This window comes from Stenella coeruleoalba, assembly GCF_951394435.1.
Source record: "Stenella coeruleoalba genome assembly, chromosome: 20".
Lineage (NCBI taxonomy): Eukaryota > Metazoa > Chordata > Mammalia > Artiodactyla > Delphinidae > Stenella > Stenella coeruleoalba.
In genome coordinates this window covers 26,846,641-26,918,729 of record NC_137166.1, presented here as the reverse complement: position 1 = coordinate 26,918,729, position 72,089 = coordinate 26,846,641, and the positions used below count along the sequence as shown (strand labels likewise).

At 43.1% G+C, this 72,089-nt stretch overlaps 2 protein-coding genes across 2 annotated transcripts; one reads left to right on the top strand and one right to left on the bottom strand.

Annotated features, from left to right (window-relative positions):
• Positions 1-22,422: 22,422 nt before the first annotated feature.
• On the top strand, positions 22,423-49,764 carry CFAP263 (cilia and flagella associated protein 263). Its single transcript, XM_079907416.1, is given in 10 exon segments — positions 22,423-22,604; positions 24,767-24,893; positions 25,876-26,037; positions 28,635-28,790; positions 29,763-29,843; positions 32,220-32,375; positions 36,820-36,927; positions 48,046-48,201; positions 49,532-49,602; positions 49,604-49,764. Coding segments are annotated over 10 exon segments (1,167 nt in total). The 5' UTR covers positions 22,423-22,503; the 3' UTR covers positions 49,653-49,764.
• Positions 49,765-49,871: 107 nt separating this feature from the next.
• On the bottom strand, positions 49,872-61,974 carry PRSS54 (serine protease 54; the record flags this gene model as incomplete). Its single annotated transcript, XM_079907897.1, is given in 6 exon segments — positions 49,872-50,606; positions 53,976-54,107; positions 54,700-54,954; positions 59,354-59,585; positions 61,780-61,937; positions 61,939-61,974. Coding segments are annotated over 6 exon segments (1,359 nt in total). The 3' UTR covers positions 49,872-50,060.
• Positions 61,975-72,089: the final 10,115 nt, after the last annotated feature.

The window sequence follows — 72,089 nt, the reverse complement described above, 5'->3', positions numbered from 1 at the left end:
CCATTGATCTATATTTCTGTTTTTGGCCAGTACCATACTGTCTTGATTACTGTAGCTTTGTAGTATAGTCTGAAGTCAGGGAGCCTGATTCCTCCAGCTCCATTTTTCGTTCTCAAGATGCCTTTGGTATTTGGGGTCTTTTGTGTTTCCATACAAATTGTGAAATTTTTTGTTCTAATTCTGTCAAAAATGCCAGTGGTAGTTTGATAGGGATTGCATTGAATCTGTAGATTGCTTTGGGCAGTAGAGTCATTTTCACAATGTTGATTCTTCCAATCCTAGAACATGATATATCTCTCCATCTATTTGTATCATCTTTAATTTCTTTCATCAGTGTCTTATAATTTTCTGCATACAGGTCTTTTGTCTCCTTAGGTAGGTTTATTCCTAGATATTTTATGCTTTTTGTTGCAATGGTAAATGGGAGTGTTTTCTTAATTTCACTTTCAGATTTTTCATCACTAGTGTATAAGAATGCCAGAGATTTCTGTGCATTAATTTTGTATCCTGCTACTTTACCAAATTCATTGATTAGCTCTAGTAGTTTTCTGGTAGCATCTTTAGGATTCTCTATGTATAGTATCATGTCATCTGCAAACAGTGACAGCTTTACTTCTTTTTATCCAATTTGGATTCCTTTTATTTCTTTTTCTTCTCTGATTGCTGTGGCTAAAACTTCCAAAACTATGTTGAATAAGAGTGATGAGAGTGGGCAACCTTGTCTTGTTCCTGATCTTAGTGGGAATGGTTTCAGTTTTTCACCATTGAGGATGATGTTGGCTGTGGGTTTGTCATATATGGCCTTTATTATGTTGAGGAAAGTTCCCTCTATGCCTACTTTCTGCAGAGTTTTTATCATAAATGGGTGTTGAATTTTCTTGAAAGCTTTCTCTTCATCTATTGAGATGATCATATGGTTTTTCTCCTTCAATTTTTTAATATGGTGTATCACGTTGATTGATTTGCGTATATTGAAGAATCCTTGCATTCCTGGAATAAACCCCACTTGATCATGGTGTATGATCCTTTTAATGTGCTGTTGGATTCTGTTTGCTAGTATTTTGTTGAGGATTTTTGCATCTATGTTCATCAGTGATATTGGCCTGTAGTTTTCTTTCTTTGTGACATCTTTGTCTGGTTTTGGTATCACGGTGATGGTAGCCTCGTAGAATGAGGCCTCTGCTATATTTTGGAAGAGTTTGAGAAGGATAGGTGTTAGCTCTTCTCTAAATGTTTGATAGAACAAATAATGTTTGATAGAATTCGCCTGTGAAGCCATCTCGTCCTGGACTTTTGTTTGTTGGAAGATTTTTAATCACCGTTTCAATTTCAGGGCTTGTGATTGGTCTGTTCATATTTTCTATTTCTTCCTGGTTCAGTCTCAGCAGGTTGTGCATTTCTAAGAATTTGTCCATTTCTTCCAGGTTGTCCATTTTATTGGCATAGAGTTGCTTGTAGTAATCTCTCATGATCCTTTGTATTTCTGTAGTGTCAGTTGTTACTTCTCCTTTTTCAATTCTAATTCTATTGATTTGAGTCTTCTCCCTTTTTTTCTTGATGAGTGTGGCTAATGGTTTATCAATTTTGTTTATCGTCTCAAAGAACCAGCTTTTAGTTTTATTGATCTTTGCTATCATTTCCTTCATTTCTTTTTCATTTATTTCTGATCTGATCTTTATGATTTCTTTCTTTCTGCCAACTGGGTTTTGTTTGTTCTTCTTTCTCTAGTTCCTTTAGGTGTAGATTAGGGTAGATTGTTTATTTGAGATTTTTCTTGTTTATTGAGGTAGGCTCGTATAGCTATAAACTTCCCTCTTAGAACTGCTTTTGCTGCATCCCATAGGTTTTGGATCATCGTGTTTTCATTGTCATTTGTGTCTAGGTATTTTTTGATTTCCTCTTTGATTTCTTCAGTGATCTCTTGGTTATTTAGTAATGTATTGTTTAGCCTCCATGTGTTTGTGTTTTTTAAGTTTTTTCCTCCTGTAATTGACTTCTAATCTCATAGCATTGTGGTCAGAAAAGATGCTTGATATGATTTCAATTTTTCTTAAATTTACTGAGGCTTGATTTGTGACCCAAGATGTGATCTATTCTGGAGAATGTTCTGTGCGCACTTGAGAAGAAAGTGTAATCTGCTGGTTTTGGATGGAATGTCCTATAAATATCGATTAAATCTATCTGGTCTAGTGTCATTTAAAGCTTCTGTTTCCTTATTTATTTTCATTATGGGTGATCTGTCCATTGGTGTAAGTGAGGTGTTAAAGTCCCCCACTATTATTGTGTTACTGTCGATTTCCTCTTTTAGAGCTGTTAGCAGTTGCCTTATGAATTGAGGTTCGCCTATGTTGGGCGCATATATATTTATAATTGTTACATCTTCTTCTTGGATTGATCCCTTGATCATTATGTAGTGTCCTTCCTTGTCTCTTGTAACATTCTTTATTTTACAGTCCATTTTATCTGATATGAGTATTGCTACTCCAGCTTTCGTTTTTTATTTTTTTGTGTGTGGTACGCGGGCCTCTCACTGCTGTGGCCTCTCCCGTTGCAGAGCACAGGCTCTGGACGTGCAGGCTCCATGGCCATGGCTCACGGGCCTAGCTGCTCCACCGCATGTGGGATCCTCCCAGACCGGGGCATGAACCCGTGTCCCCTGCATTGGCAGGCGGACTCTCAACCACTGCGCTACCAGGGAAGCCCTCTGTGCTTCCTGGACTTGGGTGGCTATTTCCTTTCCCAAGCTAGGGAAGTTTTCGACTATAATCTCTTCAAATATCTTCTTGGGTCCTTTCTCTCTCTCTTCTCCTTCTGGGACCTTAGGCTGTCTTCATTTCTTTTCATTGTTTTTTCTTTATTCTGTTCTGCAGCAGTGAATTCCACCCGTCTGTCTTCCAGGTCACTTATCCATTCTTCTGCCTCAGTTATTCTGCTATTTATTCCTTCTAGTGTAGTTTTCATTTCAGTTATTGTATTACTCATCTCTGTTTGTTTGTTCTTTAATTCTTCTAGGTCTTTGTTAAACATTTCTTGCATCTTCTCGATCTTTGCCTCCATTGTTTTTCCGAGGTCCTGGATCATCTTCTCTATCATTATTCTGAATTCTTTTTCTGGAAGGTTGCCTATCTATCTCCACTTCATTTAGTTGTTTTTCTGGGGTTTTATCTTGTTCCTTCATCTGGTACATAGCCCTCTGCCTTTTCATCTTGTCTATCTTTCTGTGAATATGGTTTTTGTTCCACAGGCTGCAGGATTGTAGTTCTTCTTGCTTCTGCTGTCTGCCCTCTGGTGGATAAGGCTATCTCAGAGGCTTGTGTAAGTTTCCTGATGGGAGGGACGGGTGGTGGGTAGAGCTGACTGTTGCTCTGGTGGGCAGAGCTCAGTAAAACTTTAATCTGCTTGACTGCTGATGGGTGGGGCCTGTTGGTTGTTTGGCCTGAGGCAACCCAACACTGGAGCCTACCTGGGCTCTTTGGTGGGGCTAATGACAGACTCTGGGAGGGCTCATGCCAAGGAGTACTTCCCAGAACTTCTGCTGCCAGTGTTCTTGTCCCCACGGTGAGCCACAGCCACCCCCTGCCTCTGCAGGAGACCCTCCAGCACTAGCAGGTAGGTCTGGTTCAGTCTCCCCTGGGGTCACTGCTCCTTCCCCTGGGTCCCGATGCGCACACTACTTTGTGTGTGCCCTCCAAGAGTGGAGTCTCTGTTTCCTCCAGTCCTGTCAAAGTCCTGTAATCAAATCCCACTAGGCTTCAAAGTCTGTTTCTCTAGGAATTCCTCCTTCCGTTGCCAGACCCCCAGGTTGGGAAGCCTGATGTGGGGCTCAGAACCTTCACTCCAGTGGGTGACTTCTGTGGTATAAGTGTTCTCCAGTCTGTGAGTCACCCACCCAGCAGTTATGGGATTTGATTTTACTGTGATTGCGCCCCTCCTACCGTCTCATTGTGGCTTCTCCTTTGTCTTTGGATGTGGGGTATCTTTTTTGGTGAGTTCCAGTGTCTTCCTGTCGATGATTGTCTAGCAACTAGTTGAGATTCTGGTATTCTCGCAAGAGGGAATGAGAGCACGTCCTTCTACTCTGCCATCTTGGTTCCCGTCCCAGTCATATTTTTAATGTTTTTAAAGTTGTACTTTAACAGGGAACAGAGGTCATTTGCTGTATTTCAAAAATGTTATGGACAAGTGATCACCTTAATCAGTATAAACAATCAGAACTTGAACAGTAAGGAGTAGCTCTCCAGATGCAAGAGAGTGATTGCAAAGGACTCTGGGGCTTAAAGCAAGAAGAGATATTACAATGTTATATGAAAAAGAGGGGTTTGCCCAAAATGTTATACATACATGTATATATACGTGTATGTGTGTATATACATACACACATTCTACCCAGAGGTAGAGAGAGAAAAAAGACTGGAAGGCTATAAGAGTAATCACCAAAATTATACTATCAGTGATTATCTGGAGGGAGCCTAAAGGGAAAATTTAAATTTTCTTTCCTGTGCTTTTTTGTATTTTTCAACTTTTAACCAGAAATATGCATTACATTTGAAAGTTCCTCAAAGTTATTTAAGAGAAAACCAGCAGATGCACTTGATAAAAAATCTGAGAGTAAATTAAGAGAAATTCACACCCTATTTGGCACACAGGGGAATGGCATGGGGGGAATATACGTCCTCTCCTAGAAAATCATAAATACCTAGTTTTACCAGAAACAAAGGAAGCAAAAACAGCTACCTGGGTCACTTGTTGCTAACAGAACCTCAGATCAGTTTTCAACTGAGGGTGATTTTGCCACAGAGAACATTAGGCAAAGCCTGGAGACATTTTTATTTGTCACAACTGGGTGGGGGGGTGGTGGAGAAATGCTACTGGCATCTAGTGGGTGGAGGCCAAGGATGCTGTGACACATCCTCCAATGCACAGACCAGCCCACAACAAAGAATTCTCTGGTCACAATGTGAATTGTGCCGAAGTTGAGAAATCCTGGTTTTTAACAAAAAGCCAGGGGAGGAAAAAACAGGATCTCAAGTGTCCACACTATGGTTATGATTATGTACATAGAGTCAAGGATATAGTTAAAACTATGTACACCCCATCCCCCCTGACCAGACCCTCTGCCTGACCTGGGGGCACTCCTCTGGGGACTCGTCCCTCCACCTGGGGGATAAGGAGTGATGAAAAGGTGTTTTTCCTTCCTTTGCTCTCCTCTGAAATAAAGTTCCTGTCCCTACCATGGAACATTACACGGCTAACATAATGAAAAATGTTGAACTACATAAACTGACCTTGAAAGATGCCCAGAATATATTAAGTGAAAACAGCAAATTGCCCAACGACGTGTGTAGCATGATCCATTTTTGTAAAAGTAAACGATACAAAGAGATATTAACATTTGCTATGTGCACAATGAGGTGTTATTGCAGCAATTTATATTAGGGAAAAGTTGGAAACGTTTCAGTTAAAATAATAGATTGAGGACATGTATTTGCCCACTCCCAAACCCTACCAAAATCAGAGTATCTAACCGAAAGATATCAACCCAAAAAAGAACAGGTGAGAGGACAGTAGCAGATGAAAGGGGCTACATTTTGAGGAGGTGGAGAGCAGGTGAGTTAAAGCGGAAAGTACCTGCAGAAGGGGGTTCCAACAAGCAGCCAGGCTACCTGCTAGCCTTACAGCCTCTTTGTGTGAAGAGGAAGTAACGCTAGATACTTGACTTCCATCTGGAGGGAAATTAACAGAATATGCTCTTTCCCACCCCCACCCCCCTTTACTGCCATCTCCTGGAAAATGATCTTAATAGACAAAGTGGCAATGTTTACAAGGTGAATGGCACCCCTAAGGTGTGGTTCCACTGTGTGCTGCCCAGCTTGCAAATCTGTACATGGGGGCCCCCCCATGAGAAGCAGGAAGATTTACGGACTAAATCCAAAAATGCCAGGAATTGAGTCAGAACAATGTGTCAGAGGTGGAGAGGGATTACCAACAGAAGCATGGCTCGGAACCGCGTATGAGAAGCAGTGAGACCACAGTGGCACATTGTATTTTCCAAAGATGGTCACAGCGGTATCTCTCATTCCACATGGATTCCGCAATGTGACCAAGGTCTGTCCCCTCGCCTTGAATTGGGACAGGCTTGTAACAGCAGAATGCAGTGGAAGTGATGCTGTGTAATTTCCGAAGCTGGAACTCTGGTGCTGGAATCCTAAGCCCCCATGTAAGCACTGTGACTGTCCTGAGACCACCATGCTGTGAGGAAGCTCAAAGTAGCCTCCAAACCCCATGGAGTGGACCTGGGACTAAGGAGAGAGAGAAGGAAAAACAGACAGAGACAGAGACAGAGAGAGACAGAGAGAGAGATATGCCTGGCCCCCTGCTATTCGAGCCTCAATCACCTTCTGGTTGTAACCTCGTGAGAGATCTCAAGCCAGAAGGCCTTTCCCAAATTCTTTAGTCACAGAAACTATGACAGAGGTTAAAATACCTATTGTTTTGATTAGTTTTGGGTGACTTTTTACTTAGCAATTGTAACTGGAATAATAACCACCTAGGGCCCCTTTCAGTTCTGATACAGCCAGGCAACTACCCCTTCCCATCCTTGACAGAGGTTCATTCTACAGAAAAATGGAACCAGGGAGCTCCAGACCTAAGGACACCAGACACAGCGGAAGGTAGGCAGAATCACTATACTACAAACAGGAATGTAATAGGAAAGTCCAGATGCTGACTAGGAAGAACCCTGGTCCCTCCTGCAACTTGGCTCTAATGATGCTGCTAGCAGGGCACATATCCTCATCACAGTGGGAAACTGGAGTGTTATCTCTGGAGAAACCCAAGAAAATCAACCTGCAGATATTACGGGCCAAGCTAAGTCTCTATGTAGCAGCAAGAGTGAAATTTTTTAAACAAATGTTATATCTCACTTATAATTAATATCCTCAGAGAGACAATAAGGTATTGCATCCATGAAACATGAATAAGATTCTATTAAATTGAGAAGAAGGAGTGTCTTGGTTGGATTTCCCTAGAAGCAGAATCTGAGACAATGATTCCAATGCAAGTGATTTTTGGCAGGTAATCCCAGAAAAACTGGTTGAGGAGTTGGGAAGTGAGACAGGAGGAGAAAGGAAGACAATAAAAGGTGTGTTATTCCAGCCAGTTACTACTGTGGGCATCTATCTTGCTGGGGACCTATTGGAGATGGTGTAGAACATCCCTCAGAAATAACCCAACAAGTGCATAAGAACACACTGCTTCCGAGGGAAGTGATCTTCATTACTTCTAACTTGTCCTGCACTCAGGCTGAGGATGCTACTTGGAAGAAAAAACAGCCCTTGGGCAGGCGTCATAGATATTTGCAGCAAACAGCTTTGGGCAGCATATAGGGTTGAATGCCAAGGGCTTATGGCAGCCGTGTCTGCTACAAGAAGCAATCAGAAAACAAGAAAGAGTTCTTGAAAATTAAAAGCATGAGAGCAGGACTTCCCTGGTGGTGCAGTGGTTAAGAATCCTCCTGCCAGTGCAGGGGACAGGGGTTCGAGCCCTGGTCCGGGAAGATCCCACATGCCGGGGGGCAACTAAGCCCATGCGCTACAACTACTGAGCCTGCACTCTAGAGCCCGTGAGCCACAACTACTGAGCCGGTGTGCCACAACTACTGAAGCCTGTGTACCTAGAGCCTGTGCTCCAGGCTCAATGAGAAACCCCACGCACCGCAACGAAGAGTAGCCCCCGCTCGCTGCAACTAGAGAAAGCCCACGTGCAGCAACAAAGACACAATGCAGCCATAAATAAATAAATAAAATTTAAAAACGAAAACATAAGCGCAGAAATAAAACATTTGATGGAAGGTTGAGAAGGAAAAAGCTGAAGGTAGCCTGACTTAATCGATCTGGGGTGCAGGTTGGGCTTCAGGATTATTTAAATCTCCCTGGGTGATTTTAAAGCTCCCTGAGTACAGTTAGCATTGAGAACCACAGCTCGGCAGGAAAAAAATACTTCCACGGTCACAATAATGTAAACAGAGAATATGATTTAACCAGAAAGTTGTCATGTAACTATATAAGAAGGAAAAAAGAGAGGAGGCAAGTAAGTGGGTGGCAAGAAATTTGCATCTACTACAAGAGGAAGGCAGCAGATCATGCCTCAGGTTGATAATTCAAGAAATAGCACATAAGCATCTTATTCAGAAATATGGAGGTAAATATCAGAAGAAACAGCTGAAAGAGTAGTAAGTCATTTTCTTGAAGGAGCAGGACTCTGGAGGGATGGGTGTATGTATATATGCATGTGAGGGAGTGGGGTGGGGGAATGCATCACTGACTTTTGCTATAAACATCATAATATTATTTAATTTTTAATATCATGAATGTACATGAATTTGATCAAAATTTTAAAAAATAATTTTTATAAAGGGACGAAAGAAAAAATTGGGAGCAACCCAAGTATCCATCAACAAGAAAAGGCTAAATGAATTGTGATATACCATTTAACGGAGTACAATGCTATGCTTAGAACAAGATAGCTGTGTAGGTCCTGACATGGCTGGATCTTCAAGACACAGCATGGCTGTGACGGGCAAAGAATAAGTATGATATGCCAGCATTTATGTAAACCACATGCACACAAAATAGAGCTATATATTTCCCATAGGAATAGAAATATGTACAAATAAAAGCACAAAGAGAAAAGTGGGGAAGAATACACTTGGGAGAGGTAACAGGCATAACACATGGGTCATGGCAAGAGTGGACTCAGATGGGGGGTAAAAGTCAAGGCAGATTTTGTTCTGTGTCTTTTTTTTTCCCCCAAAGAAGGTAAGATTTTGTATTACCTTTAAAATTAAATTAAATCTTAAAAGTTGAATATACACCGAGAGACTGAGAAGACAAGCCACAGATTGGGAGAAAATATTTACAAACGACACATCTGATAAAGCACTGTTATCCAAAATCTGCAAAGAACTCTTAAAACTCAACAATAAGAAAACAAACAATGCAATTGAAAAATGGGCCAAAGACCTTAACAGGAATCTCACCAAAGGAGACATACAGATGACAAGCAAACATATGAAAAGCTGCTCCACATCATATGTCATCAGGGAAATGCAAATTAAAACAACACTTAGATACCATTACACACCTATTAGAGTGGCCCAAATCGGGAACACTGACAACACCAAATGCTGGAGAAAATGTGGGGCAATAGGAAACTCTCATTCATTGCTGATGGGATTGCAGACTGATCCAGCCACTTTGGAATACAGTTTGGTGGTTTCTTACAAAACTGAACATACTCTTACCGTATAATCCAGCAATCACACACCAAAACCCGCACACAGATGTTTCTAGCAGCTTTATCCATAGTTAACAAAACTTGGAAGCAACCAAGATGTCCTTCAGTGGGTGAATGGAGAAATAAACTGTGGTACATCTAGACAATGGAATATTATTCAGTGTTAAAAAGAAGTGAGCGATCAAGCCATGAAAAGATATGTAGGAACTACAAATGTAGGTTACTAAGGGAAAGAAACCAATCTGAAAAGGCTGCATACGATAGGATTCCACCTATAAGACGTTCTGGAAGAGGCAAAACTATGGAGACAGGAAAAGGAGTGGTTGCCAGGGGTTGGAGGTGGAGAGATGGGTGAATAAGCAGAGCACAGAGGACTTTTAGGGCTGTGAAAAGACTCTGTATGATACTATCATGATGGATACATGTCATTGTACATTTTGTCCAAACTCATAGAACGTACAGCACCAAAAGTAAACCATAACGTAAACTACAGACTTTGAGTGATTATGATGCGTCAGTGTAGGTTCGTCCATTGTAACAAATGTACCATCAGGTAGGGGATGTTGGTAGGGGGTGAGGATATGCACATGTAAGGGCCGGGGGCGTGTGGGAAATCTCTATACCTTCCCCTCAATTTTGCTGTGAACCTAAAACTGCTCCAAAAAATAAAGTCCTAATGATATAAAATAGATAAACAATAAGGTCCTACTATATAGCACACGGAACTATATTCAATATCTTGTAATAAACTATAATGGAAAAGAATATGAAAAAGAATATATATGTATAACTGAATCACTTTGCTCTACAGCAGCAACTAACACAGCATTGTAAAATTTTTAAAAAATCCTAATGAATAAAATTGAATATGCCTCATATAGCATCTTGGATGTTCTATACCAAGCTATTAACAGTGGTTTCCTTTGGGGTGTGGATGAAGGTGGAGGGCAGGGAGGGAGAGAAAACTTTCTCCTTTTCCTCCATGTTATTCAGCATTAATAGTTTGACTGTGATAGTCTGAAAGGCTTTTGAGTAGAACGGGGTTCTGGGGTCCTGGTAGTTCTGGCTGGCGTGTGTCTCTGGCTTTGGACCCAGGAGGAGGGTGAGGGTTCGGCTTGGCAAGGGCGGGGCCCAGCTCCTGGGATGTCTGGTAGAACCAGCTGTGACATCAGACGGGGATGTTGACAGAGTGACTCACTTTTCAGGAGGGGTGGAGATGACTCCCTCCTCTCCTTCCCTGTGAGCTTCCCCCAGGGCTAGAGCCTACAGAGCTCCCTGTTTCAGCCATCCTAAAGGAGGAGTCCTTTCCAAATCAATAGAAACAAGGGACCATTTCAATCTGGGCCTTTGCACAAAGCTCTTTTGGAGCCAGCCTGGGGAGGGCGGGTAGGGGTTGTCCAAGGTTCATTGATTAGAGCAAAGGATGAAGAGTCCAAGGTTCATTGATTAGAGCAAAGGATGGGGGGGAGCTGGGAAAGAGCCTTAGAATGGGGATCTGGGGACACCTTGGGGCTGTGAGAGGTGAGTTTGGGATAGTGAAAGGTTTTTGTCATCCACTGAGCTTCATTAGTGACTTTTAATTTAAAAGAGCTTTTAAGTACGGTCATTTTCTTATTTGGCCTTCAGGACCACCTGTGAGGTAGAAGGAACTGGCGGAAATATGCCCATTTTCCAGATGAGGAGACTGAGGCCTGGAGAGATTAGACCACTTATCTGAGGGGCAGGTTAATAGCTGAGTGCAGTGTCCTCTCAGCCTGGCCCATAGCTTCTCTTTGCCTTTTTATCTGCCACTGTGTCCCTCCTTGAGAAGGAAACAGAAAGACATCTCTGTCCCCAAGACAATGGTCCACCTCCTTGGAATCCAATGATGCCAGGCTGGCAGGAGCAGAGGGACCATCAGACAATGCTGGTCTCTGAGCAGGTTGTTGCTCATGAATCCACCCAACGTTGACGGGGTACTTGCTCCTGGCCGGGCACTGTGCTGAGTGCTTCACATACATGATCTCATGTCAGTCTCACAACAAGCCTATAATGTAGGAGGCATTATTATCACCAGGCTGGCCATGTGGGCAATCTGGGTAACGTTGTGTTACAATTCTTCATTTTGTTTTTTAACACATCCTCGATTCCTGTTTGCCTCTGTTCATGGAACGCATGTTTGTTGAGCACTTGGTCTGTGCTCGTCTCTCATAGACACGAGCATACAACAGTGGACAGAAGAGATGATATCCCTGCCCTCAAGAAGCTTATGGTCTCCTGTGGTGGGAATGGCACAGAGAGACCATAAAAGGATGTTATCACTTTGATCCTCATAGCATCCTGGCCACAGGGTAGGGGAGGGGACGAATGGTACAGGAGGTTACCTCTGAGGTCATGCAGAGAGTAGCTGGCAGAGGACTGAGATCCTCTGTGGCCAAAATGGAAACAAATAGAACCACAAGCGAGAAGGAAGAAGGCTGCTGTGGGTACCCCAGAAGTCCTGAGGTGTCACAACACACAGAGTGGAGAACTCCAGACGTCAGCCATCCCTTCCCACAGCCAACAGTTCTACTAGCAACGCTTGGGGGAGGCAGGCAATGTCTCTTCACTTCAAGTGAAGCTCAGAGAAACTGAGTAAATGGTTCAGGTCACACAGCTAGTGGGAGATATAAGAGGGAGGGGGGTGGTTGGCTTTGGACTCCAAATTCAGTTCCCCTCCTCATCCCATTGCTCAGTGGAACTCAGAAGATGGAGGGTGAAACCAAGACTAAGAGGGTCCTGACTTACAGATTGACACCCCCAACGTGGCCTGAGGCTGTGAGGTTTACAAAGCATTATGACACTCACATCTTTGTTACACTGTCTGTCCCTTCTTTTATGGTTGATTAGGACAGACTTCACGTGTGCATCAGCAGAACACAGGTGACACTTTCAACTGGGTCACTGAGGAGAGTGTAATCAAAGTTCTTTATAAAGGTGAAGTCAGGATGTAAGGAAACCAACAAGACCTAGTGCCGGACCTGCATCGGCAGGGAGCCATCATCTCCCCTAGCTTGAGGGGCAAGGAGAGGGAGTGATTACTGGACCCAGAAGGAATGGTGCTTCTGGTGGTCCTATGAAGAGGGCACCCCAGCAGGAGCTGGGACCTTCAGTGGAGACACACAGACAGCCCATGCTGATCTGGAAGGGAAGGAGCTGGAAAATACACACCCCGACTGTACCCTCTCCATGCCCTCCAGTCTCCTGCCTGTGCTTTCGATTTGCTGAGCCCAACCCAAACCCAGAAGGCAGGGGAGCCTGATTCTACAGGCTACATGGGTCAGCCCCCCGAGGCACAGAGTGGGATGGAAAGGGTGGGGAGTAGCTGTGGAGGGGCAAATAGAAAAGATCTAGCACAGCATGTGATGCAAACGGATCAATAGCCATCAGCCTGACTACCTTAGATGGAGCTACTGGGTAAAGGCTCTCGCTCTCTCTGCTGGGATGGCTCAGCTGGTAGGACATGAACCTGATGCCACTGATCATCTTGCTGCACATAAGAAGAGTGAAGCTTCAGAGTAAAGCCAACATAGAGAAAAAGTGAGGCCAGAAGAGATGGAGGGGGTTGGTATCCTGATGGCATAATTGTGTCCCTGGATCCAGCCATGCCTGAAGGTTGAGGAAACACCCTCAGAGCCAATGGATTTTGTTTAGTGTAACCTGGTAGGAGCTGGGATTCTGTCACTTGCACCGGAAAGGGTCCAGACTGATGCACGGCTGCCTGCAGGTGTCCAGGGATGAAGATAGGTCAGAGTGGAGATCTTCCAGTCCTGGGCCATGAGGGATAGTTTGTGAGCACCAATCCTTGAGGGCAGGGAGTATAAAAATGGGAAGGTGTCTCTAAAGGCAGAAGCCTCTGTGTGAAGTCATGACAACCACCAACATCATGTGTAATAATACTCTCGTCTGCCAGCTGCATCTCCCTGTGCTTGACATACATCAAATGGTGCCACCCTCTCCAAAATCTTCTGGGGGTGGTACACGCCCATTTTACAGATGAGGAAACTGAGGCATAGAGCTATCAAGTGACTTGCAGAGCCAGGATTTGAAATCAGGTAGTCTGGTTCTTTTTTCTTTTTTTTTGGCTGTGCTGGTGTGGCATCTGGGATCTTAGTTCCCTGATCAGATCTCAAACCCATGCCCCCTGCATTGGGAGCACAGAGTCCTAACCACTGGTCCAGTCTGGCTCTGCTGGCTCTTCTGGCTCTTCTTAACCACCTTCCCCCCTCCACTTTCCTAAAACTTCCTCAAATAAAACTGAGTAAAATCAAGATATAAACAGATATTAGCAGAGCTGCTCTGAGGGTGGGGGTCAAGGTCAGGGTTCAGAGAAGCCAGAGCTGAGCTCTCTGAGATTCATCATCGCACTGTGGAATTCCCTTTTCCTTCTCATTTGAGCACCACTGTAGAGGGCTATGAGGGAGTGCACTGGGGAGCAGATTTGGACCCATATTCAGGAAGGACCTCAAATGTAGACTTTTGGTGTAACCGTCTTATGTGGAGTACAATTATATTTGTATCATATCTTTTTTTGAAAAACTATTGATTTGTTAAATGTAAACAAACACATACTACAATATGTGCAAGCCCCTATCCCCCACTTCTTGGGCATTTCCCCTCCTCCCCCTTTTCCTTGTTCTTCTCCTTCCTCCTTTTAAAAACTGAAGGATAAATTCTCTTCTAAAGGAAACTAGGGCTGTTTGGAGAAATGGCTAATTCTAGATTTGGGTAAGGGAAATGTAGATGAACATCTAGTTTGCCAGAAACTAGATGCACACACAGAAGCAAGCACACACAGCAAACGGCGGGGACACGTCAAAAGGGTGAAGGAACCAGCTTGAAGGGGCTCGCACTGGCCAAATTTGGGATAATTTGAGCATTAAATTAAATAATGATAGTTAGGGATTACAAATCATAGAATAAACTAAGAATTCATGAGTCCATACAGATATAAACAAAGTAGAATCTCGACTAACAAATGTAAAAGGAATCCTGAAATTAGAAAAATCACCATTTGGTAGCTGTCCCCATAATAATTTATTCAAGCAAGAATCACCAGTGATGGTGGGTGAGAGTATGATGAGAAACAGAATATTTACAGACTTAAAGTATCTCTCCACAAGATACTCATAAAGGGCAAAGAGAAAACCAGTAACCTTACAGCAGAGAAACCTGGCAGGCACCACCTTAACCAAGTGATCAAAGTTAAAATCACATGATATCAAACGCCTCCGGACACGTTGCACTGAGAATGACATATCATTTCTGTGGTTTTCCTGCCCAAGATATAGAACCTGAATCTAATCATGGGGAAACAGCAGACAAGCCCAAATTGAGGAGCACAGTTCAAAACAACTGGCCTTGACTCTTTACAAATGTCAAGGTCCCAAACACAAACACGAAGGAACTGTTTCAGATCAAAGGAAACTGAAGGCACATGACCACTAAATGCAGTGCTGGACCAGAAGAATTCATGTATTTATTTTACTAAAAAAGACATTAGTGGGGCTTCCCTGGTGGCGCAGTGGTTAAGAATCTGCCTGCCAATGCAGGGGACACGGGTTCGAGCCCTGGTCCGGGAAGATCCCACATGCCTCAGAGCAACTAAGCCCGTGTGCCACAACTACTGAGGCTGCGCTCTAGGGCCCATGAGCCACAATTACTGAGCCTGAGTGCTACAACTACTGAAGCCCGTGCAACGTAGAGTCCGTGCTCTGCAACAAGAGAAGCCACTGCAATGAGAAGCCCTCGCACTGCATCAAAGAGTAGCCCCCGCTCACTGCAACTAGAGAAAGTCCAGGCACAACAATGAAAGCCCACACACAGCAACACAGCCAAAAATAAATAAATAAATAAATAAAACATTAGTGAGAAAATTGACAAGATTTAAATAAGATCTATATATTAGATAACAATATGAAATCAATGTTAATGTCTTGATTAACATTATCTTATAAGATAATGTCCTTGCTTTTAGGAAACACACACTGAAATATTTAGGGATGAAGGGGCACATCAGGTCTGCAACCACTCTCAAATGTTTCAAGAAAAAGAAATGTTTGGGTAAGGAAAATATAGATGAACATCTACTTTGTCATATATATATATATATATATATATATATATGGAGAGAGAGAGGGAGAATGGTAAAGAAAATGTAGTAAAAAGTTAATATTTGGGTAATGTGGAAACTCTGGGTAAAAGTTGTATGACAATTTTTTATTATATATTGCAACTGAAATTATTTCAAAATTAAAAATTAAAAATAGTGCAGTGTTAAAAATATACCTCATAGAGTGGGATTCTTAATGTGATCCCCAAATGGGTAACATGATTTGAGGCTAGTGTCTGGGATAACATAGGCAAATTCATCAAAAATATTATTTTATTAAATAAAATAATTGTTGGTTTGTTAAATCTGAAGGTTATAATTTATTTTCAGGCCATTAATAATCATAAATAAAGAAGTACATGATCAAAAAAATTGAGATGTAGTATACATGCAGTTAGGTACAATTTTACATTTTACATATACATGTAAATTTTGCACGTTCTACTACCACTGATGCTCACCCATTATTTAATCCTCTCAGGACCCTGGCCAGGTGGGCATCATTACCTTCAGTTTACAGAGAAGGAAACTGAGGAAGGTCACACACTAGCAAGGGGCAGGATCCAGATTCAAAGCACTGTCTTTTGAATTCCAAAGCCAGTGTTTTTAAGCACTCTGATACAGAAATTATTGATGCTATTGTCATAGACAAACATCAACTGAGTACCAGCTACTTTAGCTCCCCACGCCTCAGTTTCCTCATCTGTAAAATGGGATCATAGTAACATGTTTATCGAGTTAAGACACGTCAAGTGCTCAGAACAATTCCTACACACAGTAAATGCTCATGTGTGAATTGTTATTATTACCTACTGTGCATTAAGGCACTGAGATCACCATGAGATCTAAGATGCTATTCTCCACTCCGGGCTGCTCTCCACAAAGATAAACAGCCATTGCAGGCAACTCACGTTGAGGACCAACCTGTGGATCTCTGGTCCAGAGAACCAGACAGACGGATGCCTTGGAGGGAGCAGGCTCGGCCAGCAGGACACTGAGATAGGCCTCCCAACATCGCTACTTGGTCTGGGAGAAGCAACTGCCTTTACTTGGCAGTAGTCCTCGTGGTGACTCCCCAGGCAAGTTAGCATATGTCTAACAGAACCCCCCAACCCACAAGAGGTCTCATCTCTCACCATCAGTACAAGGTCTGGGTGAATGAGACTTGTCCTTTTGCCTGGAGATCTCCCCACTGGCCCTGGAGGTCCCTGTCAGGATCAGTCAGGATCCAATCAGAAAAAGAGAAACCACTCCAAGCATCTGAAGAGGGCCTGATTGCAGAGAATTAGATACACATGTGGTAGAAGAGTGCGGAAGCCAAAGAGCCACTGAGAAAGTTACTGCCACCCCTCAGCTGGAGGGTCAAGGGGGCAGATGATGTCACTGGAGCCCGGGGCCAGGGTCACCTGCAGAAGCTGTAACCATGACTGGCCTGTCCTCTGGGAGCCGTGGAAAAGATGCGGCCACAACCAGAGGTGTTGCCCAAGGCAGAGAGAGAGGAGAACCCCATCCTCCCACCCCCATGCCCTCCTCCGATGCCACAAGCTTCTTCCTTTCACCTGCCCCCTGGGCTCCAGCCAGTGCCTTCCAGCTGACCCAGGAGCCTGGGGGGTGCAGCCTGAAAGGCTCATTGCCACCCCCTACCCCCCCACACACACACATGGATGAAGAAGGGGAAGGAATAGATCTCAGGGCACAGGGGCTAAAAGTAGCCCGTGGCCTTTCCACCTTGGCATTCCAATAGCTCATCCAGTGCCTGGCACAGACCCAGGCTTCATAAACATGTGTGAACAAATGACTGACCGCTGGGGCAGGAAGGCACAGTGCCCTATGTCACTGATTGTTTTAAAAAGTGAACACCTGGTATAATCACTCTGGAAAACTGGTAATATTCACTAATGTTGAACACACTACGACCTAGCAATTGCACTCCTAAGCGTGTACCTAACGTAAAGATGTACATATGTTCACCAGAAGACATTTACTAGAATGTTTGTAGTGGTGCTTATTACAATAGCCTCAGACTGGAAACTCCCCAAAAGCTCATCAACAGTGAAATGGATAAACACAATGGAATACTGTACAGCCACAGTATTGAGTGATCTATAACTACCCACATCAACGTGGATGACTCTTGTCAACAGGATGGCAAGGGAAGGAAGCCAGACACAAAGGAGTATGTGCTGCATGATTCCATTTGTATAAATAGAAAAACAAGCAATACTAATGTCTGCTTCAGAAGTCAGAGTCGTGGTCACCCTTGGTGGTGATGGTGACAGTAAAGGAGTATTTGGGAGGGGGCTTCTGGGTAATGTTCTGTTTCTTCAGCCACGTGCTGGTTACATGAGTGTGCTCAGTCTTTGAAATTTTGTTAAGCTATACATTTATGATTTGTACACATTTTTCTATGTTATTCTTTAATTATGTTTACCTTAAAAAAAAAGAATACCCTAAGAGAGGGCCTGTTTACTTATCCCACTTCCTGCATCCCTCATCTCAGTCCAGAGAGCTTCCCTGGCAACTGGATGCAGGAGGATGCTGGGCCTGGGTTCACAGCCAAAGATGAGAAAGAAATAAGCCCCAAGGCCTGGGGTCTTTTTGGGTGCCAAGCCATGTGCTAAGCTCTTACAGGAGTGGTCTCACGGCCCCCTCAGTTGCGCGCGTGCGCGCACACACACACACCTCTAGGGGGTAGCACTATGGTTATGAGGAACGAGGCTCAGTGAGCTGAACGGCTCCAAGCCATACAACTAGTAACTGGTTGGGGCAAGATTGGAACTCAGGTTGTGTTGGCCCCAGAGCCCAGGATCTTAACCCCTTTGCTCCTCTATGATCCAGAGGAAGCAGGAGACACAAGTGATGTTGACTATGGCTCCTAGCCCTTAACTACACCTCTGATTCTGATTTTCTGGAGGAAAACCAGAAGGTGGATGTTAGTAATAATCTTCCCTGCTTTCTTCTAAAGGGGTGAAGCATAGATGACCATCTTTCAATTCCCCAAATGTGCTCGCTCTCCTCTTTGGGCCTTTGCACAAGCTTTCGATTCTCCCAAAACTACTCTGCTTTTGGTCTTCACTTAGGGGCTAAAGTTGTGCTTGAGTTTGGACTTACGAGTCTGACTCACCTGGATTTGAATCCTACTCAGTCTTCAAATCTCAGATTAAGCCTCCCTTGTTCCAGGAAGCCTTCCATGACCCCTTGCAACCTGGGCACCTTGTACTTCCCTGTTATAGCACTCCCCCACTGGACTGTAATTGTTTACATCAGACTGGCAGCTCTACATGATCAGACACACCAGCCTTGCTGCTTGCTGCTGCATCCCCAGGGCCAAGCTCACAGTCGGCGCTTGACAAATGTTTGTTGAAAGAATGGAGAAAGTGCTCTGGCAGTCATCGGATGATGGTCCACCTTGAAGGGCTGGTCCCTTTCCCATAACGTGCAAATATCACTTGCCTGTGAGCCCGAGTTCCTTTGTTTGCTTTTTGAGCCGCTTTCTTTTTGGGGAAGAAGAGGCCAGACACTTTTCATTTATGGTTGAAGCTTATACTTTGGGTGGATCTGATCATGTGATTCTTAAGTCAAAATGCAGAGTGCTACAAAAATGCCAGGCAGGGGGCAGCATGCACATGGAGATACTGGAGGCTGTCAGAAGAAGCGGTCCCAGAAGAATGGAGGGTGAGGGTGGCCTCTGGACTTTAAGCTGCTCTGAGACCCTTTTTGTTTGTAGCTGTCTGGATTAGCAGAGACACATTCTCCTTGCTTCCCAGAGAAGAAATGCCTCCCTCAGAAGCAGGGTTTCCCAACCTCACCACTATTGATATTTTGATATAAATATTTGTTGTGGGAAATTGTCCTGTGCCTTGAAGGGTGTTTAACAGTGTAGTGGGTTGAAAAGCATCCCTGAAAATTCAGGTCCATCTGGAACCTCAGAATGTGACCTTGTTTGAAATAAGGATCTTTGTAGATGTAAATAGTTAAGGATCTTGTGATGAAATCATCTTCGATTTAGGGTTGACCCTGAATCTAATGACTAGTGTCCTTATAGAAAGAGGAGAGGTCACACAAGACCCAGGGAAGAAGGCCATGTGAAGATGGAGAAGGAGATTGGCGTGATAGAGCTACATGGCAAGGAATGCCAAGGATTGCTGGGAGCCATCAGAAGCTAGGAAGGATTCTTCCCTAGAGCCTTTGGAGGGAGTGTAGCCTTGCCAACACCTTGATTTTTGACTTCTAGCTTCCAAAATTGTGAGACAACAAATTTCTGTTGTCTTAAGCCATTTGTTTGTGGTGTCTTGTTATGGCAGCCTTGGGAAACTAATATTGCATACAAGCACTGTCTCTGGCTTCTATCCTCTAGAAGTCAAGAGTACCCTGCTCAGTTATAACAAACAAAAATGTCTCCAGACATTGCAGAATGTCGCCTGGTTGAGGGAACAAAATAGTCCCCTCTCTACCCCTTGTTGAGAACCACTGTTCTAATGGGGCAAAAATGATGAGAGGACTGAGCAAAGTGGGATGAACCTGGGTTTAAATTTCAGCCCCACCCAGAAGAGCTACGTGACCTTGGGAAAGTTGCTAAACATGTCTGAACCTCAGTCTCCGCATGAGTAAAATGGGAGTTAAAAAGGTACTTGGGGGACTTCCTTGGCGGTCCAGTGGCTAGTTTTCATTTTTTTCATTTTTCAAAGCATTCTCTTGTTGCTTTATAATCGTGATAGCTGCTTTATTTAATTTCCCTTCTCTCGGGAATTCCCTGGTGGTTCAGTGTTTAGGGCTCCTTGCTTCCACTGCAGGGGGCACGGGGTCACGCTGAGGCAATGAGGGAATATGTCGAACGTGCTTAGCACAGCGTCCAGCCCTTAGCGAATGCTCAATAAACAGTGACTGAAACAGTAATTGTTGTGTTTTTATTAAGCAATACTAATATTACCTAATGGGTAATAAATATATTAAGAAATAACAATGGCAATGATCATTATCATTATTATTTACCATTTGCAAGCTGAGTCAGTTTTTCTCATCAAAATCTACTATGGACTGATGAGAAACCCAGGCAGTGGCTCTTAAAGATGGAGGAGGTGCTGGGTTTCCCAACTTGGCATCCTAGTTTCCAAACTCCTTCTTTCTCTTACTCTACCCCACTTGAGCCCGAGAGGAAGCTTGCAAGATGCACAGGGCAGTCACTTAAGATGTGTCATCCTCATTTCACAGAGGTAGAAATTGAGGGGCAAAAGCATTGAGTGACTTATCCAAGTCAAGAGGCCAGTAGCCAAGTCAGGGCTGGAACTCTGGGCCACTAAAACACTCTGCTCCCTGCTCTCCCACCTCTAAGGTACCCTTTCCCCCACTTCTTTTAGATACCTGGCACTACCTCCCTGGGCCTATCCAATTTTATGACTTGGTAGTTCCAACAGAACCCAGCTCATGGTGGGCAGGACTGGATACATAGTCAAGTATTCTGTCTCTACCAGGGTCTAGTAACAGGCCAGAAGCTGTTTCTTAGAAGGTGTGAAAATTCCTGCCGTGGATTGCATGGTCGGTCTTGTTTCAAAATCTCAGGTCCTGCACAGTTATTCTCCCACTGGATCTTGCTTTAAGCTTCACGCTTTTCCCACCACTAATAGCTCCAACACCGTAAGGCCTGCTGTATCACATAGCCCAACTGACAGGGCTGTTGGCCCCATAGCCAGACCTGCTGCAGAGCCGTTTCTTGCTCTGAGCCCTCTTGGGGCCGGCACCCATTTGTACCACGTGGTATATGAGCATATTAAGCATTGCTCCCTAAGCCCATCCCAAGAGGCCTACCAGCAGAGAGAAGGTGGTGGCAGGGCTCAGTCTCTCTGCTATCCTCCCTAGTAAGTCCACTCTGGCCCTAAAATTGTGCGTCCTAAGCAGCAAAATGAAAGTCCTTCTTTGGACTTCAGTGACTATGTGTTGATGCTAACACACATCTCTTGTGGGATGGTGGGGGTCAGGGAGTGGCTGACCCTCATTCTAAGCATTTTATCACAGCTTGCTTTCTAATCACATCCAGGCCCACCCTCCCTCAAAGAAGTCTGCCCATCCTGCCCTCTGTCCTCTTCCATCCTGTTGGGAGCAGACAGACTGCAACCCTGCTGCCTGGCAGATCCTTGTCTGGAGGCACATGGGTGTAGGAGTCAACAGCATGGACTTGAGTTTAGCTGGAGGGTGACTCCATTCCTGGGTGGCCACTCATCTAAGCTACTATATTCCTCAGTTTCCTGATCTGTAAGAGGAAGACAACGGTACCGATTTCATAAGACTGTTTTGAGAATTAAATGAGTTAATGACTATAAAACGGTGTGAGGCACAACGCTTGCCACCATCATTACTCCAGGTTGCAACAGCTGGTTTAGGGGCTATCTCCTCATTTAACTAGAAGCCCCTTGAGGGTCAGAATGGTCTGCTCCATACATTACCCCAGGATACTCAGGACATAATACATTATCACTACTTAGAAATGTCTCTTGAATTTATACCCATTTAATAATCAGCCAAGTTTTTTCCTTCCAGGAATGCAGGTTATTAGTATCCGAGAGAAACTACAGTGAATATGTATGAGGTGCCAGGTGGCGAACAGAGTAGAGGCCTCACAGTGAGGTGCAAGAAGCAGGACACTCCGACAAATCAAATGAACTTTCTGGGTCTTAGTTTCCCAGTTTGGAAAAAGAGAAGAATAGATACTATTACAAGGTTGCTGCAAGGATTTTCATAAACCATGCTTAACACGGTGCCAAGGGCATAGTAAGTGCTGAGCAAACAGTAGCTGTTATTATCATCATTTTAAGAATTATTGTTGAAAAAGTGAACAGTGAACGCACTTACGTGTCTAGCCAAGGCCGGTAACCTCGCGCTGGTCAGCGCGGCGCTGGGCGGGAGCGCTGGGCGGGAGCGCTGGGCGGGGCCTCCGAAGCCCCGCCCCTCCACGCACGCGTCGGGTCGCCGTGGCAACGCACTGCTAGGTCGCAGCCAGAGTGACGCGTGGCCGCTCGCTCCACGGCGGTCTCGGCCACACTCGGCATTAACAAGGGGCTTTGACGAGGGTGGCTTCGGCAGTGATGACGGACGAGGACTCTCAGACTACTGCCAGCGAGGCGCAAGCCCAGGATGAGAGCGAGCTGCCTGTTACCCAGCTGTGTGGGCTGGTGGAAGAGCTCAGGTACCAGCCTGTCGGCTTCTGGGGGCGGTCCCTCCTCAGCGTGTGGGCCCGGAGCGTGGTCCAGCACCGAATGCTCCTAGCCCGCATTGAACATTGAGGAAACTGAGACCCCCAAAGTGGGGAAGGCGCTTACCTTTGCTCTTTATTCCCGTGTTTCCACTGCCATGGCGGTATCAAGCCACTGATGGAGCCAAAAAAAGAAGGTGGTGCGAAGCCCAGAGGGTAATTGGTGAAGCCAGAGCTTCAGCCTGGTGGGTCTGTCTGGTGCCACACTGTGTGCTTAGCCGCTCCTCTACTGTGCGGCGGCAGCTTGGACCAGGTGACCTCTAAGCCCCTTTCCAATGCTAAGATTCTATGCTAAAATTAATGTGGCAGCAGATAGAAAGGAGGCTATTGAGATGTTTTTAGTATGAAACAACTTATATCTGAACCTGAGTATAAGCATGGAGGTGGACAGCAAAGAAGGACTAGCTCAATATTCTGTATTTTTAGCAGTCTGTTTTAGTATCTACTATAGCAAGTAAATTGGATGTCAAGATTCCATGATGTAGTTGAGGTTAATTGTACAACTTACTGGTCTCACACAGAATATCCTGGCCTGGCAGCTGAATAGGTGTTACTTCAATATATTTATAAATAGTTTAGGTCAGAATTGAGGTATTATTGCTAAAATAGCTACAATCTTTTGAGTGCTTATTATGTGCCAAGTATTTTGCATATATTACCTTATAGAATGGCCCATAACCCTAGAAGGTTGGTGAGGAAACAGACACAAAAGTTAAGTCACTTTCCTACAGTCACACAACTAGTCAGTGGTAGTGCTAAGATTAAGACTCGGGTGTAACTCCCCAGCCTACATTGGGAACATGACATATGCTGAAAAAGAAAGATGCTTTGATATATTGGGCTTTTCTGTTGATCCTTTCCCACTAATCTTAAAATTCAGCCAAACAGAGTTTTCAGCTCAATAAACAGATATTCAGCTCAATAATGTATGCAAATATCAGAGCTGTTCTCTCTCATATATACATTTACATACATATGTGTGTATTATACACACTCATATTAGAGCATACATGTACGTTACATAAATTAAAAGGGTCATAATCTTGGCATATACAGAATAAGCTAGGTTTATTATCTCTAGTTGTTTAAAAACCATCTATTCAAAGCTTTTCCACCATTTATAATAGACTTCTAGTGGATGCTTCATCCATTGCGTGCTGGAAATGAAAGAGGCAAGAAATATAAACTAAAGGAAAAACCTCTGAAGATTGTGGATGTGTGTAATTTCAAGAATTCAGTAGTAATTCAGAAGGAAACTCACAAATGGGTTAGAAGATACTTGAAGAAGAAACTTGTAGCAATTTAAAATATATAGGCATGTCTCACTTTATTGCATTTTGCTTTACTGCACTTTGCAGATATTGTGTTTTTTACAAAATGAAGGTTTGTGGCATCCCTGCATTGAGCAAGTCTATTGATGCTGCTTTTTCCAACAGCATTTGCTCACTTCGTGTCTCTGTCACATTTTGGTAATTCTTGCAATATTTCAAACTTTTTCATTATTATTATATTTGCTATGGTGATTTGTGATCAGTGATTTTTGATGTTACTATTGCAAAACGATTATGACTCACTGAAGGCTCAGATGATGGTTAGCATTTTTTTAGCAATAAAGTTCTCAAAGTAAGGTATATATATATTTTTAGACATAATGCTATTGCACACTTAGTAGACTACAGTATAATATAAACATAACTTTATATGCACTGGAAAACCAAAAAATTTATATGACTCACTTTATTGCAATATGTGCTTTGTTGAGGTGGTCTGGAACTGAACCTGGAATATCCCTAAAGTATGCCTGTAATCCCAGTGCTCTGAATTTTGTGGCTCATTAGATGTATTTTAAAAATATATAGAATACTTAAATTGCATTTACTGTGTGCCAGACACTGACCCAAAGTCTTTGCATTTCTTATCACAACCCTCGATGATAGGTGCTGTTATTATTCCCATTTTACAGATGAGGAAAGTGAGGCACCAAGAGGTTAAATATCTTGCAAAAGGTCATACAAAGCTAGTAAGTGTTAAATACTAGTTATCTGGGGTTTAAACTCCTATTGGTGGAACTTACTTAGGCACCTTCTGTCTTGCAGCCACGGAAACTCTGCTCTCAAAACTGAGACAGAGATGTTTGAAAAATATTACAATAAATTGGAGCCCAGGGACCAGCAACCTTCACAATTATCAGAAATTAGAATGTCAGGAGCAGAAATTGCACAGGTACACAAGAGAGATCTAAGAATTCTTTTATTCTGTTTGTCCCTTTAGATGCAAGTGGTGTTTGTTGTCCATTTTTGGTGTTCCCTCTTGGCCAAGTGGCATATGACTTTCTCACTGTTCTACTTTTGATTCTTCCTTCCCCTTCAAGGTTTCTCTTTCAAATGAGTATGAAGGGAATCAGGTTCAACTCACAGTGGATTGACCCTCACAGAATATCTTAGTTAATTTGAAATAACTCCCTTCATTCTGGGGACCCAAACGTGTACAAGGCCTGGCCAGCCACAGACAGGAGTGAAGATGGGCCTGGTGTGGGCACTGGAGAGTTCCTCCCTCATCTAAAAGGGCCAGCCAGACAACCTGGTATTGCCAGAGCAGCTGATTTTTCAAGAGAAGCTGGAAATCTGGATTATTTTGGTAGAAACCTCTGATTTTCAAATGTGGGTAATTAATTTCTTTTTAATTTAAAACTGTGTATAGGTCTATTTTTTTGAGGGCCAAACAATGTCATCTTCAGGTCCACACATTCCCTGGGCCACCTGCTTTTGCCCTTTGGCTTCAATGCCTAGGAAATCCAAAATTCTTGTCTTTTTGGTTTTTGCTGAACACCGTGGCCCCCGATGCAGTTTCTCTTCTGTGTTCAGTTTGGGCAGCACTGAGCTCCAGGTTTTCTCTGACACTGACTTGAGTGCTAGTCTATAGCAGGTTCATGGTTTTCCCACCCTCAAGACACTTTCCCTTATTTATTTTCAGTTCATTGTCAAGCATAGGCCTTTGAAGTATTTGGCACGGTGCCTTAGGTTGACTTGTGAAATGAACATCACCTCAGGCCTAATATCCAGAATCCTTTCACATTGAATTGGTTCTCTCTGGATGTCATTCAGAGCGATTTCTAGCAGGCCTGAGTGGTCGTTTCGATGCCCACCTTAGGCTGCTTTATTGCCAATTCCTATTTGACAATGGCTTTGTTTTTCTTGTGTTACAGTTACGAGGCAGGCGTAGATCCAAATCCCGCGTAAGTCTGGAACGTGTAACAGGCCTCAGCGTGGACCAAAAATTGAAGCTTGTGCAAAAAGAGCTGGACGACACAAAGAGTGAAATAAGGCACATAAGGGCAAATGCCGAGAGGGACCTGCAGCATCACGAGGTATACCTTCCTATAGGCTGTCCTCCCTGGGCTCCCCGTTTCCGCCTCAGCAAGAAGTACCTATAGTATGTTCATACAACTGTTGGTGCTTTGAGAGAAACACAAGTAGGGTAAGATAAATTGAGGACCTACCTTTAAGGAACTTACCACCTGCTTGAGGAGATATCAAATTTTAAACTCTTTAAGATGAAAAATTTCAAAATACACAAATGTAGAGAAGCTAGCACAGCGAACCCTTATGTATTCAACACCCACACGTAACAGTCATAAATGCATGGCCACTCTTGTTCCCTCCGTATCCCTACCAACTTCCCCCTCGTAATAGGCCACTGGGCTATTATGAAGTGAATCTTAAACATATATTTATCTGTAAATATTTCAATATATGTCTCTAAGATATGGATTCTTTTAAAAAAAAAACCCATAACCATAATTACCATAAATGCCCTTAAAATTTATAATAATTTCTTAATAATAAAATGGGCTGGAGGTTTAAGTCAGTGAGTTGGGTGAAAAATCCCTTGTCACCCTCCATATGCAGCATCCATGACCATGGTTCATGTCTTGTTGGAGGCCACTGCAATCAGTTTTCCTCCAGAGAAGAAACATCGCTGTTAACTTCATTGCCCATGGGATGAAGTTGTTGGCTTGCATTTGGTAGCCATGTTGTATGAAAAATAGATATTTCTGTTCTATTTCTAACTTTTTCCATTTCTAAATGGAGGCACGCACAGAATCACACTCATTTCCTTGAAAGAGATGGATCAGTGGACTCATGTCTCCATTGATAGAATCATCTGTACTGCATAAACCTATCCTTCTTTCCCTCTCTCCCTCTCTCCCTCCCTCCTGCCCTTTCCCCTCTCTTCTTCTTTCTCTTTCCAAACATGCATCGTTGAATTCTAACATGTTAAAGGAGGTCAGGATGTGGTAGCTTTGTCCTGCCATGCTAGACTGTGTGATTAAACATCACGATGTGGGCTAGAGTGGTCAAAGAAGACTGTGTTGAGGAGGTGGGGCTGGACATAGGACTTGGCATGGCCTTGAAGAATGGTGGCATTTGTTTAAGGAATAGGAAGACAAGGGCACCCTAGGTAAGGTGAATGACATGAACAAGGAAGTGGAGGTAGGAATGAACATGGCAAGTTAGGACCTTGAGGAGGCTGGTGTGATTAGAGAAGAGGGTGCTTTGGGGGCTATGGTAGGAAATCAGGTCGAGTAGGGCTGTGAGACCTTGAAAGCCAAGCAGAGGGGCTTCTCTCTGATGTCTTAGAAATCAGGACCCCAGTGAGGATAACTGAGCAGAAGAGCGATGCATAGGAAGTAGCATTTAATGTGGATGGATGTTCTGGCCTGTGAAGATGATGGGAAGGGAGGAGGCTGGGGCCAGACGCCAGCCGGAGAAGGAAGATACTTTTGCTTCTTGGTGCCCAGTGAAAAAGCCTGAACAAAGATGATTTGCTCTGCAGCTACTCATTTCATTCTTTAAAATAATGTATGTGTGTTTGTGTTTTCTTATTTAAAGACAATCTCTGTTGTAGCAAAATTTAAACATACAGGTAAGCTAAAAGAGGAACATTTGAAAACATCCACAGTCTTACCACCTAAGACTTGTATTTGGCTCTTGTATTTTTCTCCTAGAATTTATATTATTTTCTATGTGTGTATGAATTTCTTTATAAAAAGGTATCATATTATTTTATAAACCATACTTTTCACTTAATAATATCTTTCCATATCAATACATAGATTCATTTATAGCATCTTTTTTAAAATTACAGAGTGCTTCTTTGCCTCCCCACTAATCCATCTTTCCAGATATGACTGTGGTTAATGTTTTGGCATATAGCCTTCCAGATATTTTATATATATATGATATTATATTAATGTTATAATTTTTAATGGATAAATAATGTTTCAGATATGGAAATACATATTTCTGGAGATACTCAAGGCCCTGTTTTTTTTGTTTTTTGTTTTTTTAAATCTACCCTCATCACCTCTTTTTTTTTTTTTTTTTAATTTATTTATGTTTGGCTGCGTTGGGTCTTCATTGCTCCTCGTGGGCTTTCTCTAGTTGCGGTGAGCGGGAGCTACTCTTCGTTGTGGTGCGCGGGCTTCTCATTGCGGTGGCTTCTCCTGTTGCGGAGCATGGGCTCTAGGTGTGCGGGCTTCAGTAGTTGTGGCACGAGGGCTCAGTAGTTGTGGCTCGCGGGCTCTAGAGCCCAGGCTCAGTAGTTGTGGCACATGGGCTTAGTCGCTCTGCGGCATGTGGGATCTTCCCGAGCCAGGGCTCGAACCCGTGTCCCCTGCATTGTCAGGCAGATTCTTAACCACTGCACCAGCAGGGAAGTCCCAAGGCCCTGTTTTTGTTTGTTCTTCCCCTTTATATCGAGACTATAACTTTTTTGAGGCATGCTTTTAAATAATAATATTCGTATTGTCCAATTTGTATCTTAAGGATATATTTCTAAGACTAAGAAGAAACGTTATGCATTGGGACACAAATAGGTCACCCAATACGTGTAGGTTTCCTTAGACGGCTATATCCTTGAGAAATTTTGTAAACTGTTCTCTCTTTGTGCTGGCTCCCCCAGGCTATCGTTGAGGAAGCTGAAATTCGGTGGACCGAAGTTCAGAGAGAAGTGCATGAGTTTGAAAAAGATATTCTAAAGACCATATCCAAGAAGAAAGGGAGTATTTTGGCCACTCAGAAAGTGATGAAGTACATTGAGGACATGAACCGCCGGAGGGTGAGTGGGCAGGAGGTTAGAGCTTAGAAGGGGAAATAGATTCATAGAACGATGACACAGAAGTGGCCCACGTGAGGCAGCCCCACTCCATTTGGTCCACTGTAAACGCTGCCCACATATGCAGATTTTTTGTGTCCCTCACAGCATGTGTGTCTTAAAATGCAAGTTTATCAAGTCTAAAATCAGTCAGGCAGGATGAATATTCATAGTATCTCAGACCGTATGTAAGTCCCCTACATAGGAACCTTCAAGTTGCGAACTGTCAAAGATGTGAACGTGCGTTATAAACCTACAGTACAGTACTATACAGCTGATTGTGTTGGTTGGGTACCTAGGCTAACTTTGTTGGACGTACAAGCAGATTGGACTTACGACCACGCTCTCGGAATGGAACTCGTTCGTATGTAGGCGACTTACTGTATTTTGCTGTTTGTTTCAAGATCTGATGTTATCTTGAGAAAGGTGTGAGTCTATCTAGTCAGGTGACTACATGGCATGCGACAAGTAAATCTTAATTTCTTTGAGTTCCATTATTGTAAGAATGAGACATAAAATGCTCCTTCTTTTCCAAAGGTTTTGTAGCATGTCAAACTTTGGATCCTGGAGATAGGTAGAGTCACTAACTGTAACATGCTATGTGTAATAAAAATTATGTAAATTACCAAGAGAATAATAGACCAAAGAATCATAAATCATTTTGTCAGTAAAGGCCCCTATACCTAAAGATATACCCAAGTTATCTTGAATTTAAAATCAATAGAAAATTTGTATGGAGCAGACCCAGTTTCCTCTGCTTTTTGGTCATGAGTAAAATACCATAGCAACACCAGCTTGAGTAGCCATAAAAGACTTAAAAAAAGGTGACTGAATGTTAGGGCTCAAGGTTTAGTTTTGCAGCCCCAGACCTGCCAACTTTTCAAGCCAACAGGGAAGAAGAAGAGCAATGGATTAAAATTTGCTTTTATTTTTCAGGATAATATGAAGGATAAATTATGTTTGAAAAATGCCTCTCTCAAAGTCCAGAGGAAAAAGATGCTTTTACAATTGAGGCAGGTATGTGGCTTTGTCTTTCTTTTTTTTAAGGTTACTGTGGTGGGTAGAACAACGTCTTCCCAAAGATGTCCACGTCCTAATTCCTGGAGTCTGTGAGTATGTTACCTTACGTGGCATAAAGATGGTGCAGGTGTGATTAAGTCAAGGATCTTGAGATGGGGAGTTTATTGTAGATTATCTGAGTGGGTCCAATGTAATCACAAGGGTCCTGATGAGAGGGAGGCAGGAGAATGAGAGTCAGAGAAGATTTGGTAATGGAAGCAGAGGTCAGAGTGATGCACTTTTAAGACAGAGGAAGGGATTGTGAACAAAGGATGCAGGCTACCTGCAGAAGCTGGAAAGGGCAAGGAAACAGATTCTCCTCTTGAGCCTCCAGAAGAAATGCAGCCCTGCCAACACCTTGATTTTAGTCCAAAGAACCATTTCAGACTTCTGACCTCATGAGCTATAAGATAATACATTTATGTTGTTTTAAACCCTTGAATTTGTGGTCATTTGTTACAGCAGCGACAGGAAACTAATACAGTTTCTGTGCTGGCAAATCTGTAGATGGAGTTGGCTTGAATTTAAAAGACCCTCATGACATACTTATTGACCCTTTTGGGGAATGTGGCCGGGTGGCACAGTTAGTAGTATGCCTTGGTAAGTCTTTGAACAGCTGACCTTAAAGGCTCCTGATTAAAGGCGGTAAGGCAGACATGGCACAGGGCCTCTAGAAAGTGGTTACATAGCTCCATCCTCTTTTAGCTCAATATTTTTGTTATTAATTCATTATATGGGTGCTGATGCATGTGCATCAGAGGTGGCCACTGTCAGTGACACAGAGTTGGGCAGGAGAATTAAGATGTCTGGGAGTTACTGCTTGATTGACTTGGGATCCCAAAGGCTCAACAGGCTGGGACAACTTTAACACATGAGGTGACTAAGGACAAACGTAAGGTCCTCCACTTTGATCCTCCCAAATATCTGCACAGGTGCTGGGTGGCTTAGTCATGGAGAAGCTGATAAAGTCCGCTCAGCTGGGGGCAGTGCTGCAGCCTAGGCTGCACTCCACAGTGCCCTCCAGAAAAGAGTGGTCTCACTGCACTCTGTTCTGAGTAGCCCACCTGGAGCACTGTGTCTCAGGGAGAGTGCCACACGTGAAAGAATCTGTAAACTAGAGTCCACGTAGGAGAGGGAATGGAGAGCAAGGGGAGAGAAAGCACGTCAGAGGACCTGCAACTGATGGGGCCAAGGAGGAGGAGCCCACAAGAGCCATGGCTGCTGACTCCGAGTGCTCTGGTCGCTGCGGGGAAGAGAACATACTGCTTGGGAGGGCCCCCAGGGTGGAGCTGGGTTGGGGTGAAAGTGTCAGCCAAGGAGAGTTGAGTTCAGCGTAAGAAAGAACGTGGCCCCAGCTGAGCTGCCTCCTGATACTGAGTTCCTAGTTCTCTGGACTTCATGCAAGCTCAGGCATCCTGAAGCGTGAGAGGGGAAGCAGATGGATGACCTTTAACCTGAAAGCCATTGCTACACAGAGATGACACTGATGTGGTCCTGCCCTCGCAGGCTCGCAGGCTAGCAGGGAGTGGTGATGGTGAGAAAAGGCATGGATGCATAACTGCCATACAGAGGAAACAGTGGCAGGGACCAGGAGCCACAGCCTCAGGAGCCTGCGGGGAGGGAGGGCTTGCCCTCTGGTGTGGAAGATGGGCTGGGAGCATTTGAGCTAGAGGGTGGGTCAGTTGGGGCTTAAGGAAATTGTTCTGTTGTTTCGGGGAAAAGGGAAGAAGATGCCTTCTAGGAGGTAGTACAGCATGAGTAGCACATGGGGATGGGGAACAGACCTGAGTTTGGCTCTTGTGTACCACAAATGTAAGATGGCACAGACCTGGTGGGGCAGGTAAGGTGGGACCAGGGCTGGGGAGTGAACCCGGTGCACTGATACACCCCCCATGCAGAAATGTCATGGGATCAAAGGAAGGACGTTTATGGGCTGCTTGTCCTGGGTTTTCCAGGTTAAAAACAACTTTTAAATGGCCTTTCTTCCTACACAGCCCTGTTTAGGCACCACTTCCTGGGGAAAGCCTCCCTGACCCAGCCTTCTATTCTCTTCTGGGCTGGCTGAGGGGCTTCTGTTTGCCCTCTGCCCCTGTGTGTCCCTCTACACCACGCTATGACCTGTCTGTGAACTGTCATTGAGTATGGGAGTATCATATTTACTCAGATCTCTATCCCTGGACCTAACACCATGCCTGGCACCAAGCAGATCCCCAATCCAAGTTTGTTGAATGACTGAATGATGACTGACTTCCAAAAGCTCACTAGGAATTGCAAGGTGCGAGCCATACATTCAGAAGTCACAACCTCACATCGTTTCCTCTCTCTGAGCTGTAGAAGGAAGAGGTGGGAGAGGCCCTCCACGATGTTGACTTTCAGCAGCTGAAGATCGAGAATGCTCAGTTTTTAAAGACAATTGAAGCAAGGAATCAAGAACTGATCCAGCTGAAGCTGGTATCCAGAAACACCCTGCGGATCCTTAACGCGTACAAAGTAAGGTCCGCGCTGGTCCTCCGGGCTTCCTGTGCCTACCTTTCCAGCCACAGAGAGGTACTAGGGCACCACTGTTGTTTCACTGAGAGCCTAGGCGTCCTTCATTCCCCTGTTGCTCTCTGATTTCTCCCGACGAAGCCATGTCTCCTGAAATACTCCGGATGTCCCCACAATCCTGGCTGCGCATTAGAACCATCCAAGGAGCCTTTTGTTTTTTTAAAGGTTAGACAGACTCTCTAGTCCAACCCTGACCAATTGAATTAGGGGGTGAGGGCCATGCATCTTTTTTTTTTTCCTTAACTCCCAGATGATTTTTATGCACAGTGAGTTTTGATAACCAGCCACATTTAGGGCCCTGTTTAATTTAGTGTGTGAAAGCACTTCCTTGCTTAAAACCCTGCAAAGGAAATCATCTTAGCTATAAAGCAGAAATCTACTAAATAATTCCTCATCCACACAGAACCGTTTTTGTAGAGAAAGAGGCACTATTGATAATTAAGCAGAAACTGTGGGTATGAGCATGGCCTGTCCTCGGCAGACCAGGCTGCCTGGTGACCCTGCTGGCAGCTGTCTGATGCAATAGCTAACTGTGGGCCCGTGTATCCTGCCCACTGGTCTGGGAGCTAAGGATGGTTTTTACAGAAGAACATTTGCAACTGATTTGATAGAGGACACTCCCTTTGAAACCCAATTAAGCAAAATTGATTTCTCCCTGAGAAATTTCATTCTCCTCAATAGTAGACCTGCATTCCAAAATATTATACTTGATTATTTTATTTTGAATTTTATCAATAAAACATTTGTGGAAATTTGTTTTCTCTCTTGTTAGTGTAGGTAATTACACAACATGCTCAATTTTGCCCCTTGGCCTGCAAAGCCTAAAATATTTACTATCTGGCCTTTTACAGAGCAAGGTTGCTGACCCCTGGCCTAGTGTCTAGGTGGCAAGAGCGGCCACGGGCTTAGGTAGCTCATAGGTAAGCTTCATTTGGCCCACACAGTGTCATTTAAAAATGTGAATTCGAATGTGTTTAGACTAGGTTTATGTTTGTCCAGCATTTTCCTTTTACAAATGAAAAACCGAAGGCCGAAAGAGGCAGAGTAATTGCCGGATTCAAGCAACATGTTTGTGACAGAGCTTGGACTCCTAGTCCAGTGCGTGTCCCACCTCACCCAACTGCCTTCCCCTGGCATAACATGTGTACACAAGGCCGTGCTCACATTCTGAAATTCATGTGTCCAACTGGAGAGCCTCGAGGTACGTGGTATGTACCTCGAGGTACATTGGACCTTGATCTTATTCTGAGAAATCAACTGAGTGGCACAGGGCCAGTCTGGTCTTGTGGGGGAAAGCTAGGGCTTTGGAGTGGAGCTGCTGGTTTATAAAATGCAACAGCTAGGTCCAGGGCTTGCGCTGCTTAGGACATCTAAATGCACAGTGCCTGTTGATTGTGACACCCAAACAGCGGCAACGCAGGCCACGGTGGGCAGAATGGGAGCCATTCCGGTCAGAATCCCAGGGGCCAGCATGCCTGTAGGCCTGTTTAGAATAATAGCAAGCAGATGGTGGAGCTGGGACGAGATGCCTGCTGGAGTCCTAAGGTGACACAGCGAGGGGCTGAGAGAGAAGCAGGCTCACTTTTCCGTGTCTCAGTTCTCAGGCCTCCTGGGGGAAACGGGGCCCAACAACTGTGGGTTGTAGAGTCCGGCCTCACCTGGGTTTGAATGGGGACTCTACTGGGGACTATGGGCCGATGCGTCGCCTCTCAGAAGCAAGTTTTTGTGACTTACCACCAGGACAGACCTCTGGCTGGTCTGTGATGTGTCCCTGGCGCTGAGGACAGGGCCTGGCCAAAGCAGGTGCTCAGCATGTATTGTCAAAAACTGCTAAAAATTCAGGTGTATGTTTAGGGGATGGAAGGGTGGCAGGAGGGATCACTTTCATATAAATGTCAAACACCCAAATATAAGACCTCATTTAAAATATATAGAATAATTTTCCTCTATTGCCAAATGTACTGAGTACTTACGGTATGCCAGGCACACGGCTAAGTGCTGAGGGTACAGCTGTGAAGGAGACAAACATGGTCTCTTCTCTTCTATGAGTTTTATGAGTGGGTCTCAGTCAACCCTTTTTCTCTGCTATGCCTTCAAGCCCTGCCTGATGGAGGCTGATAGAATATAAGCACGTGACTACAGCCTTGAGGTGTCGCTCTTAACTGACTGTAAACTAGTGATCCGTGTATAAACTAGTGATGCCTTGTGTTAGATAGAATTCCAAGATGTCCCCCAAGACTCCCCGCCCCCTGGTGTATTCCCCCTGCACAATGCCCAGGGCTCTGGATACGACGGATTCTGTTATTAGGTTCCATTCTGCTCTATGATTAGATTAGATTAGAGGGCACCCTTGACCTTGAGATGAGGATATTATCCCAGTGGGTCTGACCTAATCACATGAGCCCTTTGAAAGTAGACAGTTTTCTCTGGATGAGGAAGGCAGAGATTTGAAGCATGAAGGGAATTCTCTGGATGAAAACTTCTCCATTGCCGGCTCGAAGATAGAGGGACCACATGGAAGGGGTCTGAGGGCGGCCTGCAGGAGCCGAGGGCCACCTCCTGCTGACAGCCAGAAAGAAAATGGAGAGCTCGGTCTTACAACTTCAAGGAAATGCTTCCCACCAACAACCTGTGAGCTTGGCAAGGACCCCAGGTCCAGATAAGACCCAGCCCTGGCCCACACGGTGGGTCGCTCCCTGGGCAGAGAATCCAGCCACACTGTGCTTGGACTTCTGATCTATAGAAACTGTGAGATAATAAATGTGTGTTACCTTAAGCCACAAAATTTGTGATAATTCGTTCCACAGCAACAGAAAGCTAACATGCCTTTTCAGAAGTAGCTGCCTCAATGACCATCATCCGGTTCAGGATCCCAAATTACTCCATTACACCTCCTTGAAGGCCCCGCCCCAGCAGAGCCAGGGGCTGCCTCGAGCTTCCATTCTTTCCTGCCCTGTGTCTCTAACTGTCTCTCTAAGTTGTTGGGTGAATGACTGTTTTCCCTCTGCTCTCCTTTTCTCCCACCTGACTGGCTGGTGTGCAGTGAAGACCTGTCCTGCCTTCCCTTCCCCACAGCTGACCCCCTCTGCCTGGCCTCTTATCCACTTTTGCTTTCCTCAGAAGAGCAACTTCATGCAAGATGTGGAACAGGAAATGAGCCTTAAAGAAGGGATTGGAGAGGAGAGGAATGGGGAGGGAGGTGGCCCCAGGTGCTCTAAGTTCCCCCAGGCAGGTGGCTCCAGGCTTTTCTGCCGGGTCTAAGATTTGATACCTTCGGGCATTGCCCCAGTACCCTCCTTTCCCCGGCTCCTTTTGGACCCTCCTCTCCCAAGGCTCTTTCCTTAGCTTGAAATGTTCTTCCCACCCCTCTTACCTAGACATAGTTGACTTCACCTCTCTTTTTCCAGCATCCCTTCCCACAGGGAAACCTTCGGGACCAGTGCCCATGCACTCTTGGTGCTTGGCACAGTTGCAGTTTGGCATTTCTTCTTGTACCTCCGTCAGGGCTGTGAGCCGGCCTCTTGGTGGCCGGGCCTAGGTTGTTTTGCCGACCAGTGCCTGGGTATGTTCTCAGGGTTTGTTGGCCAGCCCCCTGGAGTCACTGGCTTCTGTCCCTCAGCCCCCTCCTCCTCAGCCAAGCAGAGCACATCCCAACTCCCCCAGGTTGACTCTTCACCATTAGTAGATGGAGGTCCAAAGGGGGCAAACCTAAGAAGCAGGGGCCAGGGAGGAGCTGGTGAGGGGCGGCAGCAAAAGATGCAACAGGAAGCTGTGGAGCAGCTCCTGCAGAAACTCTCCAGCACCAGCATGCCCAGTCCTCATAGGCTTTGGAGACAGTGGTGGAGTCCATGGGCTGTGAAGTCCCGCTGCCTGGGATCAAACCTGGCTCCCCCTCGTCTCTGTGACCCTGGGGAAGTTGTTTCACCTCCCTAAAAGTCAGCTCCCTCACCTGTACAGTGGGCTCACAGTAGCATCCACCTCTTCATCCAAGTGAGGTAGTGATGGCGGCCGTCTGCCGTGGGTTCTCCATGTGTCAGGCACTGTGCTCAACACTTTACCAGGTTTGTCTCCCTTAAGCCTTTCTACAACCCTACAAGGCAACTAGCCCTAGTTAAGAGAGGTTCTCTTAGTAAGTGGTGGGGTGGGATTTGGGCCCAGGTGTATCTGGCTACTTTGCAGGTGAGGACAAGCCTCCCGAGGTCCTCTCCTCCCCTGCCACTTAGACACCAGGATTCTGAAAATCTGGGCAGCCATGAGAAGGGCAGGCCCAAGTTCCTGGTTGGTCCTTCTAGTCTCCTGCTTAATAAAGAGCTGTTTGTATGTCTATCCTTCCTATAGTTCTAAGCAATCATCTTTGCTCAAGACTTGCTGTGTTGTTATGTTTCAGAGCAAGCTACACCGAGCCATGGAAATGTCCGTCGATCTGGACAAAGAGTTGTTGTTGAGAAAAGAGTTACTGGAAAAAGTTGAAAAAGAAACCCTGCAAGTAGAGGAGGTAGGAGAGGGTAAAACATACTGTTTCTGGTGTTTTTCTCCTTCTGTCTGCAAGGGCTCGGGTCAGCGTTCACCACGATGTAGGCCACCTTGGTTTTTGTGTAGAAAAGCCTAGATAATAAAAACCAAAATAGCTCTGGGCCATCAAATGAGAAAGTGGCCCCTGGAGGCTCCAGTCCATGGTGTTGCATTTTACTGCCGGGTTAGAATCTAGTGTCAGAAATCATGAAATCATCTAGAAACTACGGAGTCCAGATGACTCTCAAGAATTCCTTAAGTGACCCATAAGGTACCACATTCAAAGTGTAGTGTATTCAATCTGGCAAAAAAAATGTATGATGCATGTAATAATGTAACTGATATGAGAAAAAGAACACATGGCAAAATATAACTTTCTGTGTAAAGGAGAGAAAGCTCTTTAAACATGGAGCTCTCATTCGGTACGGCAGATGCTCAGATGGCAGACCTGTGACCTCTGTCCCAGGCCCACTCCAGGGCCTGTGGTCACCATGTGAAAATGTGTGGTGTCATCTGAGCTCCCGATATCTGCATTGGGATTGAGTGCTCTCATTATTTTGTTGAACACATAGAGTTGAATTTCCACCAGTTACACGCACCTAGGATATGACTTAAAGGAGACTTTGAGGGCAAGGTGACGGAAAATGAACCCTGGACTTGTATTCAGAAGGCCTGGTATCAGGTTTGTGTTGCCAGTCTCTAGCCTTGAGCAAGCCTTTGAATTAGACAGAACTGTTTCCACGTCTGTGAAAAAGACGTCACAGCCCTTGTTGCAGTAATCAGAAAGGACGATGCTTTGTCAACCTCTTAAAGCCATTATTTCAGTTATTACTATCATTGCCTTGAATGAGCCTGAAGTGTCCCCAGCAGCATGTGTGGCCCCAAACCTGCCTACAATGGCCAAAAAGCCACAGGATTACTACATCTGACTCAGTTTTGCCATGGCATCCACATCATATCTTTGAAGGAGAACCAGTACCCTTTGCAAAAAAGTTGGTCTCGCTGCAGAGTGGCCGGTAACAAAGGTGAAGCAAAAGTCTGTGTGCTCTCTCCATGCAGAATTCCTGTGGTATTTCTTTGTTTGGGATGATATTTATTAGATTACAAGTAAAACATGAAATCAATTTTTAAAAGCCCAGCATTCACTACTTAGTATATTTTCATTTTCTTAACTTTTTAAAAAACAGCTCTGTTGGGATATAATTCATATATGAAATAATTTACCAATTTAAAGTGTACATTTGAGTGGTTTATAGTATATTCAGAGTTGTGTAACAATCAGCATAATTATTTTAGAACATTTTCGTCACCTCAGAAAGAAACCCCGGACCAATTAGAAATCCTCCATTTCACCTCACCTCATTCCCACCTTCCAGCCATAGGTGACTACTAATCAGCTTTCTGTCTCTGTGAATTTGCTATTTGTCAACCTTTCATATAAAAGGAATCATACAGTGTGACCCTTTAACTTTAATAATATTTTCAAGATTCATGTTATAGCATGTATCAATACTTGTTTCTTTTTATGGCTGAATAATGTTTCCTTGCATGTACCACATTTTGTTTAATCCATTCATCAGTTTGATCGATAGTTGTGTTGTTTTTGTTTTTTGGCTATTTTGAATAATGCTGCTGTGAACATTCATGTACAAGTTTTTGTGTGATTATATGTTTTCTTTTCTCTTGGACATATAGCTAACAGTGGAACTGTGGGTTATATATATGGTACCTCTAGGTTTAACATTTACAGAACTGCCAAACTCTTTTGCAAAGTGGCCACACCATTTTACATTCCCATCAAAAATGTACATGTGTCACAAAGTTATTTATTTTATTTAATCCTTATAATAAACTTGAGGCAAGTAACATTTTTATCCCCATTTCATTGTATATATAACTTCAGACACAGAAATCTTAAGTTTACTTGTTCCAAGTCTCACCTCTATTACGTGCAGATCAGCAATTCAAACCCAGGCTCAGACTCTTAGATCTTAATCACTTGATTTATTCACAGCCATGAATCTGCTATCCTGTAGTCATACATGAATCCCTTCAACAATACTTATGTGCCAAGAATTGCTATGAATAAAATGATTAAGATTAAAAAAATGTATGCATGTGACATTCACAGAAAGATAGACAAGATGAAAAGGCAGAAGGTTACATACCAGATGAAGGAACAAGATAGAACCCCAGAAAAACAACTAAATGAAATGGAGATAGGCAATCTTCCAGAAAAAGAACTCAGAATAATGATAGTGAAGATGATCCAGGACCTTGGAAAAAGAACAGAGGCAAAGAAAGAGAAGATGCAAGAAATGTTTAACAAAGATCTAGAAGAATTAAAGAACAAACAAACAGAAATGAACAATACAATAACTGAAATGAAACATACACTAGAAGGAATCAGTAGCAGAATAACTGAGGCAGAAGAATGGATAAGTGACCTGGAAGACAGAGTGGTGGAATTCACTGCTGCAGAACAGAATAAAGAAAAAAGAATGAAAAGAAATGAAGACAGCCTAAGAGACCTCTGGGACAACATTAAACGCAACAACATTCGCATTATAGGGGTCCCAGAAGGAGAAGAGAGAGAGAAAGGACCCTAGAAAATATTTGAAGAGATTATAGTTGAAAACTTCCCTAACATCAGAAAGGAAATAGCCACCCAAGTCCAGGAAGAAGAGAGTCCCATACAGGATAAACCCAAGGAGAAACATGCCGAGACAAATAGAAATCAAATTGGCAAAAATTAAAGACAAAGAAAAATTATTGAAAGCAGTAAGGGAAAAATGACAAATAACATACAAGGGACCTCCCATAAGGTTAACAGCTGATTTCTCAGCAGAAACTCTACAAGCCAGAAGGGAGTGGCATGATATACTTAAAGAGAGGAAAGGGAAGAACGTACAAACCAGATTACTCTACCTGGCAAGGATCTCATTCAGATTCGATGGAGAAATCAAAAGCTTTACAGACAAGCAAAAGCTAAGAGAATTCATCCCCACCAAACCAGCTCTACAACAAATACTAAAGGAACTTCTCTAAGTGGGAAACACAAGAGAAGAAAAGGACCTACAGAAACAAACCCAAAATAATTAAGACAATGGTCATAGGAACATACATATTGATAATTACCCTAAATGTGAATGGATTAAATGCTCCAACCAAAAGACACAGGCTTGCTGAATGGATACAAAAACAAGACCCATATATATGCTGTCTACAAGAGACCCACTTCAGACCTAGGGACACATACAGACTGAAAGTGAGGGGATGGAAAAAGATATTCTATGCAAATGAAATCAAAAGAAAGCTGGAGTAGCAATACTCATATCAGATAAAATAGACTTTAAAGAATGTTACAAGAGAAAAGGAAAGACACTACATAATGATCAAGGGATCAATCCAAGAAGAAGATATAACAATTATAAATATATATGAACCCAACATAGGAGAACCTCAATACATAAGGCAACTGCAAACAGCTCTAAAAGAGGAAATCGACAGTAACACAATAATAGTGGGGGACTTTAACACCTCACTTACACCAATGGACAGATCATCCAAACAGAAAATTAATAAGAAAACAGAAGCTTTAAATGACACAATAGACCAGATAGATTTAATTGGTATTTATAGGACATTCCATCCAAAACCAGATAGATTACACTTTCTTATCAAGTGTGCACGGAACTTTCTCCAGGATAGATCACATCTTGGGTCACAAATCAAGCCTCAGTAAATTTAAGAAAATTGAAATCATATCAAGCATCTTTTCTGACCAAAACGCTCTGAGATTAGAAATCAATTACAGGGAAAAAAACTTAAAAAACACAAACGCATGGAGGCTAAACAATACATTACTAAATAACCAAGATATCACAAAGAAATCAAAGAGGAAATCAAAAAATACCTAGACACAAATGACAATGAAACATGATGATCCAAAACCTATGGGATGCAACAAAAGCAGTTCTAAGAGGGAAGTTTATAGCTATACGAGCCTACCTCAAGAAACAAAAAAAATCTCAAATAAACAATCTAACCTTACACCTAAAGGAACTAGAGAAAGAAGAACAAACAAAACCCAAAGTTAGCAGAAGGAAAGAAATCATAAAGATCAGAGCAGAAATAAATGAAATAGAAACAAAGAAAACAATAGCAAAGATCAATAAAACTAAAAGCTGGTTCTTTGAGAAGATAAACAAAATTGATAAACCATTAGCCAGACTCATCAAGAAAAAGAGGGAGAGGACTCAAATCAATAAAATTAGTAATGAAAAAGGAGAAGTTACAACAGACACTGCAGAAATACAAAGCATCCTAAGAGACTACTACAAGCAACTCTGTGCCAATAAAATGGACAACCTGGAAGAAATGGGCAAATTCTTAGAAAGGTATAACCTTCCAAGACTGAACCAGGAAGAAATAGAAAATATGAACAGATGAATCAGAAGTAATGAAATTGAAACTGTGATTAAAAATCTTCCACCAAACAAAAGTCCAGGGCCAGATGGCTTCACGGGTGAATTCTATCAAACATTTAAAGAGCTAACACCCATCCTTCTCAAACTCCTCCAAAAAATTGGAGAGGAAGGAAAACTCCCAAACTCATTCTATGAGGCCACCATCACCCTGTTACCAAAACCAGACAAAGATACTACAGAAAAAGAAAATTAGAGACCAATATCACTGATGAATATAGATGCAAAAATCCTCAACAAAATACTAGCAAACAGAAACCAACAACACATTAAAAGGATCATACACCATGATCAAGTGGGATTTATCCTAGGGATGCAAGAATTCTTCAATATATGCAAATCAATCAATGTGATAAACCTTATTAACAGATTGAAAAAGAAAAACTATATGGTCATCTCAATGGGTGCAGAAAAAGCATTTGACAAAATTCAACACCCATTTATGATAAAAACTCTCCAGAAAGTGGGCATAGAGGGAACCTACCTCAACATAATAAAGTCCATATACAACAAACCCACAGCAAACATCATTCTCAATGGTGAAAAACTGAAAGTATTTCCTCTAAGATCACGAACAAGACAAGGATGTCCACTCTCACCACTATTATTCAACATAGATTTGGAAGTCCTAGCCACGGCAATCAGAGAAGAAAAAGAAATAAAAGGAAACCAAATTGGAAAAGAAGAAGTAAAACTCTCCCTGTTTGCAGATGACATGGCACTATACATAGAGAATCCTAAAAATGCCACCAGAAAACTACTAGAGCTGATCAATGAATTTGGTAAAGTTGCAGGATACAAAATTAATGCACAGAAATCTCTTGCATTCCTATACACTAATGATGAAAAATCTGAAAGAGAAATTAACGAAACACTCCCATTTACCATTGCAACAAAAAGAATAAAATACCTAGGAATAAACCTACCTAGGGAGACAAAAGACCTGTATGCAGACAACAATAAGACACTAATGAAAGAAATTAAAGATGATACCACCAGATGGAGAGATATACCATATTCTTGGATTGGAAGAATCAATATTGTGCAAATGACTGTACTACCCAAAGCAATCTACAAATTCAATGCAATCCCTATCAAATTACCAAGGGCATTTTTTACAGAGCTAGAACAAGAAATCTTAAAATTTATATGGAGACAAAAAAGACCCTGAATAGCCAAAGCAGTCTTGAGGGAAAAAAACGGAGCTGGAGGAATCAGGCTCCCTGACTTCAGACTATACTACAAAGCTACAGTAATCAAGACAATATGGTACTGGCACAAAAACAAAAATATAGATCAATGGAACACGATAGAAAGCCCAGAGATAAACCCACGCATCTATGGTCAACTAATCTATGTCAAAGGAGGCAAGGATATACAATGGAGAAAAGACAGTCTCTTCAATAAGTGGTGCTGGGAAAACTGGTTAGCTCCATGTAAAAGATTGAAATTAGAACACTCCCTAACACCATACACAGAAATAAACTCAAAATGGATTAGAGACGTAAATGTAAGACCGGGCACTATAAAACTCTTAGAGGAAAACATAGGAAGAACAGTCTTTGACATAAATCACAGCAAGATATTTTTGATCCACCTTCTAGAGTAATGGAAATAAAACCAAAAATAAACAAATGGGACCTAATGAAACTTAAAAGCTTTTGTACAGCAAAGGAAACCATAAACTAGATGAAAAGACAACCCTCAGAATGGGAGAAAATATTTGCAAATGAGGCAACTGACAAAGGATTAATCTCCAAAATATACAAGCAGCTCATGCAGCTCAATATCAAAAAATCAAACAACCCAATCCAAAAATGGGCAGAAGACCTAAATAGACATTTCTCTAAAGAAGATATACAGATTGCCAGCAAACACATGAAAGGATGCTCAACATCACTAATCATTAGAGAAATGCAAATCAAAACTACAGTAAGGTATCACCTCACACCAGTCAGAATGGGCATTAGAAAATCTACAAACAACAAATGCTGGAGAGGGTGTGGAAAAAAGGGAAGTGTCTTGCACTGTTGGTGGGAGTGTAAATTGATACAGCCACTATGGAGAACAGTATGGTGGTTCCTTAAAGAACTAAACATAGAATTACTATATGACCCAGCAATCCCACTATTGGGCATATACCCAGAGAAAACCATAATTCAAAAAGACACATGCACCCCAATGTTCATTGCAGCACTATTTACAATAGCCAGGTCATGGAATCAACCTAAATCCCATTGACAGACGAATGGATAAAGAAGATGTGGTACATATATACAATGGAATATTACTCAGCCATAAAAAGGAACAAAATTGGGTCATTTGTTGAGACGTGGTTGGATCTAGAGACTGTCATACAGAGTGAAGTAAGTCAGAAAGGGAAAAACAAATATCGTATATTTATGCATATATGTGGAGCATAGAAAATGGTACAGATGAACTGGTTTGCAGAGCAGAAATTGAGACACAGAAGTAGAGAAAAAATGTATGGACACCAAGGGGGGAAAGTGGCAGGGGTTGGGGGTTGTGGTGTGATGAATTGGGCAATTGGGATTGACATGTATACACTGATGTGTAGAAAATGGATGACTAATAAGAAAAAGAAATACATGAAAGCTGAGTGGAAATATAAAGAAAATTCCTAGAACTTAAAAAAAGAAAATGGGGCTTCCCTGGTAGCGCAGTGGTTTAGAGTCCGCCTGCCGATGCAGGGAACACGGGTTCGTGCCCTGGTCCGGGAAGATACCACATGCCGCGGAGCGGCTGGGCCCGTGAGCCATGGCCGCTGAGCCTGCACGTCCGGAGCCTGTGCTCCGCAACGGGAGAGTCCAGAACAATGAGAGGCCTGCGTACTGCAAAAAAAAAAAAAGAAAAAAGAAAATGTACGTGTGAGTGTTCCAATTTCTGTTCATGTTCACCAACACTTGTTATTTTCAGGTGTTTTTTTTAATGCTGTCCTAGTGGGTGTGAAGTGGTATTTCATTGTGGTTTTGATTTGAATTTCCTTAATTACTGATGACATGAAGCATCTTTTCATATGCTTTTTGGCCACATGTCTATCTTTTTTGCAGAAATGTCTATTCAAGGCCTTTGCCCAGTTTTTTTTTAAAATAAATTTATTTATTTTATTTATTTATTTTTGGCTGAGTTGGGTTTTTGTTGCTGCGTGAGGGTTTTCTCTAGTTGTGGCGAGCGGGGGATACTGTTCGTTGTGGTGTGCGGGCTTCTTGTTGCAGTGGCTTCCCTTGTTGAGGAGCACAGGCTCTAGGTACACAGGCTTCAGTATTGTGGCACACAGGCTCAGTAGTTGTGGCTCACAGGCTGTAGAGCACAGGCTCAGTAGCTGTGGCACACGGGCTTAGTTGCTCCACAGCATGTGGGATCTTCCCAGCCCAGGGCTCAAACCCGTGTCCCCTCCATTGGCAGGTGGATTCTTAACCACTGTGCCACCAGGGAAGTCCCTCCTATGTCTTTTCTTAAGACTTTTATAGGTCTTAAATTTAGGTTACGATCCATTGTGAGTTACTTTGTAAATGGTGTGAGGAAGGGATCCAAAAGCTGAAAGAAGAAAGGAGATGCAGTATGTTCATAGAATTTGTTACATTAACCTTGCTTTACCACTTGTGTGGTTCTCTTCACTGCTTCCTGTAGATTTGAGTTACCATCTGGTGTTATTTTCCTACTCAAATACAGATTCATTTCAGCCTGCTTTTGTGCTATTATTGTCAAATATATTACATTTTATATGTTATAGGTCCAATATAAAATTATATACATATTGTTTTATGAAAATGCTTTTTAAATCAGTTAAAAGAAGGAAAGTATGCAATTATGCTGTTTTTTTTATAATTATCTACATAATTACCTGTGTTTGTGCTATTTGTTTTCTTGGATGTAGCCTTGTTCTACAGAAGTAAAGTGCTATTTTCATCACATCATATCAAGGGAGCATCCTGTCCACAAGACTTTTCATAGCTGATGTTAACTTTGATCACCTGGCTGAGATGGTGTTCCACAGGTTTCTCCACTGCAAAGTTACTCTTTCCCACTTTTCAGACTTTACTCTTTAGAAGGAAGGTCCTGTGTGCAGGCCACGCTTAAGAAGTCGGGGTTATAAATTTTTTGGAATTCTTCTCTGTGAGAGATTTGTCAATTCTACCCCATTTGTTTATTTTAAAAAATATTTATTTATATCAGCATCAATTCATGAATATTAATTTTATATATTGGTTTATAATCTAACGTTATTTATTTTGTTGCTCCCATTGTTCCAGTTGGATTTTGAGAGCTCTTTCAGTCAGGTTCTGTGTTCCTCTGGTATATCCCCATTTTTGTGGGTGGTTATTGTTGTTGTATGTGTTTTGTTTTGAGCACCTCTTTCCTTTCTGGAACTAGAAGATGCTCCAGGCTCTTCTTGTATATTTCCTGCCCCAGTCCTAGAATTAGCCATTTCTCCAAGGAGTCTTAATATCAGAAGGAGCTAATTTTCTTAAAAGATAAATGTCTTATAAATTAACAAGAAAAATCTAACAAAAAATAGGAAAAAACTGGGCCAAAGATTTAAACAGAAAAGCTAAAAAATCTCAAACATATGAAAAATGTTCCTCTTTGCTCATAAGGAACAGAAAATAAAAGCTATAATGAGGTACCATTTTCCCTCTGTTAGATTGACAAAGATGAAAAAGTAAGATTGTGTTGCAAGAATGGAGAAAACAGGCAGTCTCAAACATTGCTGCAGAAGTATAATGGGCTTCACCATTATAAGAGAAGGCAAGTTAGCACCATTTACCGTACATACACATATGCTTAGGGCAGGGTTTCTCAACCTAGACCCTACTGACGTTTCGGGTCAGATAATTCTTCGTTGTGGGGGCCATCCTGTGCTTTGCAGGGTGTTTAGCAGCATCCCTGGCCTCCACCTACCCTATGCCAGTAGCACTCCCCTAATTGTGACACACAAAAATGTCTCCAGACATTGCCAGATGTCTCCTGGGGGCAAAATAGCTTCTGGTTGAGAACCACTGCCTTAGAATAAGCAATTTCACTTTCAGTAGCTTATCCTACTGATATATTGTACTTGCATTTTTACAAAATGATGTATACCCAGAAAATTTGTAAGCACAGCACTGCTTGTTGTAATAGCAAGAGATGGAGAAGCTCAGTGACTGTTGGTGGGGACCTGTTAAAGTATAGTACATCCATACAATGGAAAATTATGAAGCTGTTAAAAAGAATGAATAAATTCTTTATGTGTTGATACAGAAGAATCTTCAATATGTATTGAGTGGAAAGAAAAAGTTGGATGAATGAAAGTGAATAGAATTGGCTACTCTTTGGGTCAGAAAGGTAAACATATATGTTTGTATGGATATAGATTTCTAGAAGGATGCGTGAAACCTAAAAATAGTGTATGCTTCTTGGAAGGGGACCTGTGTGGCTGGGGACAGGGGTGGGTTGGGAGCTTGTCACTGTGTACTTCTATACCATTTGAATTGAATGTATTGCCTATTCAAAACAATTGTTAAAAGGACAATGCTAATTCAAAAAGCCACTCAGAAGAAAAAGACTAGTTAATTTTACTGTATAATGATTTTTGAAAATGAAATGTAAAAAGACAGAGTCCTCAAAAAATTGAATAATCATATGATCCAGCAAGTTGTCTTCCAGGTATATACCCAAAATAATTGAAAGCATGAACTTGAACAACAGGTATTTGTATACCCATGTTTGTAGCAGCATTATTTACAATAGCCAAAATGTAGAAGCAACTCAAGTGTCCATCGCCAGATGAGTGAATAACCAAAGTGAGTTGTATATGCATATAATAGAATATATTGTTTTATTTATATTATTTTAAGGATGAATATTATTCATCCTTAAAAAGGAAAGAAATTTTGACATGCTACAACATGGATGAACCCTGAAGACATTTATGCTAAGTGAAATTAGCCAGTCACAAAAGGACAAATATTGTATGATTCCACTTATATGAGGTACCTAGAGTAGTCACATTCATGGAGACAGAAAATAGAATGGTAGTTGCCAGGGCCTGTGGGGAGGGGGTTTGGGGAGTTAGTGTTTAATGGGTACAGACGTTCAGTTGGGGCAGATGAAAAAATTCTGGAGATGGCTGGTGATAAAGGTTGCAAAACAATGTGAATTGTTCTGTGAATGCCACAGAACTGTACACTTAAAAACGGTTAAAATGGGAAAATTTATGTTATGTGTATTCTGCCAAAAAAAAAAGGCAGGAAAATGAATTGAAATTGATCTAATCAAAGTATACTTAAATATATAATTTTTCCAAAGCAAAAAAAGCCCCTAAACAATCAAAAGTAAAGCATATTCCTTAATAGAGGAAGGAAGGGAGGAAGGAAGAAAGGAAGGAAGGGAGGGTAAAAGACTGTTTTAGACTTTACTTAATGTTTCTAAACTGGACGAAAATGTCACGATCTGTAAAGAAAAAGAATCTTGTGATTTCACCCACTCCTTTGAAAATGTAAACATTATTTTTAGAACTACATTGAAACTGGGGAGAGATGCCAGGGCCAGTAAGTCCCAGGAGGCTAGAACTGCCAGGGAGCCCCACGTTTAATTGGTCCTTCCCAACACAGGACCAGGCCAAGGCCATGGCTCTGAACAAACAGCTCCGGAAGCAGCTGTCTGAGTTCCGAGTGCCACAGGTGATGATGTATGTCCGGGAGAAGATCCGAAACAGTGACCTGGAGAAGGCCATCGGGATGTGGGAGAGGAAAGTGGAGATTGCAGAGGTGAGTTACAGGAAGTCCCAAGACCCACGATATCTTATGGCCCTCACATTTTTGTTTAGGATTTTGTTTGCTGAGGTAAGAATACAGGATTTTAGACACGTAATACCTGTGAGAAATCTCAGCCGTTGCTTCGACTCTTACACCAAAATAAAGACGGCTTCTTTTTTTTTTTCTTCCTTAAAGTTCCTTTTTTTTGTTAGGGACAGTCTTTTCAGGTTATCAGGAAGAGACTCTAGTAATGGTGTGTTTTTAGTTGCTTGTTTTCTTATTGATCTCTGGAAGCTTCTGAATCCCTCTCCCAACCATTGATAATTTAGTGATTGCTATTTTATACATGGAGAAGCCAGTTTTTAAAAATTGAGATAATAATGGATTTTTTTTAAGATGTTGGGGGTAGGAGTTTATTAATTAATTAATTTATTTTTGCTGTGTTGGGTCTTGGTTTCTGTGCGAGGGCTTTCTCTAGTTGTGGCAAGCAGGGGCCACTCTTCATCGCGGTGCACGGGCCTCTCACTATCGCGGCCTCTCTTGTTGCGGAGCACAGGCTCCGGACGCGCAGGCTCAGTAGTTGTGGCTCATGGGCCTTAGTTGCTCCATGGCATGTGGGATCCTCCCAGACCAGGGCTCGAACCCGTGTCCCCTGCATGAGCAGGCAGATTCTCAACCACTGCGCCACCAGGGAAGCCCAATAATGGATTTTAATATCACTCAGAACCCGATTCCATGCATTTACATATTTGCCATGGGTTTTTGATGTTGACTAACCCCATAGCCTTTTCATATGGTACAGTGTGCACAGAAGCACCCTTGCCCCTTGTAAGCCATGGAAGAGAAAAAGGAAAAGTGCAAATGATAGGCTGGCATCAAAAAAAAAGGAAAGCACCAAGACTGCCACAGACCAGGTTGCACACTGAGGGCACTTAAGACATCCTTAGGGTAGCTTAAAAACCCAGTCAGGTCACTTGGGAAACTTGGCATTCTCACATCTAGACCCCAGCTCCATTTTCCACAGTGCGTTTACCTGCCCTTCCAGTGGTCACTTGGCAGCAGGAAAGTAAATTAGGATCCATACTTGGGCCCATCACATCTGGGGCTAAGAAGTAGCAAAGAAGTACAGAAGGAACCTGCAACTTCTCACTTTATGGAACAGAGACAAGCTCTAGAAGAGTCTTCTGGATGCCCCAAGGTGGCCTGCGTCCGCCGCACGCATGCAGACACTGCCCCATATACGAGGTCATCCATACCATCACAGGGCTAGATGCGGTAGAATAGGCACAATCCGTTTGTCCCAAATGACCTTCTTCCTCCTCCCCCTTTCTCCCTTTTGCAGATGTCCTTAAAAGGCTACCGCAAGGCTTGGAATAAAATGAAAATCACCAATGAGCAGTTGCAGGCAATTTGCCCCCTGGGAAATAGCCAGAGGGAGGCGACGGCTGCCGACCAAAAAGTGATCCATTAAAGTAATCAGCTCCTCTCTAGTCATGGGGTCCTCTCACTGTTCCCTGTGCTGGCTGGTGTCCCCAATTCTCCAGCCAGGCTGCTGGTCACCTCCCAGGCCACATCGGTCCCCGGGGAGTGTTTTCACAGCCTGACTCCGGGAACCATAAACACTGAAAGAACCACAGGGCACTCTAATGGTTTGACACTTGTTAGCCCACGTTTAGTTCACAAGCACACATGAAAATGACCTTCCTGCATGTGAGAGTGGGACAGAGGAGGGAGACCCCCCCCCAGTCTGTACTGTGGGCCTGTCCGTGGCAGCCCAGCTGTGCAACTCTCAAAAAGAGACACCAAAGCAGCGTGGTGAATGCCTGGCACTCAGCATTCTGAGCTTACTCTTCCATTTGGAAGGTTAGCTCCTAGACTAAGATACCATTACCAAAGAAAACAAGCACAAAGAAAAATAAGATAATTTCTTGGGGCTGATGTAACCTGTTCTGGCCCAATAGAGACCCGCCCTCCCCAACCTCCCCACCGTTGTCATCATAGTACGTGGGTTGGATGACCACCTCAGACTTGTCTGACTCCCTCAGACCCTTTTCCCTAAAGTCTAGACTCACTGGAGTGCCATTTGCCATTTGTGACCATGAATGCATGGTGGCCCTTTTTTGTCCTTGGAAGTGTGGTTGGGACTGTCCAACCTGGCTCAGCCCAGCATGTTTTTTCTGTGTCACAGCATCACATGATGAGTGGCTGGGGAAAGGAATCAGGTTTTTCCAGTGGTGGAAGGAAGACAGGGGAGGGCTGGTCTTCTTGGTCTTGGATGTGATCCAGTTGCTGTAGTCTTCCACCTTGATGTACAGGAACAGGCCAGGGCATTTCTCACCACCTTGAGACAGGATTCCTCTCAGCACCCACAGATTCAATTCCTTCAGCTCACACATCATTGGGTTTCCTGGGTCCCCCTGTGACAAAGGACAGAAAGCTTCAGGTCTTAGAAAAACTTGTTTTCTTTTTTAATATGTCCCTGTGCAATTTACTATCTTCTAGAAAAGTTTTACACTGGTTCTCACTGGAAATGGGGTAAGTTATAGGATAATATTTCCAATCTAGGCCACCTCCACCACAAATTCCAACAAGATGACCTTTCCTTTCATTATACAAATTATCTGTAGGCTCCTGCAGTTTGCCTGTAGCTTCCTGGATCCCATTTCATTTTCTTGCCCCTTTCCAGTACTTTGAATAAATCCTCCCTCTCTTTTGGTTTCTCACTCCTCAAATGTTATTTTGTTCCTTTCTGGCCTGGAATGCTCCCGTTTTTCCTTCTCTTCCCTATTTTGTTTCCATCCTTCGTTTAAGCTGCTTGTACCTACCCACAGTCCTGCTAGGGTCAGTCAGACTTGCAGGAAGCACATGCTGCCGGGCTGGGTTCACAGCTTTTCCAACCTGGCAGCTGCCTGCCAGTGCACCTCTCAGGAGCAGTCCTCTGGGCCCCGGGAGTTCTGCCACACAGACCTTATCTCCCTTCAGGTGAGTGGGTAGAAGCCCAGCACACTTGGCTGGACATGTGACCCTAACAGGTTAGCTAATTCTCTGAGCTAAAGTGGGGACACGGTTAGTGCCCGTAACACCGGCAGAGCTCCCGGCACAGTGCCTGACATACGGGATGCACTCAGTTAACAATTAGCTGCTATTACCCTGCTGTGCAGAAAAGGCCATCATTTTTAATGTGAAAAACTGAGAAATGTGGGAAAAGCAACAGGACAGCTACTAGGTATAATTTACCTTACCTGTCCTCCACCCTACCCCCCGCCCCCAGGCCTCCTCTTAAAGGAATACCTGCCCCCCAGCACCAGCCTGTGGTCCATCTTGATCCAAGAGGGAGTTTATCATCAAAGGCTGGCCAGCCACCTTTGACCTATGTGACCTGCCAGGCGAGACAGGCTGGGTGATCACAGTTTGCTCTCACTGTGTGGACTGAGGCACGGAGGGAGGGGGCTTGCAGCTGACAATGGGAAACAATCTGAACAGACTCAACAGTGAGAATTCAACAGGCAAAACAGTGGTCACCTCAGCCCCTGCCCATTCCCAGGCCTGGATGTTGGAGCTTTCTTGGGTTCCTACACACATGCAGCCTCTTTCACTAAACCCTCCTTTTTCTGAGGAGGCCACACCAGAACAGAAATGCAGGCAAATGGGAGAAGCAAAGAACACTTCTGCAAGCAGGGCCATGGGAGGCATGCTCTGCAAGGCTGCCATAATGCCCAGGTTGTCCCACAGCTGCACACACACGAGGATGACATTCCAGACTTCGCTCTGTGCTTCTCATTAGATGGAAGGGGGTACTTGAGTGTGGAACTCTTTGATTTTTTCAGTTTCTCACATTCTACTGTTTGCATCCCATGCTGCCAAACAGCAGAGGGCGGAGATTTCATCCCTGAGCTCTGGCTGGTCCTCCTAGGACTGGTGAACTGGCTCTCATCTGCCCCTCATTGTGTCTTCCTGGGGCCCAGAGGCTCTCTGGCCAAGGATGGAGTGGTCTCCCCGCCGTTCACCAGTCCCACTCCCAATTTGCTTTAACTGTGCTTTTACAGCTTGAGGAAGAAAAAGAATGCCATTCAGGACGAATAGTTTTGACAAATGACTGTGCGGTCAACATCCCTGGCTATTGTGTGGTTTTGCAAGTTGCTGTTCCACTCGGGTGTAGAATAAGCTGCTGTTTCTATTCCCCGTGACGTGTAAGGCCGAGACTTCTGAAGCTCAAGCAACGGAGACAAAAAGCACCAGGCGCTCCAGCCCCACCTCATCTCCCAGGGGAGCGACCCCCTTTCATTGCGTGATCCTCAACCTTGACATCCAGCAAAAGCCCTAACAGTTGTGGGAACAAAGGAGGGGTGAGTTCAGAGCTATTCTACTTTTGCTGGGTTTCTGAGGACCCGTTAGGGCAGACACTGAACCTGGGTAACTTATTCTACATGTGAGAAGTGTGGCTTTGAGGACCTCTGGACACTAGAACACATTTCCTAGGAAGGATCCTAGGTAGACAAGGCAACTTTTTTTTTTTTTTTTTGCAAGCACAATTCTCTTAAAAAACAAAGGACTGTCTACAGGTGTGCTACAGTTAAAAACCAATCTGACCTTTGTGGGTGGTTTAAAGAGGTGATCATTTAGAGGGTAAGCAGCTTACCATATTCCAGTGAATTTAAGATGCTCTTAAAAGTTAGCATCTTTGAAATGGGATGTGTCTTTTAATCAGTAGATTCCAGAGTTTCAGTGGCAGCGTTTTTACTTTCTCAGTGTTACATAAAATAATGGTGCATTCTGCACCTGACAGCATCCTGGATTTGATGAAGTGTGGTACTAGGTTGATGGAGTGGCTGATGGCAGGATTTTGTTAAGTAGCTACGTCTTCTACTGTATTTTAACACATTCTCTAATTTAAGAAGCTTCTACAATCCTCCGCCTGGAAGAGAGCCCAGGACAATGTAGGCACTTGATAAATGTTGAGCCAACTTTAGAAGGGCAAACTTATTTCCTGATGAAAGGCAGTCCCTCATGCTTTTGCAATAAAATGACTTTGAGAAAGAATTGTCCGCACATATGTATTTTTTCCTTTTTCTCTAAAAAACTTTCCCTAGATCCTCTGGAAAAAAAATTTCCCCATCAGGGAATCCTGAAGGTTACTTCGAGAAAAGTGGTTGATCAGTGTCTTGGACAATTTTAGAGTAGAGGAGGGAAACTCTGCCTGGAAATCTGGCAGACCTGAGTTCTCGCCTTTAAGATTTATTAACTCTGTGGCCCTGGTAAGCCACACTTTTTCCAGATACAGATATGAGGGGGCCTGGACAGGTGTTTGTGAATTCTGCACAGTTTCCTGAGGCAGTAGGACAGCCACACCTGGACAGCCCACATTCAGCTAGAGGGCAGGGCTTCTTACAGGGAAAAAGAAACCCAGTAATTGATGAACAATAGCATCAGGCTGGGTTCCAAAGAAGCCGAATACAGCGAGCCCACGCTGTAGGCGTGCTCAGCGTATATCTGCACGTGTGGTTTGGACTCACTCTTTCAAACTTTTAGCTAATGAAAAAACATGTGACTTAGCCATGCTTTGTCATGTCACACTGAAAACAGTGACTGGTTAATCCATTCGGCAGATTGTTATTGAGCACTTGCTACCTGCCAAGTGCTGTTCGCCCTGGAGACGTCCATGAATCCCAGGTGACAGTCCGTGCCCTCACGGAGCTCACAATCCAGCGAGGGGGAGTCCTGAGGCTCCCCATGAAGTGACCACTGCTTACTCTCAGCCTGTAGCTTCTGTTCCACCACGTTCTTACCAAGCAGACGGCATCAGTTTCCATCTCTATGTGATTGCCACATCCTGTTTTCTCGATTTTGTTTAAGGGACACAAGTCGATGTCCTTCACGGAGATTTTCCTCAGGATACTCATTGTCATGTGATTTCCTGTCTGGACAACAGAGAGCCCGAGAATTATTCACAAGAAGACGTCCCCCAAGTCAACGCAACTACAACTCACATATCCAGATGGGAGTGAGTAGGAAATGTTCTGATAAACCCCCTTTTCCTCACAGAAATCCGAACCTGTGTCTCAGTTTTTACTGAAAACTACCTTTGCTTTGAACTTGAATGTGAAAATAGGCAGAGAAAATGTTCACATCTACATCTACAGAGAATGAATGCATTTCCTTGTTTGTTTCCCAAAAATAAAAGAAAACAAGAATGGCTCATACAAGAGGACTGTCAGCTCTGGTTCAGGGAATAATGTCCCCTGGCCCTTCGGTAACCTTGCACTCATTTCAGGCTGCTTGCTGCCCAAGTACTTCCAATTTTGGTGTAGGAATAGAAGAAAAAGGACCAGACGTAAGAATGGCCTCAAGAGGGCAAGCGCTGGGAATCTTGACGGATTAACTGAAGGTTCCAGCCCAACTCTAGAACCTCAGGCCACCTGAGTTATTGAGCTAAGCCCTAGAATGGTTCATCCCAGTCACCCCCACTGCTAGCACACACACAGCCTCCTCTAGGAGAAGAAAGGCATTAACTGCAGATGTGGGATTCCATCCTGCCACCCAGCAGTTCTGCAAGGCTGGTAGCATATGCAACTTTCTGCCGAGGAAGCAGATGGGCTGGACCAGGTTGTTGAACTGCATCGCCGTGTCTGTCTTCAGGAGGGCTATGTTATTTTCCATTGTTTTATTATCAAAGTCCTCATGGACGATGATGGTGTTCACTGGATATTCTTTGTGAGCGATCAGTTTTGCATCCATCTTAGCTATACCAACTATAGCAACAGCGTCCTTCCTGGAGAGAGAGTAAGGTAATCTTGAGAAGCCAAGAAAGTTTTCCAGAAATAAGACTTGTGTCTACAGTGTGGAAGCGTACTCCGTATCCTAGGGAAAACTCAATACAGAATGCTCAACACTGAGACATACCCTTGTCAGCTCCCAGCCGGAAACAGATGGCACACTCAAATAAGGTAAACTGAGGAAAGTTTAATAAAGGGACTCTTTACAAAGGTCTCGCAGGACGTAGGGAAATCACAGAGACTAGTGCAGTATGCTGGGTTCCGGGTGGCATATGCAGCCTTCTGCTGAGGTAACAACAGGGTGTTGGTGGGAGGGAGTGGTCAGACAGAGCCATGGGGAGTGGGTCCCTTGGCTGGAGGAGGCATCCAGTCTGCAGTACCTGTCAGGGGAATACCTGACCTCACTTCCTTCCTCCCTCTGATCTCTTCCCAGTGCTCCCTTTGGCCAAACCCAACTGGAGCCCAGAAGGCAAGAGCGCCCATTGGTGTAACCCACACAGGTCAGCCTCCTGGCACCCAGCAGAATGGAAAAGAGTAGAGAGTGGGTCTGGAGGGGCAAATGGGAGAGATCCAGCATGGCTAGTAAAGTTGCTGGACTTCAGTGACAAAGAAGGAATCCTTGGGCATCCACACAAAACAGATTAAGTCATCTTAAGTTTGTCCTCTGATTTATTGTCTAAGCTGGGGGACTTGTGGGAGTGAAAGGGGATGCTAACAGTAGGATAACAGGTGTAAACCAGGCCTCTCCCGGGGAATACTGGGATGTGTGATCTCCCACCTACAGAGGAAAAAATCAGAATGGCTTCAGACTTCTCCACAGCAAGATTTAATACCAGAAGCTGAGGTGCGGTGGGGGTGAGAATGCCTGTTAAGTCTTCAAACGGAAGCAGGGCAGCACAACATTTCTGAATATGTAAAACTCGAGGAAATATGGTTCTTGGGAGCCCTTTAAGAAACTACTTGGAGGGACTTCCCTGGCAGTCCAGTAGTTAGGACTCTGCACTTCCACTGCAGGGGGCACACGTTCAATTCCTGGTCAGGGAACTAAGATCCCACATGCTGTGCAACGTGGCCAAAAAAAAAAAAAACTACTTGAAGACAAATTTTAACCAATTCTAGTGTTGAATGGAAAAAATCCAGCAAAGTGATGGTCAGTAAGTGTGGAATTCGTTATAATATGGGTCTAAAATTAAAACAAAAGAGAAACTTTTAAAGTTATAGATAGGAGTAGTGATGTAAACCAGCGGAGGTAGGTATATACACCAATTTTCTCATCTTTTATGGAAGTCTAAACTATAATTTATTTATAGCTAATATATGAAATAACAGGGGTGTACAAATATATATATATATATGAATCAAGGTAAACATTAAAGTACATAAATAAGCTATTAAAATTGTGTGGTCATGAAGAATGAGGGAAGAAGTGAAAAGACAGGAATTCTGGCATCAGCCACAGTAGAATCTATAGAGGACTATCCAGAGAGAAACAAGATTTGTGTGTCTTCCATGAAATTATAATTCTAAGATGACCAGGAGAACACAACTTCAAACTTTCCAAATTTGTCAGAAGAGACATACAAAACAAAGCCATATAATGAAGAGAAAAACAGCAAGCAATAAAAACAGAAGAGTCCAAAATAAAAACAAAAAGCAGGAGCTTCATTCTGAACACCAGAGCAGAAGAGCATGCAACAAGACAAAGAAAGGCCTTTCATGATGATAAGGAATTCAGTCTGCAGTGAAGAGTTCACTTATAAATATCTGCAGCAAGTGATACAATGTTCATGAATTAAATTCCAGGAAATAGGAGGAGGAAAAGCCAGAAATTTGTAATTCACCTCAGTCAGCCTAGGATAGATCAAGTAGACCCCCTGCCCTAATTTTATATATTAAATTGTACTCCAAGGACAGAAAATGAGCTCTTTAATTTACCTGTGGAAAATATTCATACAGACCACATAGTAGACCCCAAAGATAACATCAGCAAATTCCTTAATAGATCACCATGCAGTCTAACTCAAACTTAAATCATGTTAAAATACAAAACAAAACACCCTATTACCTGGATATTTTTAAATGGTCTTTAATAAAACCCAGAGTCAGAGAGGAAATCAAAACCAAAACAGCAGACCAGATAGAAAATAGCAATAATGAAAACACTACATAGACAACGGAACCTCTCTGGAGGGCTGGTTGGCAACAGCTATCAAGATTTAGTCCAGTTTTTCCACTCTTAGGTTATTCGTGCAACAGTATACTTCCATGTATGTGAAATAATGTGTGTCCAAGTATATCTACTGCAGCATTTTTTGCTACTAGTGAAAGATTGGAAACAACCCAAATTTCCATTATTAGAGGACCGTGTAGTTATGGTACATCCATATGGGATACTGGGCAGCTAACTGATGCATATAATGAGGTAACTTTCTATGTATCGATAAGAAAGGATCACCCAACATTCATGACAGAGTGAAAAAAGCTAAGAGTGGAATAATGTATATGGTGTGTTACTGATTGTGTTGGTGGGTGTTATGGATTGAATTGTGTCCCCCCATATTCATAGGTGAAGCCCTAACCCCCAGTGTGAATGTGTTGGGAGATAGGGCCTTAAAGGAGGTAATTAAGGTTAAATGAGTCCATAGGGTGGGGCCCTAATCCAACAGGACTGGTGTCCTTATAAGAAGAAGAGACAGCAAGAATGTGTGCACACAGAGGAAAGGCCATAGGAGAACACAAGGAGAAGGTGGCCGTCCACACGCCAAGGAGTGTCCTTGGGAGAAACCAACCCTGCTGACACCTTGATCTTGGACTTCCAGGCCTCTGGAACGGTAAGAAATAAATTTCTATTGTCTAAGCCACCCTGTCTGTAGTATTTCATTATGGCAGCCCCAGCAGATTAATACAGGGGAGAAAGAAAATTCTCTCTCTGTCAATAGATATGAGTCAATATAGATAGACCTATAGGTATGTAGATATCCATGAGTGCATGGAGTGTTTCAGGAAGAACACCCAAGAAACTGGTGACAGAAATGGCTCAAGGGAGGGAAATGATGACTGCAGGGCAGGGAAGGGGAGGAGCTGATTTTCATTATACACCCTTTGATTCCTCATGAACATCACAGTATTACATGTATTTTCATTTAAATACATGTATTTTTAATTAAAAAATACAAATCATATGTTAAAAAATTCAGCAATTGTACAATATCTCATCAAGGGTTTACACTATAATGTATTTGGCCAGTTATAGTAATTATATTCTCTCTCCCCACACTCTATATGTGTATATATAATATATAATGTATAAATAGTATATAATATATAGTATATATACTATGAATTATATAATATACTATATATTTATAAATTATAATATAGTATGTATACTATATTATGTACTGTATAATATATACTATATATAGTATATATCACATACAATATATATCTATATAATATATTGAATAGATGGATCTATATGTAATTGTATATAGAAGTTATATACTGTGTATCATATATAATATATTATAAACTATAAAATAGTAACTATATCATAATTTACTTATCCATGATAATCAGACATTACACTTCCAGTGTTTTGTGTGTAATTAATCATCCTATGAACAACTTGTGCATAAAACTTTTCCAGTGGCTGAAATTATTTCCTTAATGTTGATACCCAAAAGTGAAATCATTGGGTCAGAAAGTGAGACGTTTTATCAAAAAAAGTTATTCCTTTAATAGCATGTATAGGCTTTTTTTCTTTTTCTGGTTTAAGAAAATGCCCATTTACTGTAAACAATTTGGAGAATACAGAGAAGTTCAAAGAAGAAAACAAATCACATGCATTCTGAGCACCCAGAGATGGGCGCTCTTCAGGTGTTTGCGGATTTCCTTCAAGTCTTTTCTCTACGTGCATGTGTTTGTGGCAGTCACATTGTTAAGGCCTGAGGTAAGTGTGTTAAGGTAAGGGCTCCTATCAATTCAGTTCAACAAGATAAGCAATAGGAACCTCTAGTAGCAAGAGTCAGTGCCTCTCCAATAAAGATGTTTTAAAAAAATTTTTTTTAAAGTGTCTAAAAATAAAAGTCAGTGCCTTTGTGATTGTAATAAAATGGGAACAAATATCCTTCCTGTAGAAGATGGAGAAACAATCGTTTCACTTTGCAGTTGTGCAGCTGGCAGTCCTCACAGCAGAGGAGACACAGACTGCGCCAACCTTGGCAACTGGTGACTTCAGGAGCCCCAAACTCACAGTGAGCACTGCGCTGGTAAAAAGCCCTGTTGCCCTGTCACTGGGCATCCACCTTCCAGGCCTCCCCAAGCTGAGCAGGAAACAGAGCCCCCCCACTCCGCCTCGGTGGGCTGTGTAGACTCCAAAGGAGGGGTACTGGCCTGTTTTGAAAGGCGGATGCGATGCTGAGGATCCAGAACTCACTGAGGATGCTGCCGAAAGCCAGGTGGGTGTACTGGACATCCTGCAGCGACACCACCCATGGGAACTCCTCGTCTTCGACCAAACCCTCCTCGGAAGTTTCCACGGTGTTGCTTTTCTGGATGCCGCAAGCTGCAGGGGGTTGTGCAGGGGCCTCACTGCTGGGGCAAAGAGCTGGAGGCCTGGGGCTGCCGCCACCGCACCAGACCCCAGGACCCGCTCGCACTTCCGCTGGTTCCCCACTTTTTCTGGCTCTCTGTCCTGGTCACCACTAACTCTACCACCCACATTTATTTTCCTAGTGGGTCTTCTTCCCCATAAAAGGCCCTTGGTGGGTCTCCCTCCCTAGTCCATGTGCCCTGTCCCGATGAGTCCCCGTGCCTGGCCTCCTTAGTGGACCAGGGGTGCCCATCTCATCCTCGCCTATGCAGAGTGGAGTATAGGGATTCTCAAGCTGTCTGAACATTTCATCCGCCTGCTGCCCGGCCCCTCCCAGACCCCTGGAGATGAGGCCTGGGCATTAATGTTTTCCAAAAGCTCCCCAGGGTATATTCGAATGTGTACTTGGGGTTGAGAACCACTAGTGTTTCAGGAAGTCCCTGGACACAGTGTCCCAAGTGCAGTTGGCCCCTATGTGTTGAGACCTGGGGAGAGCCACTCCTCTGTCTGGGCCTCAGTTTCCTTTTATGAGAGGTGGGGTAACACACGCCTCTCACAAGAGGAGAGTTGTGTCCCCATGACTGATAATGCTAACCCCAGGGGACAATTCCATCTTTTCCCCATGTAAACCACTGCTCTGGTAGCCACTGCATGAGTACCCAGTGCTTTTTTCCTAAATCGGTGGCCCTGGGTTCTGTGTGTCACATGGTGGGTAGCACCAGCTGAAAAAGTCAGGTCATTGGTGGCTTCTTTTTCAGCCATTCATCCAACCGCACACGCAGCCCTGCTGAGTTAGGGGCTGGGCTGGCAGGGAAGGATTTCGGGATCCTGTCCCCGCCCCAGGGGAGGTCACAGTGCACAAGGGAGACAGACACATTGGAGAGTGGTAGCATTCAGAGAGACTTGTGACACAAGGGACAGTGCCCGGAGTATACAGAGGAGGGGGCATGGATTCTGCCCAGAACATGAAGTCTGGGAGGGCTTCCCCCAGGAGGTGACCTCTGAGGTGAACATCAATGACAGAGAGTTTCCAAACCATGACGCTGAAGTTGACTGAACATTCAGTATGGTCATTAAAAGACCACAGCAGACCTCCATTCTAGGGCGTCATGTGATCAAACATCTCTATGAGTTGACACTTGGAGTCTTTGCTGAAACAGTGACAAGAGCTGGTTGTTAGCAAGATGATGTCTGTAAGGTCACCAAGTGCTTCAGGATCACCAGAGACAAGAATTCCGTTTTTTTTCCACAGGACATTGGCAATCTGTAGTGAACGAGGCACTAACCAACTCTTCCTAACGCACGAAGAACCTACAGGTTTGTGATGACTTTTGCTTTTTCAAAGCTCTAGCTGGCTGATTCATTCGTCCTTATAAAACTCTTGAACAGCCAGGATATAATGAGGAAATCTGCCTCAGAGATGAAATGGTTGCCCTGGGTCCCTTGCCTGAGGCTTTTTAAGAGAGCAGAGAGGCCCTGTCTGTGTTTTGTCTCCTTGGGCTGCAAGGAGACGGAGGAGGCCTGGAAGGTGGGACGGTCCTCTTGGCGTGTGTATGTGTGTGTGTGCATGCACGGGAAGCCTCTCCTGTCCCCCATCTAACTCCAGGAAGACAGGAGGGAGCCAGCTGGGGTGGCAGAAGGTGGGGCAGAGCCTGCTTTAGTCAGGTGCCCCACTCCGTCTCCCCTTTCCAGGCCGGAATTTTAGTCCTGGGCAACCTGGGGGTCGGGGAGGGGACTGCAGCTGCCACTTCTGCCAACTGAGGCCAGGCAGCCTCTCAGACACCTCCCTATTCCCGGGCCGGGCCCTGCAACTGGGGGTCAGTTTAGAGGTAACAATAAGGTTTAAGGATAAAGGGTTTCATCGGAACAATACTGAAGTAGAAACACAGGGAAGGCCCGGTTGCCAAGTGCATAAGACGCACCTCGGGCCCCCACCCCGGCTCAGGAAGGATGTCTGCCACCTGACGGAGTGCAGGGAACGTGCCTCCGGAAGAGCAGGGCAGGGCTGTGAGTGGGGAGGCAGGCCTCACGCCAACCCACTCTGCGCAGGGACCTCTCCATAGCCTAAGGCTTGTCTCCCTAACCGTACTCTCACCAAGGACTAGGCCTGACATCAGGCTGCTGAAGCCGCAGTTTCCTACATCCACGCCACACGTCCCACTCTGTCCCTGGTTCCCACCACCAACGCAAGCTGCCCAGAACAAAATGCCATGAATCACCTACCCCCGAGTCCCTCTCTGGACATTAAGTACCATTTTCTCTTCCGGGATGATTCCCCCTGCCATGTCACACAATTCGCTAAAGTTGGGAAGGAAGAGAGAAGCACACTCACTGGCAGAAGCATGGGAGACGTAGAACAGCACCAAGAGCGTCCGTCTCATCACTTCCATCCCCAGAGAGAGCCGCAGCAGACACCATGGGCAGCTGTGAACACAGAACAGCCAAACGCATGGGCTTTTCCTCTCCTCCCCAAGGTGGTGATTTTCCCCCAGCGTCAGAGTCCCTGCCGCTATTCCTTTCCACTGACAAAACTTCCAAGACATGGGAAACATCCCTATTTTTTGGGTCCGTGCCGTAAAGAGGCAGGAGCCAGCTGCCCAGCCCCGCTCTTCAGCCGGCGACGCGTAAGACGGCCCAGCAAGAGAAGGTGGCCATGCCGGTCAGTTTTCTCCACAATCCGCAATCCAGGGCCTCCGGCTTTCCCACAGAGCTGGGTCTCAGAAAAGGGTCATCTTTCTTTTTTCTTTTTTTTTTTTTTTTTTGCGGTACGCGGGCCTCTCACTGCCGCGGCCTCTCCCGTTGCAGAGCACAGGCTCCGGACGCGCAGGCTCGGCGACCACGGCTCACGGGCCCAGCCGCTCCGCGGCAGGTGGGATCCTCCCAGACCGGGGCACGAACCCGTGTCCCCTGCATCGGCAGGCGGACTCTCAACCACTGCGCCACCAGGGAAGCCCAGGGTCATCTTTTGACGCGTGGAATTCAACCCTAGCCTTAACTCTGTAGCTGTAAAATGCTGCTGACAGCAAAAAGCAGGTGTTCCGTGAAAGCCTACCCTGATTTTGCCCCTCCTACTAAACTCTACTGGAATTTCTTCTAATTGGTGACAGCTCATCCTTTTACATAGTAACTGCCCCAGCATGTCACTCAGTTCATTCACACAATCACCCCGTGAGGTGGACACTATCATCATTCCCATTTTACAGATTCAGAAACTGATACTCAGAGACATTGAGAATCCCACCCAAGGTCACACAGCTGCCAAGTGGTGGAGCTGGAATTCAAAGCCCAGGCGTGCTCCTCCATCAGCCCCACCACCAGGCCTACCCTCACCTCAGACAATGCACAAGAGCCCAAGGAACCCGTGCATGCCGTCCTCAGTCACCATGTTCTGCTCATGACACCAAGTGTTTCTTGTCGTCAGAATGGTTCTCAGAGTTCTTCCGTGAACTGCTCCTGCTAAAGGAGAAATGAACTCACCCTGACCTTACACCGCAGAGCTCAACAGAGGGATTCCTGCTACCACATTGGGAAGAATGTTCCATTGTGGCATCATAGTTACCATGGTGTCACCAAGCAAACGTCTGGACATGGGGACGCAGGAGGAGCCGGGATGAAAAGCCTGCCTGTTTCCTAAACTTGGCAGGGCTATTCTGGAAGCCAGCCTCTCCCCAAGTCTGGCTGAGATGGCATCCCTTTCGCTGGATCACAGAGTCCGGTCCAGTCGTGGCTGTGGTCTGTCTGCCTCCTCAGAACCTGCCCTGTGTCTACATGAGTCTGTCTGACTGGATGGAGGAAGCCCACGACTTGGGTGGGTTTGGTTTTTCCAATCCCTGACAACATTTCTTACACTCCCTCTGTGGTTTCCTAGAGGCTCAGCCCAGTTTTCTTTAGCTCCCACGGCTTGTGGGTCCATGTGGAGCTACCAGAAGGGCCCTGCCAGACCACCGGGCCAGATGGATCTGCACTCTGGCCGCTACGAACAGCTCTGGCTTCAGCACAAATGCCAGGACTTTAGCAAAGTGTCGAGAACGTTGTGGTGAGATGTAACTCCATGGAACCAGAGGGCTCGCAGGCTGCTGGCGCAGGTGCGTAAATGGCACTCATTGGACAGACAGATGAATGGCTGATGGGGAAAGGATGGCTGGATAGAGAGCGAAGCCTGACTAGAGAGGAGCCACTATCTCCTTCCCCTCACGGTTTCCCTGACACCCATCCCATGTGTGCCTCGCCAGCCTCTATCACCTCCAGCACCGAGCAGGGCTTAGCTTCTGCTGGGAGAATGGAATCGGTAAGATTTTTGGCAGTGGGAGAGGTGGGAGCTGTTGATACTTCAGTATGCTCCACATTGCAGGTCTCAGAGAGCTTTCACATTTTCTCATTCAGGATTCACAATCACCGTGCCAGGATGAGGGAATTACCCAAGTTTCCAGATGGAAACAGAGTGCCTCAGGGTGGGAAAGTCACTTCCCTAAAGCCGAACACCTGGAAAACGTGGGCAGGATTCCAACCCAGATCCTTCCAACTCCAGGGTCAACGATCTCCAAGTCTGCATTTCTCAGCCTGGACCACGTGCTACCTTTATAGGGGACGGAAGTAGCAACAGTGATTGGGGCAAAGTCAAAGTTTGCTCTGTAAGAATGGAGATGCTGAGGTTAGTGCCCAAGACCCTGACTCTCTCCAGATTCCTCTTTAAATTTCTTCACGAAAAGAGGTCATGCGCAAACCACCAGAAACACTCTGTCTCCTCACAGGAAGGATCTAGCATAACCCACGATAAGAAAGGCTCAGAATCCTGCAGGGGCCCAGCAGACCTTATAGACAGTGGGCCTCAAATTTTCATCCTCTCTGGGCCACTTATTACAGACTGCCAACTTTAGGTAAATTAAAAAAAAATTCATCACAACGTTTTAAATAATTCTTTAAGGTTAATAATAATAAAATTTATATTTTATGTCTTTGAAAGGAAATTCATTTTCCATCTTACACCAAGGGCTCCATATCCAGGACAGTGACAGCATGAAACATATGTCGTTTTTCAACCTGTCACTTTCTATTTTCACTCTTTATTTACATTAAGTTAGAAAATCCTAACTCTCAGAGGACGTCTGAAATCGCAGCATGTTCTGGGGGCTCCATCAGATATTCAGTTCAGTGTATTCAGATTGAACGTGGACTCTAAAATCACGGAGAGAGTTTTTTCACTGATGACTGTTCTCTGATGCTCAGGGACCTGCCCACCATGCTCAAAACCTGGGGAGTTGAAATTGTCTTCTGGAAAGTTGAAAGTTTGATTCTGAGAGATAGTGATGGTCGGATTTCTAGTCCGCTTGGTTTCTTTTCCCTCTGGAAAATATTTCTTCATGTCCCATTGCAGCTTTGGAAAATGTTTTTTCAACATGCCAATAAGAGCTTTACCGCACTTCAGAAATCTCTTGTGAAATTAACAGGACAAAAAATATCAAGCATTTCTTCATTTATGTACCACCTATTTTCCAAGCATTGCTTCCTACTCATCCCTGGTTTGTTGAATTGTTAAGCAAAATATCTACTCACCCAAATATGTCATAGTCATTGCTCACCTGCTTGGGGTGACTTTTCTACTATACTGAGACAACATCCTACAAAGTCTCTTGAACAGGAATTGTGTCACTAGCTCATGCTGCCTTCTTTTTGAGTTATTTTTCATTAATGTCGCTCACTGAAGGCTTCCCAATCATGGTATGATGTCTGCTATGAAGAGCATAACTTTGAATCAGGCTTTTGCCATTTAGATATCTTTTCTGCTTAGGAAAAAAAAAAAAAAAGCAAGAATTTTAAATTCAAGAAGCATTATAATGCCCTCATTCCAGAAAAAAAAAATCTATAACTTATATACCAAAGAGGTCATTGTGCTTGTTTGAAAATGACAAAAATATTTTAATGGTGTCATGCCATGATTTGGAAATTTTATTTTCAGATATCTGTATTGGATTTGCAAGTTTTTCATGAAAGAGATCATCCATAGAATGTTTTAAATCTTCCTAGAAAGGTTTAAAATAGAATATCAGGTTTACCATGTCCTTAACCCCTAAATAAAGAACTTGTATGCAAGACTTTTTCAATTCTTATCAAAATGAAACACATTTCATTAGCCACTGGCCCCTGAAAATCAAATTACCCAATCAACAATCTTTGAAACAGGCTGATAATGAACATTTGTACCACATGTAGCTGTGTCAGTGTAAATTTCCCTAATGAAAACCTTCCATTTTAAGTCATTTAATTTAAAAGGAACATTTAACAGATATATTTCTTTAAGTCAAACTTACCACACAACACAAGAGCTAGGACATTACCATTATCTTGTATTTGCCCTCTCTCTCATTCTCTTGCTCTTTGTTTTATAATAAGTTTATCCATGTGTATATATGCTTAAACTATATATTGAGTACATGGGCAAGAGTTTCTCTAGGCTGTGTATACTGGACGTAGGGTTGCTAGGTCAAAGGATATGTTAGGATATACCTGTTTTTAGAAGACAATGCTAGACTGTTTTCCAGGGTGGTTGTACCAATTTATACTCATACAAGCAGTGTATATGGGTCCCTGCTGATCCATGTCCTTTCCAACAGTTGCCACCGTCAGCCTTAATTTTTGGTCAATCCAATAGGTATAAATAATATCTCATTGCTAATTTGCACTTCCCTAACTATAATGTTGAGGATACTTTCCCACATGTTTATTACCTCTACAAGTTAATGCTTATGTCTTCTGCCCTTTTTTTTCTGTTGGGCTGCCTTCTGTTGGGTTCTTATTGCTATGTAAGAATTCTTAAAACATTCTGAATATTGTTCACTGTAGGTATGGTGAATATCTTCTACCAGTTGTGGCCTTTGTTTTCACTTTTGATTTCTTTATGGTGTTTTGAAAAAACAGAGGTCTCAATTTTAGTTTTAATAAAGTCAAATGTATGAACATTTACAGCTAGGGCTCTTTTGTCTTGTTTAAGAAACCCTTCCGTAGGTCAACATCAGAGATCTATTCTACTATATCATCTTCTCAAATCTTTCGAGTTTTGTTCTTCACACGTAAGTCCTCCGTCTGTCTGGAACTTTTTTGTGCATGGTATAGATTCACTTTTTCTCACGTGGATACTCAGTTGTGCCAGCATTATTTCTCCACAGGTCTCCAATGTGACCTCAGACATATATCAGCATTTCATTTGTGCCTGGGTCTGTTTCTGAGCTCTCTCTTTTGTTGCACTGGTCGTTTTGTCTATATCCCTGTGTCAATTCCACACAATTTTATTATAGTATTATAGTATTGAAATATTATAGGGAATTCCTTGGCGGTTCAGTGGTTGGGACTCTGAGCTCTCACTGCCGAGGACCTGGGTTCGATCACTGGTCAGGGAACTAAGATCCTGCAAGCCTCGCGGCGTGGCCAAAAAATATATATTATATATTTTTGTACAAAGCTATACATATAGCTTTGTACAAGCCCTATATCTAGTAAGGCAAGTGCTCTCACCTAATTCTTTTCCTTTAGGAATGCCCTGACTATTCTTGGCTTTTTTTTTTTTCTTGACTCTAATGCTGGCACAACTGAGTATCCACGTGAGAAAAAGTGAATCTATACCATGCACAAAAAAATTCCAGACAGACTGAGGACTTACGTGTGAAGGACAAAACTTGTAAGATTTGAGAAGATGATATAGTAGAACAGATCTCTGATGCTGACCTACAGAAGGGTTTCTTAAACAAGACAAAGAGCCCTAACTGTAAATGTTCAAATGTACTTTTTAGAATCGACTTGGCAACTTCCACACACACAAAAAAGCAAAAACGAAAACAAAAAACACCTTCTAAGATTTGGATTAGAATTGCATTCCATCAGTAGATCAATCTGTGGCTAATATAACATCTTTACAATATTGAGTCTTCTTATCCATGAGCACAATGTATCACTCAATCTAATTAGATCTCCTTTAAGATTTTTAGGCACAGTTTTATGATTTTCTGCAAAAAGGTCTTGCACATCTTTTGATAGAATTTATTCCTAGGTATCTTACACTTTTTGGTTGCAATTAAATGATGTCTTCTTTTATTATTCTTTTTAACCATTTCCCTCTAAACCATCACTATTTCTAATAATTTACCTTTAGATTCTTTCGGATTTTCCATGTAAAGAATTGTATCACCTGCAAATAATGACAGTTTTGTTTCTCCCTTTACAGTTGTTATGCCTTTCATTTCTTGTCTTACAGCCTAAGACCTCCAGTATAAAACTGAATAGAATCAGTAATAGCGGGCATCCTTGTCTTGGTCAAAGGGAAGGTTTCTAACACTTCCTCATTTAGAATAATATATGATAATAGATCGTTAAATAGATTTACTTAATTAGGTTAAGGAGCTCCCCTTTTATTTCTAGGTTTTGTTTTGTTTTAATCAAAATCTGGGATTGAATTTTGTCATAATTTTTTGGTGTCAGTTAAGATAATCATATGGTTTTTCTTCTTGAATTGGTTAGTGTGATTAATAAAGCATACAGAATTTCTCAAATTAAACCACTCTTGAATTTCAAGGATTAATGTTATCTTTTTATACACTACTATTTGCCAATGTTTAATATAGGACTTTTGGCATCTGTGTTTGAGAGTTAGATTGGCTTATAATTTTCCTTTCTTGTTGTTGTATCAGTTTTAAGGCCCTGTGGAATTAGTTGGGAGATAGAAATGGTCTGTTCTCTGAAATTTTGCAGAACTCGTTTGAAAACTACCTCGGTCTGGTGTTTGCAGGGAAATTTTTAAAGCTGATTAATTTTTTTAGTGCTCCTAGGACTATACATCTTGACGTGCTTTGGTAAGTTATGTTTTTCTAGGAACTTTTCCATTTTGTTAGTTTTCAAATTATTGGCATAAGGACTATAGTACTCACTGTCTTTTAAAATCTCTGTTGTAAAAGTTAACATTCTTTTTTCATTCCTAATATTGTTTATTCATGCCTCTGTCTATTCTTTATCAGTCTCTCCAGAGTTCCAGTTTACCTGCATTTTCAGACTAAATTTTTGTCTTTGTTGATCTCTCTGTCTTTTGTTTTTGGATTTTTTTTAGGTTTTTTTTTTTTTGGTATCTTTGTTTTTTAGCTTATTGCTAACATCTTTTTTTAGTACTAGCACTGGTTTATTACTTTGTATCTTTGTTTTCTAGCTTATTATTCTCTACCCTTAGACTTATTATTTGTTTTCTTCTACCTTCTTTAGGTTTATTTTGTTTTCTTTTTCTAAAATTTCAGGCTGGACATTCAGCTCATGAATTTTTTGCCCTCTTCTCTAAAATAAGCACTTAAGACTTCATGTTTCCCTTTAAGTTCTACTTTCTTAGCATTTCTTAAGTTTAAAGTTTTGATACCTTGTGCTTTCCTTATCATTCATCTCTAAGTATTTTTACATTTCCATTATGATTCTTTTTTGACTCTTGAACTACTTAGAAATGTGGGGTTTTTTTGGGGTTTTTTAAAATGTATTTTATTTATATATTTTTGGCTGTGTTGGGTCTTCGTTGCCGCTGTGGGCTTTCTCTAGTTGCAGTAAGCAGGGGCTACTCCTTGTTGCGGTGCATGGACTTCTCATTGTGGTGGCTTCTCTTGTTGCTAGAGCATGGGCTCTAGGTGCGCGAGCTTCAGTAGTTGTGGCTCGCGGGCTCTAGAGCATGGGATCTAGAGCGCAGGCTCAGTAGCTGTGGCGCACAGGCTCAGTTGCTCCGCAGCATGTGGGATCTTCCCGGACCAGGGCTCGAACCTGTGTCCCCTGCATTGGAAGGCAGATTCTTAACCACTGCACCACCAGGGAAACCCAAGTGTGTTTTTAAATTTCCAAATTTAAAAAATTTTTTAAAAATTAAAAATTTAAAACTTAAATTTTTAATAAAATTTATAAAAATATAATTTTATAAAAAATTAAAATTTTTATAATAATTTAAAAATTAAAAATTTCTAGTTTTATTTAACTTTTACTATCTACTTCTAACCCAATTGGTTGGAGAATATCTGTGTAATAACAATTCTTCAAAATCTCTGAGGCTTGCTCTGTGGCCTAGTATATAGTAAGAAACTTTTTAACTGTTCCATGTTTGTTTGAGGAAAATGTAAACTATCTATACCCATCAATTCACCTTCAGCTTGTTGACTGTTCTCTTCAAATCTTTGTATCTCTGATTTTCTGTCTGCTTGACCTATCAATAATTAAGAAAGGTGCCTCCTGTTATGGTGACTTTATCAATTTCTTCCTATAGTTATAGCAGTTTTTGCTTTATACGTTTTGAGGCTATTTATTAGATATACACATTTAGAATTTTCATATTTTCCTGGTGAACTGAACTACAGTTCTCTATCATTATTCTCTGTAGCTATAGTCTGTAAAGTTGCGGTAAACACTGAATTAATGAATATTGAACCATTGCTCTTAGGGGAAATATAAGGCTAGGTTCCTGCGAACCTCTCCTTATAACATTTTCATCAACTAATCAATACGTAATCTTGTTTTATGTGTGCTTCTGTCTAAAGGCACCTTATTTAATATATATTGTTTATTCATTAACTTTGAACTTGTGGCCACATTGAACTTGTGGCCAACAGCACTATAACTCATGCCTGAATGAAGCTTATCTAATCCATGCATTTTCTCAATAAGGCACACCACAGCCTTCTTGCACAGAGGAACACTAGACACCAGCATATGCTTGGGGACCATTTTAAACAGCAAAATCACCAACAAAAAGCACAAAAATACAAAAACCACGGCACTAAATAGACAACAAAAAGGATACTTGTTTACAGTATGAGCTAAAACAGGAGGGCAGAGCATGACCTTGTTCAACCTCAGCTGGGAAGTGTGTGTTGAGTGACTCAAATTTTTTGTCACTCTGTGCCTGCCTGAAAATGACTGCAAAGCGCTGCAAGTATTTGTTTTAGGGTTAAAATAAAGATCAATGAGTAGGTACATTTGCAAATATAGAATTCATGAATAATACGTTTGACTATATTTATGATCTCTATCGCTAATAATACCTTTAATCTTAAAGTTTATTTTATCTGACATGAGTATAACTGCCTGCTTTTTATCTGTTGATGTTTCTTTTTCCATGCTTTTACTTTTTTACTTTCAAACTTTCTGTAACCTTATGCTTCAGATATATCCCTTATAAATAGTGCATTGTTGGAATTTTTTAAAAAAAGAATCCAATCTGTCAATCTCTATCTTTTTTTTTTTATGCGGTACGCGGGCCTCACTGTTGTGGCCTCTCCAGAGCACAGGCTCTGGACACGCAGGCCCAGTGGCCATGGCTCACAGGCCCAGCCGCTCTGTGGCATGTGGGATCCTCCCGGACCGGGGCACGAGCCTGTGTCCTCTGCATCGGCAGGCGGACTCCCAACCACTGCGCCACCAGGGAAGCCCCAATCTCTATCTTTTTAACTGGCATGTATACTCCTTTTATATTGATTGGGATTATTGATATATTTGGAATTTTTTTACTATCTTCTATCTTCATTTTTTAAAAAATTTTTTTGTTCTGCTTTTTCTGTGCTTTCCCCCCTTCTTTCTTGCCTTTTTGGCTTATGTTTTGTTTTGTCTATTCCACATTTCCTTGCTACTGGTTTGAAATTTTTACACTCTATTTCTATTCTTGTAGAGGGTACCACTCAAGTTACCTCACCATGCACATTTACCTTCATCACCTCTGACAATTTTTATATTAGCTCCCCCATGATAATACTACCACCTTAAAATGCTTCCATTTTAATCTCCCCCTTATGATTTACATGCTATTCTCATTCTATATTTTAGTTTTTGCTTTAACCCATACATTATACTTTTTAAATTATTATGATTATGATTGTGATTTTATTCAATGATTGTTTGCATTTAAGTAATATTTATTATATTATTTGCTCACTATTCCTTTTTCTATCTTAGACTTTATATCTACATCTTGTATCTCTTCCCCAAAGAACATCTTTTAGAAGTTTCTTTAGTACAGATTTCTTAATGACAAAAATTTACCAGGTTTTGCTGGTCTGTAAATGTCTCTTAATGCGCATTTCAGGAAAACATCTGTTTTCTTGAAAAACAGTTTTGGTGGCACACAATTCTAGGTTGAGAGTTATTTCCCTCGATCCTCAGAAGGTGTTTTTTCCCTGTTTTCTAGATTCCATTGCTTTGAGAAGGGTCCCCTCAACCTAATTGTTGTTTCTTTATAAATTATCTGTCCTTTCTCTCTGGCCCTTTTTAAGACCTTCTTGTTTTGAGTGTACTATGCTTTCACTGAGGTGAGTTGAAGCATGAATTTCTTTTTATTTATGCTTTTTGACATATGTTGTACTTCCTGACTTTGTGTTTTTATGTTTTCTTATAGATTCTGGAATGAGCTCAGCTATTATCTTTTCAAATATTGCCTCTTCTTCAGACTCTCTGTTCTTTACTTCTGGGACTCCAAACAGACATATGTTAGACTTTCTTATTCTGTGCTTCACATCTCTTATTATCACTTTGTTTAT